Below are 72,089 nucleotides of genomic sequence, written 5' to 3' on the forward strand. Positions count from 1 at the left end.
ATCCCCATTGGCAGGGATGAGCCTCTCTGGGTGGAATTGATTATAAGATGTCTGAGCTGGAAGAATTTATAGTACAAGACTCAAAAGCTAGAGACCTACTGGGAATCAATTGTCTAGTAGCTATGAAGAGAATTTGCAAATCAACTATTTAAGAGAAGAGGAATAATTTGTGCTGCTAATCCCCTACCTCGTGTCAAGTAAACTCATCAGGGGCCTTAACCAAATTAATGCCACTTTGTTCTTCTTCAGAAATAACAGGAATTATAGGGAAACTTCTAAGAAGTGGAGGAGATATGGGACTTTGGTGGTGAAATCTGGATGGAATTGTAAAAATCTTATCCCATAAATTTGTCAATTATGATTAAATCACTAATAAAAATAAATAAATTAATTAAAAGATGAATTTACATTGTATGAACAAACATTACTTGATTTATAGTAAACTTTAAAAAATATTAATGAAATGGAAATACAGACAAGACTATAGGATAGGAGGGGTACAAGTCCACACAATTTCTACCAACAGAAATCTGTATCCAGTCCCCTCCCCTGATAGCTCTCCTATTCATTATCCCTCTGGGAGTACGGACTCAGGATTATTATGGAGTGCAGAAGGTGGGAGGTCTGGATTTTGTAATTGCTTCCCCAATGCATGGGCATTGACAGGTCCATATTCCCAGCCTGTCTTTCTCTTTCCATAGTGGGGTAGAGCTCTGGGGAGGTGGGGCTCCAGGACACATGGTAGGATTGTCTGCCCAGGGATGTCAGATTGGCATCATGGTATCATCTAGAACCTGGTGGCTGAAAAATAGTTAAGGTATAAAGCAGAACAAATTGTTTATTAATTATGAACCTAAAGGCTGGAATATTGCAGGTGAAGATTTGGGGGGGTCTTCATTTTGGAAAAAGCTAGTAGGTCTATTTTAGGTATATTCCAAGGTGCCCATGACCCTACTAGTTTTCACATGTACCTGACATCTAATATGCAAGTGACCTAAGATATTGTATGGGGGGGGGATGGTGTCATAGTTGGAACAAAGGACCAGAAAGCTGGATCAGGGAATAGAGTAGCTCCCAAATGTGGGAAAAGTGTATAAATATTGTTAACTGTAAACCCCAATCCATTTGATCTGTGGCTCATAGTCAGCAAAGGAGCCTATGTAACCTCTGCATCTCTGTAGGCCTGAGCTCACACTCTGTGATCATGGCTAGGAACATTTCCAGGCTGTGTCAATTTCAGGACCCATAATCCCCAGGTGATAGGCAAAGTATGCTATCCAACCTCCTTTCGGAGAATGGAACATTCCCTAACATTGTTGATCCACACTGAGGGCCAGGTCCTATAGGGGCCAACAAAGGAGTCCATTTTCTTGTTCCTGATGGAGATGACCAGTGACAGTGGTGAGAGGGATCTGTTAGAGGTCTAGGCACATCATGTCTGTGTGTGAATCCCAGGTACTCCCTGACTAGGACCCTAGGTGATGGGGGTGTCCTGGTAGAGACTAAAGAGTCATCATTAAAGTTTGTCAGTCTCTTGCCCTTATTAAGCTTTTGTACTTTGTCTGACACAGTTAGCTTTGGAGTGATTGAGGGACATGTAATAGGAGGTAGGTGAGGAGGGTATCTAGGTCTAAGCAGAAACTGTTTCATTAGGTACTTTAAGGTGTCTTTTAAGGTCTTTCTACTTGCTTGCTTCATTTATTGACTCACTGAAAACTATTGTGCACTTTTGCTTTAAGGTATGTATTTTCTCCCAACTTGTGTGTGCATGTGTATATAAGCCCTATCTCTTTGGCTCTGGTCTATATCTAGGTTTTGAGCTTTTGTTAAGAAGCACACCACTCAAAATGTAATTAAAGAGTCCTATGAGCTAGGAAAGTTCTCAGCAGAATAATGAAGCTGAAGGGTTGACATTTTACACCTGATGTCTCTGGACACAGTCCGAAGTAAAGCATAATGAGGTGGTGCGGGTTGTATTGCTTAGGTTGAGATCAGCAGATACAGTATCATTTGTTATGAACTGATAGAAGCATGCAGGAAAGTGAGCCCCACCCTAGAGGTTCCAGGCCTTAGAGAAAAATGGGCTTTATAGAGAAGGGGTAAGTTTCCTGCTGTCTAAGGGTTTAAGAAAGCAATGGAGAGTTATTACTATAAACAAATTATTTGGCAATTGGTTAACTTTGAAAATTCCTTTGTTAGGGCTGGGTGGTGGTGCACCTGGTTAAGCACACATATAACAATGTGCAAGGACCTGGTTTCAAGCCCCCAGTCCCCACCTACAGGGGGAAAGCTTTGTGAGTGGTGAAGCAGTGCTGCAGGTGTCTCTCTGTCTCTCTCCCTATCACTCCTTCCCTGTTGATTTCTGACTCTTTATCCAATAAATAAAAATAATTTAAAAAAAGAAAAATCCCTTTGTTAGCATTTGCTGTACATACAAGACTTCACCATAATTTATGTCCTTTTTTGCCAGAAAGTCTTGTATAGTAATAATAATAATAATAATATAACTTGGTACTAATGCTGGATTTTGGTTTTGTTTCTTAGGCTGCCTATCAGTACAGATGATGGAGGCATCTATAATTTGGTACACATTTTCAGATAGCCTTATGATGAACAATAGAAGTCACATTGTCAAATTATTTCCATAGCAGCTGAATTTCACAGGAGATTAAGCATCTGGCAGGAGATTAATTAGATACAACATTTAATGCATGATTTTCAAAGACTGCACAAAATTTTGCCAGAGTAAATATAGGCTAAAAATCACTATTATTCCGTTCACAGTCTCAATGCTAAAAGTATATCAAAAGTGAAATAGGACATTAGTAAATGTAACTTAAAATCTAGCTGCTACTGTTTCTGATCTTCTGATAAGTTCTGTGTATATAGCTTTTATCCCAACAAAGTATGCTGCAGAAGAGATGCAAGAATGAAACCAACAATCATGTGCATAGCCCTCAGTCAGACACATCAATAACGAACGTTAGTTCCCTAAACCACCTGCGTTCAGGTTGCAGACTCCAGCCCTACATACATACACGTTTCAGCACGTGTTCCCACAGAGCAGGAACATACTAAGACAGACACGACACAACTAAAGAGTCAGGGCATTTAACAGAGTTGTTTCACTAATATATAAAATACACCTTCATTTTTTTTCCTATTTATCCTAGTCACTCTATTCCTGCCCAATACCTACAGGTAGTTAATCATTAATATCCTATGTATTTTCTTAGTTTCTTTTTTTTCTTTTTAAATTTATTTTTATTGGGGGAAATTAGAGATTTACAGTAAATGCAGTTGTTGGTACATGTGTAAAATCTCTCAGTTTTCTCCAAAACACTCTCACCCCTAGCCTAGGTCCTCCTCCACCATCATGTACCAGGACCTGAAAGCTTCCCTCTGCCCCAGAGTCACTTACTTTGATTATACCAAGTACAGCATGCCACTTTTTCTACTTCTGATATCAAATAAGATCATAAATATATGAGATACATTATTTTCCCCAGATCATTCCAATTTTAGAATATGTGCTGCTGGACCTGGGTGGTGGCACACCTGGTAGAATGCACATGTGCCCACCTTACCATGTGCAAGGACTTGGGTTTGAACCCCTGGTGCCCACCTGCAGGGGGAAGCTTCAGGAAAGGTGGAGCAGTGCTGCAAATACCTCTCTATTTCTGTCACTGTCAGAAAAAAAAGGCAAGCAGCAACAGTGAATTAATCATGCAGGCACTGAGTGCCAATGAAAACTCTGGTAACAAAAACAAATGGGGGGGGCAAGTGCTGCTAAGGCGACAGAGCACATATAAAGTAACTGTGTTGTTTGAGCTGGTGTCAATGATTATGCAGGCTAGCACTGTGCAACATGGTGTGGGGCATTAGTGGGCTGATAAAGTTCCACCAGCTATCTGCTACCAGTCCTGGAGGAGACATGGTTTAGTGGTAGCATTTGAAGCCTGGTGCATCTGTTCTTTTTTAATTTTAATGTATTTATTATTGGGCAGAGATGGAGAGAAATAAAGAGAAGAGGGGAATGCAGAGAGGGAAAGGGACAGAGAGACACCTAAAGTCCTAAAGTACCACTTCACCATTCTTGAAGCTTTCCCCCTGGAGGTGGAGAACAGGGGCTTGAACCCAGGTCCTTGTGTACTATAATGTGTATGCTTAACCAAGTCCACTATCACTTGCCCCCACCCCTATGAATCTTTTCTATCACCTTCTTTGAAGGATAGATAGTTTTATCAATGAAACAGAGGAAATATGTCAAATATATTTAGCTGTTGTAAGGATAAAAAATGTGAATTAGAAGTTCATCTCTACAGATATAATTGGTTTGGCATAGCTTTTAATTTTGAATCTTTACAGAGAAGGAACATTCTATTTAGATTGGGCTAGCAGTTTCCACTGAATTATGTACTATTTTTTGTCCTATTTTTACACTTAGACACACACACACACACACACACACACACACACATCATTTTAAGCTCCCATTTTGACTACTGGGGTAGTGCCTTGGTACACACTCACTGGAATATGAAGCTGCTTGGCCTCAGAAGGTGCCAGTTCTATGAACAGAACATTGGTAGAAGGTATGGTGGTTCAAGTACCCCATGCATGGATGTGAAATTTTACCCCTGAATTTTTATAATCCAGTTAAATACTGTTAAATCAGTAACAAAAACTCAAAAGAGCTGAATATATAAACTTAAAATATATTTAACTTTATATATTTAACTCAAAATAGTTAAATATATAAAGAGGTAAATATATAAACACATGCTAAGCCCCAGAAAAAGCATACCATTCACATTCAGTGAGCTGATCATATACATCATTAGCATAAGTTTTCCTCAATAGCTATTTTAGGAGAAACCTATAAAACTCTTAAGTCAAGGTCTGTGAATTAGCTAGGGACAAAAGAACAGACCACAAGGGAAAAAAAAAAAAAAGAGCCACTCTGGGAATTCTTATTACAGTTCCTCATCTGTCCATTTTTTATATATAAATATAATGTCTATGCTTCCTTGTCTCCTCAAAAAGTGCTTTTCTGGCATCCAAACTGATTTCAAGATTGAGTTTCCATTTAAAAAGGCTAAATTGAAAGTTAACACTGAAGCAAAGCACAAATAGAAACAAAAACTTGCAGGCTGTCTGGGTACCGTGGTGAAGGCAATTGAAGAGAGGCTGGCAAGGCAATTCGGTATGCTGCGTCTCTCTGCCGGCCATGTAGCTCTGGCTGCTGTCTGTATGCAGCAATTCTTTGTTGACGTCTAGACCATGGTCGCTTTTGTTCCCCTAGAAAAAGCTAATTTAAGGATTTTGTTTTTGATAGCAATCCAATTGTATAGTTTCAAATACCTACTGTTGTTTCTGAGAGCTAAGATGGAGAAAAAAATGAGGTATATTGTCTTCATTATGAAACATACTATTGGTTTATATGCTCTTCATTAAGGATATATTCTTTTTCTCAGCAGACAGAAAGTGTGTGTGTGTGTGTGTGTGTGTGTGTGTGTGTGTCTAAGACAGAGAGACAGTACAAGTGACACAGAGAGATGAGAGGCAATGGATATTAATATGAGGGTCAGGGAAAAAAATCAGAAGAGAAATGATTCTCAAAACATAAGTACAAACGTTAGAGGCAGATCATTGCAATAGCAACTACCACACCTGTCTGACTGTCCCCACCACACTGACCCTGGGCTGGGTGCTATGACCTGCTTTGGTCCTTAGGAGGTCTGAAAAATGCTTGTGGTTTGAAACTCTTTTGCATCTCTTGGAGACTTCTGCCAAGTGAACAACCCCAGGCTAGTCAGCTGGGACAGGCTGGTCATCTGGGAGAGGTAGAGATAAGTGGCTTGCTTGTCCTCTATCACCATGGCTGACAGTCAGCCAGCCCTGCTCTCAAGGCCATCTGAGTGCAGATGCAGAGGAAGTTGAACTTAAAAATTACTCACAAAGAAGGACAAATTCCACATAATATCAGCTATAAGGTGAATCTAAAAACAGTCAAATTAATAGAAGCAGAGAGTGGAATGGGGACTGAAAGGGACAGTGCAATGACAGAAACTGGAAGGCATGGGAAAGTAGATCTGTTTAAAGATAGGTCTCCCCAAGATGTTCAGGGCAAAGATGGCATTTTCACATTTGGATTACTTGGATATGATAAAGTCAATTAAGGCCCTGAAGGCTATCAAGAAATCATGTCTTTCTTCCTTTTTCCCCCTTTTAGATAGAGGAAGAGAGGGGAGGGGGAGAGGGAGAGGGAGAGGGAGAGGGAGAGGGAGAGGGAGAGGGAGAGGGAGAGGGAGAGGGAGAGAGAAAGAGAGAATATATAGCACCAAAGCTTCCTTTGATGCAGTGGGGTCCAGGCTTTAATCTGGGCTGCACACATGGCAAAGCAGCATACCAAGTGAGCTATTTTGCCAGTCCTGTATCATTTTTTCAACTAGCTAAAAGAATGAAAATTGGGGATGTTTTATATGGCCCTGGGTCAAATTGATGGGATAAACAATTAATTTTATGGATACATTATCTTCAACTTTAGGAGCTACTCTTTTCCCTAATACAACTTTCTAGCCCTATTCTCAACTCTGACACCATCTAGCCAGACAATATTTTTTTTAGTCCATCCTCATGTTAGTTATCAAAATCAAGTAAAAGTCACTAAAGCCATGGGCCCCTAGGAACATACCTAAAATAGATTTCCTAGCTTCTTTCCACTCTAAGATCCCTATTCTCTGTTCTATTCCTACCTTTTGATTCCTATTTATTAATCATTTTGTCCTGCTTTATATCTTACTGCCTTTCAGCCACCAAGTTGCAGATACTACTACATTACATGCTGACTTTCTCGGGTTGATAACCTCACTAATGTGTCCTGGAACCTCACCTCTTCAGAGCCCTACCCCACTAGGGAAAGATAGAAACAGACTGGGGTATGGATCGACTTTCCAACATCCATGTCCAGCAGAGAAGAAGTTACAGAAGCCAGAACTCCCACCTTTTGCACCCGTAAAGAATTTTGGCCCATTCTCCCAGAGGGGTAAAAGTGTTAGGGGAAGATGACCAGAGGGCTCTGAGCTGCAATTCCATCAGGATCTGAAAAGAGAAGAGGAAAAAAGGAAGCACTCAGAAGTGGTAATAGGTATAGGTGTGACTTAGAAAGGAAGAGAAGGTAGGACCACAGGAAAAATGGGCAAATATGTATAAAGACAGATAGTTACAGAAATAATAGTTAACCCATATCTGTGATCTTGAGAGAACTACTGATGTTTCCACTGTAGGGAATGGGGACACATAACTCTGGTGGTGGCTACGGTGCGGTACTATACCCCTGTCATCACATAGTTTTGTAAATCATTAAGTCACTAATAAAATTTAAAAAGAGAATAAATAAATAAAATCGTTATTACATTAAAAATGGGGATGTTCTCCAGCATTAGGATTTTGATCAGAAGCCACCTTTCAGAGAAACCGATCCATATGGCAGGCAAAACATCTGATTTTCCTCACATGAGCCTCTCCCCCTCCTTCAGAGACCCAGTTTCCTCTGTTCTTGAAGCCCCAGAGACTGGTTCTATTCCCTGGCTCAGGATATATATACCTCCCCCATACACTCTGCCCCACTTTCTCAGGAATCCACATCTATGTAAATGCTCAACAAGTATGTGGTCAATTTTATTTTTCTCCTCTAAGAATCTATCTGATGTCAATTTTATTACTTGACCAGAACCCAATGGAGTATGATGGAGATTTCTTCTCTTCTCCAACATTAATCAAAGGGTAGACAATTTCAGTGATTTAAGATGAATAAGTCCTAGCAATCTACTGGGCTGCACAGAAGATTATTGATTGCTACTTAAAAACTTGATGGCACACATCACGTTACTTGTTCGTATCACAAAAATAAACAAAGTATAAAAATAAGAGAACAGCAGGAAACCCAGTTAAATGTCAGCATTTCTAACCTACAGAATCCGAAATTGAAGTAATGACTGTTGTCTTAAACCACTAAATTTGGAGGCAGTTCGTTACACAGTGATAACTAATATAAGGCCACTGTGTTTCACTTCTAAAAAAGTATTAGATCAATGAAAAATAATCACATTCTCATCATGTTTCCAATTTCAGTATTATTGCCTGTAATAGATGTACTCAAAAAAGAATCAGTTCTAGTCATAATAGCAAATAAGACTTATTGCCACCTATTTTCATTCTATAAAGACTATTTTAATATCCTCTTATCTTAAAGATTGCAAGTGCTGAATCTATGGTTTCATACTGAACTAACTTGGGACAATACTTAGCACAGTGCCAGAAGAAGACTTTAGGCTCTTACCCAACAAATGTTTTTAAAAAGTTGAACAGTGGTGCCCTGGAGTTAGCATAATGGTTATGCAAATGACTTCTTTCCTAAGGCTCCAGAGGCCAACCCTAGGTAGGCACCACTATAAACCTGAGCTAGGCAATCCTCTGGTGAAAACAACAAGGGGCCAGGTGGTAGTGGGTTAAATGCACATGGCACAAGGACCAGAGTAAGGATCCTAGTTCCAGCCACTTGCAGGAGGGGCCACTTCATATGCAGTGAAGCAGGCCTGCAGGTGTCTATCTTTCTCTCCCTCTCTCTGTTTCCCCCTCTACCCTCAGTTTCTCTGTCTCTATCCAATAAATAAATAAATACATAAATACATAAATACATAAATACATAAATACATAAATAAATAAATAAATAAATAAAAAACCAAGGATAATAAAGTAAATAATTGGGCAACTAACAAAATAAATCAGATCAAAGGAAAGGGTTTTGGAAGAGACAAGAATACTCTATTCCACAATATCATTTGATGTAAGGATTCTACTGAGCTGGTCATTTTTAAGGAAAAGCTCTGAAAAAATGTGAGGATGCTACCCTTTTAATAGAGCACCTCCCTCTCTCTATCAGAAAGTGGGAGATATAAAATATTCTCTTAATAGTGGAGGGGGCAGTCTTAAATAACCTCCACTAACTGGCTTCCCTTCACCACCATGAATTTCTTTTGTCTTTAGCTGGAGATGGTATTTACAATGGTGGTTTAGGGCATTTGAGGGAATCACTCCGTTTTCCTGGGCTTCTCCCATATTTATGGAAGTATACATGTCATTAACCATCTATTAGTTATTGTGCCTGTTAATTTTTTTCTATAACCAAGGACCTAGAGTGGTATAGGGCAAATTATTTAGCCTTCTCTACAAAAGAAGTAAGAAAGTATTGGGAAAGGTGCTGTATTTTAATCAGGATGGAACATCGTCAGGGTGTATACTTGCAGTTTAACTCTCAATTTAAAAATATTCATTTCATTGTATATTAATACATTTTAAAAAGTGCTTTTTTAAAGTGTGAACTGGTAAAACCTTAAAATACATTATATAAAGCTGGGAGATAACTTAGTGGGTAGATCACACACAACACATTGGATTCCATCTCCAGCAGTGATAGAAAATTGAGGGTTGGAGCATGGAGGAAGAGAGATACATGTTTGGAGGCGAAGGCAGGTTTATTGCAGGGAATTTGAGAGGGACTGGGGACAAGGAAGTCCATATCATCTCTGACTCTCACAGACTAGTGGGTTTTAAACTCTATGAAGATGGTGGTGGGGGTAGTGTTTTGTGTGCAAGGGGTGGGAAGGTGGCTCCATTAGACAATGCCAGGCAGGGTTTCATTATGTTGAAGTGGCTTCGTGGAAAACAACCACATCCTGTGACAAAACACTGTGTATTGTAATGACCAGGATCTATAATGGGCACTTCCTAATGGACAGCTGTAATGGACAGGGGCTTTCAAGCACTATACCTAAGTACCATGGACAGCACCAAAGGGAACTCCGTGGATGGCAGAGTAGTGCTTTGGGTGTGTGTGTGTGTGTGTGTGTGTGTGTGTACGTGCGTGTGCGTGTGTGTGTCTCCAAGCATGTAAAAAGAATAAAAAAAGAAATTGGGCAGTGGAAGATGCTGGGTGGTATCCCACATGTGCAAAGTTCATCCTCTAGTGCTACATAAAAAAGGATATTGTATTTATTTGAAAAGCTAGGAAGACAGCATAAGTGAGAAACAGTATTTGAACATACAATAATTGATAATTCTCTAAAATTGATGGAAAGGACCAATCCATAGATTTTAATACTCCAAACTACTCCAAAGAGGATCATATCAGTAAAAAATAATCTATATTTATACACACTGCAATGAAATTAAGCCAAAAGGAAAAATACAACACAAACTACTTTGAAAGCAATCAACATTAAAATAGAATAAATATACAAATGAATCTCAAAAATGATGGTGAACAAAACAAGTTAAACATTTGAACATTTGTTTACTACTCAAAATGAGATAAAATTATAAGAGAGTGACAAAATTCAAAATAGTTGTATTCTTTTAAATAAGAACAGGGAGGGGCACAAGAGGGAGATTCTGTGGTGCTGACAATACTTTACTTACAGATGTGGGTGTTAGGTATATTCAGTAACAGTCACTTTTGAAGATTCACTAAGTTGTACACTAATAATCTACACACTCATAATTGAAGCAACACACTGTGCTGCTTAATGTACATGTTAAAGTCTAGTAAATAATTGCTTTAGTAAAAGAACTACTTGTCCAGAACAGGAAACTACATAGAAATAAAAATTGGACTAGTGGTTGTCAAGGGCTGGGAGTTGAGGTGGAAAGTGATTGCTACAACGTGCAAGGTTTATATTAGTAACGATTATGTAACTCTGTGAGTGTAAAAACTTCTGAAGTCCATCTCAATAAAATTGCTAAAATGAAGAATGTTTACTCCTGTATTTGCAAAACTTAAGTGAAAAGCACGCTGGAGGTCACAATTTTGAAAAAGGGATGAGATCCTACCCAGTACTAAATTTCTATCCTTTCCAGTCCATTCATGCTCACAATAACTTGTTTTCTTCTTCCCATGTCATAGCTGATAAATAGCATCATTTAAATACAAACAAAAACACTCCTAGTATTTAATTTTTTATATTTGTTCATTTATTTTTTTATAGAAGCAGTGAGAATGGAGTGGGGAGAGAAATCAAAACACTGAAGTTTCCTTCAGTGTGATGGGGACTGGGCTCAAACCTGGGCCACACACATGGCAAAGCAGTATGCCAAATGAATGAGCTCTTACAGCCAACTCATATTATTTTAAAATTAATTCAAACATGTGCAGTTAATCACTGCATACATTCCAAGAAGAATAGTATAAAAATGATGCTGCTCATCTGGAAACGTGGACATCACCCTCAATTCCTCATGATTCCCAACCAAACAATGGCTGCATCTTCTTGATTCCATCAACTTATTTACATCTCAATGGCCTCTCCTCTAAGGCAGCATCAAATTACTCCCAGGTCACAGCAGCTCCTAAAGGGATGCTTGGCCTATTTTTGGTCTCCCTGAAATTCACTGGTAGTATCAAAATTAAGCAACATTTCTAAAATGCAAACCTATTATGCTTTTTCTTCCATAAAACCCTTCCCTATGTGACAGAGCTGGATTTGAGTCCAATCTGTATCACTTTCTTGCCTCTCAATTCGTATCTTTAGACTACTCCTGTCTTAAAAATCTAATCCTAGATTTAGCTATTTAATTGTCAACTGAGGTTCAGTATTTGCAGTCAAGCATTATCCACCTCAGTTCCCAAACTTATTGCTACTATGCCTATATTATGCTCTGTGCTTTAAACCTCTTCTATAAATTCTTTGTTTTTGTTGCAACATGCAGTGCTAAATGTCACTCACAACCCTGACCTGTACCATCCATCACAGCTGCTGTTCACCACAATGAGTACTTAATACTTGAAATACAACCAGGGAGAGATTCCGGAAGATGACGGAATGAGAAGCTTCTAGTGGCTTGAGCTCCAACAACATCTACTGGAAACAGTAGGATTTTTTTGCCTTTAGCAGGACAGTCAATAAGGGGTCTTAGTGGTGACACCAAAAAGGTGACTATAACTCAATTTGGGTTAGAAAATAGAGTAAAATGAAAGGAAAATTTTTTTTAAATTATTATTCCCGAAGCGCACCCCCTCCCCCCTCCCCCCTATAACCAGTCCCTGGGGGCCAGAGATCTGCTCCTAGCAGACTCTCCTGCTGAGCATCTTTATTTGCCAAGATTCCTGTCCCACCAGGGGGTGTCATTCATTCTAATTCTATTCCTTTCTGAAACCTTTGTCCTTTTTTCTTTCTAAGTAGCCAATTCCAGATACAGATATTCCACCAAGCAGAGTCTTACTCAGACAGGGAAAGACCATCAGAGGTTTTTTTTTTTTGCTTTATTTTCTCAACAATCAGCTGCCTCTGCTCAGGGGGCATGAGGCAATCTGGAGCCATCAAAGCTGAAGACAGGACAGGTTTGTTCCTCTGTTCTATTTATTATCAATACAAGATAAACATGTAGCCCTTTCCCCCTCTCCTTAAGGTTGACCAGAATTAAATCTTAGTGTATTTTCCATTGATAGGAGACTGGTGCCTTATCCACTGCTAATGTAATTTGTTTCACTCTTCCTACCTCCCCTACGCATTCTCTCCCTCCCCCCCGCATAACTAATTAAATAATAAAAAATAAATAAATAAATAAAAACTCTTTCCTTACACTGCTCTTTTATTACTGTTCTTTTTCTTATCTTTTTCTTTTCTCTCTCTCTTTTTAATTTTTCTTCTTTTTCTCATTCTTGTCATCCTTTCTTCCTTCCTCCTTCAGCTTTCTGAATTCACTGAACACGTTTGGGAAATATTTTGGGGAAGAAATTTGACTCAGATTGGACTCTCTCTGCGTGTATCTCTGCTCTACTTCCCTTTCTCCCCTAGCTACCCCTAGAATATACAGTGGATAGTAGATTTGCATAACTGTCTATTCATGCTATTCTTGTCTATGCCTGAGGTGGTTTATTTTTCTGTTTTTTTTTTTTTTTTTTACTTTCTTAACAATCAACTGCCTCTGCTCAGGAGGCTTGAGGAAATCTGGGACAGATTTTTTACCCTGCTCTATTTTATTATTAATATTATATAAAGGTGTATCTCTTTCCCCCCTCTCCTTTACACTGACCAGAATTAACTCTTAGGTTATCTTTCATTGCTAGGGGACTGAACGTCTTATCCACTGCAAGAGGAACTTGTTTCACTACTCCTACCTCCTCTACAGACTCTCCCCTTCTCCCTCCTCCTAGCTAATTAAAAAATAAAATAAAATAAAAATAAATTAATTAAAAAACTTTCTCTCAAAAGCCTAGACCAAGTAGATCAGAAGCAACCAATAGCACACCTATATACAAGATACTGGGTACTGTACAACAAACCCTAACAAAAGGACTTTTCAAAGTTAACCCAATTACCAAATAATGTGATGATAACATTAACGATCCATTGTCTTTTTGAACCCTAAGACAGCAGGAACCTCACATCTGTACTATAGAGCCTCTACTTCCCCCAGTCCTGGAACCATTAGATAGGGCCCACTTTCCTGTATGCCTCTTCCAATCCATATCAAATAATATTGCATCTACCAATCACAACCTAATCAACACAACTATGGCCACCTCAAAATGCTTCATTTCAGACTGTGTCCAGAGACTTCACGTGTGGAATGACAACCCTTCAGCTTCATTACTCGGGTGAGACCTTTCCTTTCATAGTTTACTCTAATTCCATCTCAGGTGGTTCACTTTCTAGCAAAGTCCCAAAACCTAGATATACACCAGTTTCTGTGAGAGAGAGCATATGTTCACACATATCCATAAACTACTGCAAAATATATACCTGAAAGCAGAAGTACACTAGAGTTTGCAGTGAGTATCCCCCTAACACTTCATCTCCACTGTTCCAAGCTTTGGGTCCATGATTGCTCAACAATTTGTTTGGCTTTGTATGTTAACTCTCTTTTCAGTCACCAGGTTCCAGATGTCATCAGGATGCCAACCAGGCTTCCCTGGACTGAAGACCCCACCAATGTGTCCTGGAGCTCCGCTTCCCCAGAGACCCACCATACTAGGGATAGAGGCAGACTGGGAATATGGACCGACCAGTCAATGCCCATGTTCAGCAGGGAAGCAATTACAGAAGCCATACAATCCACCTTCTACAAACCAAAATGACCCTGGGTCCATGCTCCCAGAGGGATAGAGAGTGGGAAAGCTATCAGGGAAGGGGGTGTTATATGGATATTGGGTGGTGAGAATTGTGTGGAGTTGTACCCCTCCTACCCTATGGTTTGTTAATTTATCCTTTCCTAAATAAAAATAAAATAAAATATGAAAATCAATCAATTAAAAACTTTCCTTTCACTGCTCTTTTATTACAGCTCTTTTTCTTATCTTTTTTCTTTTCTCTCTGTTGTTTCTCTTTTTTATTTTGTCTTCCTTTCTTCCTTCCTTCTTCTTTGGCTTTCTGAATTCACTGATATTCATTTGTAAATTATTTTGGGGAAGAAATCTGACTCGGAGTGGACTCTCTGTGTGTGTATCTCTGCTCAACTACCCTTTCTCCTCTTGCTACCCCTAGAATATACAGTGGAGAGTAGATTTGCATAACTGTCTATTCTTGCTATACCTTCTTTCCTTTTCTTTCTTCTTCACTTGTACTTGGTTGCTATTTTTTCACAGACTGGAGACATTGTTTGGCTAACTGGTAGTGATTAAACTACTTCAATCCTTGCTTCAGTTTCTATTGTAATTTCTGAGGTTGGTCAGTGCAATTGTCATAAAGGTATTTAGTACAGTGTTGCTTCTACTCAAAACACAACAACTGAGGAACAAGAGAACATAAAAATAAGAAAAAAATAAATAAAAATAGTTAGATCAAAAACAAATAAAACTGCTACTACAATCAATGAAGATAAGAGCCCAGAAGAAACTATAAATCAACCAGAAGTAACCATAGATAAGAAAAGTATACAAGCAATAATAAACTTATTAATCACTGAAATGAAAACAACATTGGAGAAAAGGAATGGCAGTATTAGGATAACAACAGTTGAGACCTCCCAAGGAAAATACTGATTATATTGAGGCAATTAGAGAACTTAAACCTGAAATAGCTGAACTGAGGAAAGAAGCTGAGGCAAGGGAAAGCAGACTAACAGAAGCAGAAAACAGAATCAGTCAGACAGAGGATGAGATAGAGAAAACGAAGAAAGAGGTGAAAGAGCTTAAAAAGAGATTGAGAGACACTGAAAACAACAACAGAGACATATGTGATGATCTCAAAAGAAGTAACATTCGTATAATTGGCCTGCCAGAGGAAGAAAGAGAGGAATGGGAAGCAAACATTCTAGAGGAAATTACAGAAGAGCAGACTTCTCCACTCAAACTCTAAAAGCCAGAAGAGAATGGCAAGATATCTATCGAGCCCTGAATGAAAAAGGGTGTCAACCAAGGGTAATATATCCTGTTAGACTTTCATTCAAACTAGATGGAGGGATAAAACCTTCTTAGACAAACATCAGTTAAAGGAGGCAACCATCAACAAAACGGCCCTGAAAGAGGTTCTAAAATACCTCTTATAAACAAGAACATCACTATAACGCTTGCAATATATCAATAAATGTCAATGGCTTAAACTCACCCATGAATAGGCGCAGAGTGGGGGGATGGATCAGAAAACATAACCCAACCCTATGCTGCTTGCAAGAAACCCATATGTCACAACAAGATAAACACAGACTTAAAGTGAAAGGGTGGAAAACTATCATACAGGATAATGGACCACAAAAAAGGGCAGGAACAGCCATTCTCATATCAGACACGATAGATTTTAAATTAAATAAAGTAATAAAAGATAGGCAAGGACATTACGTAATTATTAGAGGATCAATCAGCCAAGAAGACTTAACAATTATTAGCATCTATGCACCCAATGAGGGACCATCTAAATACGTGAAGCACTTACTGAAAAAACTTAAAAAATACATCAATAGTAATGCAATAATAGTGGGAGACTTTAACACCCCACTCGCACATGTAGACAGATCAACAAAGCAGAGAATCAACAAAGAAACAAGATAATTAAATGACAAGATTGACAGACTAGACCTCTTGGACATTTTCAGAGTCCTTCACCCCCCAAAACTGGAATATACCTTCTTTTCAAATCCACATAACACATACTCAAGGATAGACCACATGTTAGGCCACAAAGCATCAATAAATTCAAGAACATTGAAATTATCCCAAGTATCTTCTCAGACCACAGTGGAGTAAAACTAACATTTAACAACAAACAGAAAAATAGTAAAAGTCACAGAATTTGGAAACTAAACAACATACAGCTTAAGAACCACTAAGTCAGAGAGTCACTCAAGCAAGAAATTCAAATGTTCCTTGGAAACAAATGAAAATGAAGACACAACCTATCAAAATATTTTGGACACAGCTAAAGCAGTACTGAGAGGGAAACTTATAGCTATACAATCACATATTAAAGAACAAGAAAAAACTCAAATGAACGACCTTACTGCATTCCTCAAGGACTTAGAGGAAGAGGGACAAAGGAACCCTAAAGCAACCAGAAGGACAGAAATCACTAAAATTAGAACAGAAATAAACAACATCAAAAATAAAAGAACCATACAAAAGACCAATGAAGCCAAATGTTGGTTCTTTGAAAGATTAAACAAAATTGACAAACCCCTAGACAGACTCACCAAACAAAAAAGAGAGAAGACTCAAATTAATAGAATTGTAAACAATGGAGGAAATATCACAACTGACACCACAGAAATCCAGGAAATCATGCGAAACTTCTATGAAGAACTATATGCCACCAAGCTAGATAATCTGGAAGAAATGGAACAATTCCTGGAAACATATGCCCTTCCAAAACTGAACCAAAAGAACTACAAAACCTAAATGCACCAATCACAGACAAAGAAATTGAAATCGTTATTAAAAATCTCCTCAACAACAAAACTCCTGGCTTCACAAATGAATTCTACAAAACTTTCAGGAAACAGTTAGTACCCATACTTCTTAAGCTTTTCCATAAGATTGAAGAAACAGGAATACTCCCTTCCACCTTCTATGAAGTCAACATCAACCTGATACCAAAAGCTGATAGGGACAGAACAAAAAAGGAAAACTAAGACCAATATATCTGATGAACATAGATGCCAAAATATTAAACAAGATCTTGGCTAACCAGATACTGCAGCACATCAAAAAGATTGTTCATCACGACCAAGTGGGATTCATCCCAGGAATGCAAGGCTGGTTCAACATCCGTAAGTCAATCAATATCATTCACCACATGAATAAAAGCAAAGCCAAAAACCACATGATTATCTCAATAGATGCAGAGAAAGCCTTTGACAAAATCCAACACCCATTCATGCTCAAAACTCGACAAAAAATGGGAATAGATGGGAAATTCCTCAAGATAGTGGAATCCATATATAGCAAACCTACAGCCAACATCGTACTCAATGGACAGAAACTGAAAGCATTCCCCCTCAGATCAGGGACTAGACAGGGCTCTCCACAGCCACCATTACTTTTCAACATAGTATTGAAAGTTGTTGCCATAGCAATCAGGCAAGAGGAAGAAATCAAAGGAATACAGATTGGAAGGGAAGAAGTCAAGCTCTCACTATTTGCAGATGATATGATAGTATACATAGAAAAACCTAAAGAATCCAGCAGAAAACTACTGGAAATTATTAGGCAATAATGCAAGGTGTCAGGCTAAAAATCAATGTACAAAAATCAATGCCATTTCTCTATGCAAACACTAAATCTGAAGAAGACATCCAGAAATCACTCCCATTTACTGTTACAGCAATATCAATCAAATACCTAGGAATAAAGTTGACCAAAGAATTGAAAGACTTGTATGCTGAAAACTATGAGTCGCTACTCAAGGAAATAGAAACTGATACCAAGAAATGGAAAGACATTCCATGCTCATGGATTGGAAGAATAAATATCAAAATGAATATTCTCCCCATAGCCATATACAAATTTAATGCAATACCCATCAAAGTTCCACCAAGCTTCTTTAAGAGAATAGAACAAACACTACAATCATTTATCTGGAACCTGAAAATACCTAGAATTGCCAAAACCATCTTGAGGAAAAGAAACAGAAATGGAGGCATCACACTCCCAGATCTCAAACTATATTATAAAGTCATCATCATCAAAGCAGCATGGTACTGGAACAAAAATAGTCACACAGACCAGTGGAACAGAATTGAAAGCCCAGAAATAAATCCCCACACCTATGGATATCTAATCTTTGATAAGGGGGCCCAAATCATTAAATGGAAGAAGGAGGATCTCTTCAATAAATGGTGCTGGGAAAACTGGGTTGTAACATGCAGAAGAATGAAATTGAACCACTTTATCTCACCAGAAACAAAAATCAACTCCGAATGGATCAAAGACCTAGATGTCAGACCAGAAACAATCAAATACTTAGAGGAAAACATTGGTAAAACACTTTCCCACTTAAACCTCAAGGACATCTTTGATGAAATAAACCCAGTCGCAAGAAAGACTAAAGCAGAAACAATCCAATGGGACTACATCAAATTGAAAAACTTCTGCACATCCAAAGAAACTATTAAACAAACAAAGAGACCCCTCACAGAATGGGAGAAGATATTCACATGTCATACATCAGACAAGAAACTAATCACCAAAATATATAAAGAGCTTAGCACCAAAAAAATCAAATGACCCCATCCAAAAATGGGCAGAGGATATGAACAGAACATTCACCTCAGAGGAGATCCAGAAGGCTAACAAACATATGAAAAACTGCTCCAGGTCGCTGATTGTCAGAGAAATACAAATTAAGACAACATTGAGATACCACATCACTCCTGTAAGAATGGCTCACATCCTAAAGGACAGCAGCAACAAATGCCGGAGAGGCTGTGGGGACAGAAGAACCCTTTTGCATTGCTGGTGGGAATGTAAATTGGTCCAGCCTCTGTGGAGAGCAGTCTGGAAAACTCTCACAAGGCTAGAGATGGACCTTCCATATGATCCAGTAATTCCTCTCCTGGGGTTATACCCCAAGGACTCCATAACACCCATCCAAAAAGAGGCATGTACTCCTATGTTCATAGCAGCACAATTCATAGTAGCTAAAACCTGGAAGCAACCCAGGTTCCCAACAACATATGAGTGGCTGAGAAAGCTTGGTATATATAAACAGTGGAATACTACACAGCTATAAAGAACAATGAACCCACCTTCTCTGACCCATCTTGGACAGAGCTAGAAGGAATTTTGTTAAGTGAGCTAAGTCAGAAAGATAAAGATGAGTATCGAATTATCCCACTCATCAACAGAAGTTGAGAAAGAAGATCTGAAAGGGAAACTAAAAGCAGGATCCGGCTAAATTGAAAGTAGGGCACCAAAGTAAAAACCCTATGATGAGGGGTAGACATGAGGCTTCCTGGGCCGGTGGTGGGTGGAGGTGGGTGGGAGGGATGGGACATAGTCTTTTGGTGGTGGGAATGGTGTTTATGTACACTCCTAGTAAAGTGTAGTCATATAAATCACTAGTTAATTAATATGAGAGGGGGAAAATTAATTGTATGTCTCGAAGTTTTTAAGACACAGACTGAGTCTTCTTAATATATAGGCTGTGTATTTTATATCTGGACTCTCTCAAAAGCCTAGACCAAGTAGATCAGAGGCAACCAGTGGCACAGCTATTTACAAGATACTGGGTACTATATAGCAAACCCTAACAAAAGGACTTTTCAAAGTTAACCCAGGTACCAAATTACGTGATGATAACATTAACTATCTGTTGGCTTTTTGAACACTAAGACAGCAGGAACCTCACATCTCCACTATAGAGCCTATATTTCCCCCAGTCCTGGAACCTTAGGGTAGGGCCCACTTTCCCGTATGCCTCTCCCAATCCATATCAAATAATATTGCATCTGCCTATCGCAACCTAATCAATGGGATGATTGCCACATCAATAAGCTTCAGCTCAGACTGTGTCTGAGGTGTGGAATGACAACCCTTCAGCTTCATTATTTGGGTGAGATCTTTCCTTTCACAGCATTCTCTAATTCCATTCCAGGTGGATCACTTTCTAACAAAGTCCCAAAACCTAGATATACACCAGTTTCTGTGAGAGAGAGCATATTTTCACACACATCCATAAACAAGTGCAAAATATATACCTGAAAGCAGAAGTATATTAGAGTTTGCAGTGAGCACCCCCCCCCAGCACTTCCTTTCCACTATTCCAACCTTTGGGTCTATGATTGCTCAACAATTTGTTTGGCTTTGTATGTTAACTCTCTTTTCAGCCAGGCTTTGTATGTTAACTCTCTTTTCAGCCCCCAGGTTCCAGATGTCATCAGGATGCCAGCCAGGCTTCCCTGGACTGAAGACCCCACCAATGTGTCTTGGTGCTCTGCTTCCCCAGAGACCCACCCTACTAGGGAAAGACAGAGGCAGACTGGGAGTATGGAGTGACCATTCAACCTCCATGTTCAGTGGGGAAGCAATTACAGAAGCCAGACCTTCCACCTTCTGCAACCCACAATGACCCTGGGTCCATGCTCCCAGAGGGACAGAAAATGGGTAACTATCAGGGGAGGGGATGGGATATGGAGATTGGGTGGTGGGGATTGTGTAGAATTGTACCCCTCCTACCCTATGGTTTTGTTAATTTATCCTTTCTTAAATAAAAAATAAATTAAAAAGAAAAGAAATACAACTAGGGGGAAACTGTATAAAGTACACAATGGAATGCAAGATTTAGTGAGATAAGGAATATAATGTTTATGTTGCTAGCATGTCAACATAATGATACTTTAGATGTACTGTGTACATTTAAATATATAATTAAAATTATTTTCATCTACTTTTTAAATGCAGTGTCAAGGAATGAACTCTGAGCCTTGAACATGTGTGATACTGCTGAATCACCTCCCAGGCCCAATATTTTCATTTTTTTAAAGTTTATTTAGAGCAAGAGAGAGAGAAACATCTCAGTACTGTTCCACCATCCTTGGAGCTCCCTTGTGGCACCTCGGTATGACTCGGGGCCTTACCCATTGTAAGGCATGGATTCTGCCAGATGAACCCTCTGCTAGCCCCTCACCTGCTCCTTTATGCCTTTTCAAATGATTACTACAAAATTAAAAATAATATATAGTACTCATATATGGAGAAATTATTTTTGCTTTTTTGTTTTCTCATCTCTTTTCCCCCTTTTAAATTTTATTGGGGGTTCATGGTTTACAGCAAAGCTGTCTACATAAACATAGGCACCATTTCCAAGCTCTACATCATGGGTGTCTGCAAAATATTCTCACCCCTAACCTAGTACCCCAACCTGATCCTTAGACCCCATTTTCCATTCCTTTCCATGAGTCCTTGCTTTGGTGTGGTACACCACGCCCAGTCCATGGTTTCAGTCTGTATTCTCCCTTTCTGACTCTGTCTCTCAAGTTCCACCTACACATGAGGTCATCTATTATTCATCCTTCTATTCCTGACTCATTCCATTTAACACTTTTCCTTCAGGGTGCTACCAGGGTTTGGCAAAGATAGTAACTGTAGAGTTTCTGGTTTAATGTCTAGATCTTTGATAGTTGGCCTTGGTTCACCAACATTGCTTTTATCATGGTTCATTTTGTCCTCCTTTCCCCTATATATTGGCTTCTTTTATTGCTGTTACTTGTGTTCCCAATTCTGTACTACCACTGGTCATCTCATTTAGAGCTGGAGTTCCTTTGCTTTATGTCATGTAAGTCTCCTTTCAATAATTCTTGCAAGGCAGGATTGGTGGTGGTGAATTCCTTCAGGTTTTGTATGTTTGGGCAGATTTTAATTTCTCCTTCATATTTATAGGGTAATTTGGCAGCACAGAGTATTCATGACTGGCAATTCTTATCTTTTACTACTGTGAATACATCATTCCACTCCCTTCTTGCCTATAAGGTCTGTGATGAAAAATTGGATAAGGGCCTGGTGGGTCTACATCTGTATGCCAGGTTCTTCCTTTCTGTAGCAGCCTGCAATCTCTCTCTCTCTCTCTCTCTCTCTCTCTCTCTCTCTCTCTTTTTTGTTCTTCCTTTTGGATAGTTTTACTGTGATGTACTGTGGTGTGGGCCATTTTGGATTCAGGAACATGGGTGTTTATTCAGCTTTCTGAAGTCTGTGTTTTGAACATTGTCTGGGTGTGAATTTTCTTCTGCTATGATTTCTTTGAATATGTTCTCTGCTCCTCTCTCTTCTTCATCCTCAGGTATCCCAGTAACTCTCACTCCTTTTTTTTACCCTTATGAAGTCTGCTATTTCATAGAGAACTGGTTCATTTTCATAAACCTATGCTCTCCAATAGCTTTGCACTTAGAGAGTGCAATGGGTTTTATCTTTTAGCCCTGGTATTCCTTCCTCAAGCTGATTTATTATACTTACTGGGTCTCTTACATAAGTCTTAATTGCATCCAAAGAGTCCTTCATATCATGTAGCTCTATTTAGGGTTTTCTTTGAAACTCTTTGGTGAAATGATCTCTGAGATCCCAAATTTGTGCCAGTATGTTATGGCTGGAGTCTTAAATTGCCTTCATAATGAATTTTCTGAATTTAAACTCAGGTACTTTTTCCAAATCCTAGTGAGTTTCAACAGTTGTATGTTTCCCCATGTTTTGTGTAAGTGTGGCTTCTGCTGTTCTGCCAGCAGGTGGCACTGTGATTTTGGTTGGTGGGAACGGGGAGAGGAGACTTCCATATTACCTTGGGTAGGCAGAATAGGTTCTTGCTGCCTTGTTTCAGGCTGCACTCTGGCCTCTGAAAGTCCATTGTTGCAGTATACATAGACCACACAGTTTTAGTTTCAGACTAGGGTTTTCCTGCTTCTTGGGGTGGGACCTGTGTGTTTTGCTGTGTGACTAATAAAATGGTATAGTCTGCCCACAACTGGCTCCAGGTTCAAGCAGTTTTTATCTTGTAAGTTTCTCTTGTATCTCATATCACAAGCACCTGCACCCACCTATGGCTCAGTGAATTTATGTAAATGTTGCATTTGCAAAGTTTTAAGATTCCTGGTGTTTTTTCATTGATTTACCTGGTTATTCCCAGGCATGATATTTCTGTTGCTGCTATGCCATGGCCACACCCCCTAGAAGTTCTGGCCAAATTATTTTTTTCTATTGGATGAATTTGATACACACCACTATTTACATTTTTCCTGGAAATTTTTCAATATATTGTTAGTTCTCCCATGTTTTGAAGAGATCGTCTTTAAAATTTCTTTTTACTTAGTTGTCATCAATTAGAAAGTTAGTCTAATTTACTATCCCATCATTCAAAAACACAGTTAAGGTATGCATTTTTTACAGTTTTACCATTCTGATTCATTATGATGCAAGACTTGGGTATATCAAACATTTCATATAAAAACTCACTACATGCTTTTCCATTTCTGTAAAATAGGTAATAACTGCTATGAAATATTCTTTCAATATACAGAAATCTAGAAAATATAAAGCATTGTTCTATGATAATAAAAATTATAACATAAGGCCATGATCTTAGGGAAAAGGGAAATCTATAAAGAGAGCTCTAAGATGGGCCCAGATTCCTGCTAGGAAGAAACCTCTAAATTGTGGCCAAGGAAGGGGATATCAAATAATCTTTCATCTCCTTCCTGAGCTGAGGAGACAAAAAATGAAAGTTGGGAAGGCTAAGATTTCTAAATATGGGATGGGAGGGCAGAGTTCCAAAGCAGAGAGTGCTACATGGAGAACATCCGCCAGAAATGTTTATCTTTGTTTTCTTAAGTCAATATTTGAATATCAATCTCCTTGTACATAGAGTGAAATGTCTTAACTGCAGGCAAAATATAATTGCTAGGAAGAACAACTGCAAAGGAGCAGACATGTTAGGGGATGAGAATTATTCAACTACCCACTGATGCTAGAGAACAGATCTTGTGAAATTTCTTAAAGTATGTAGTACAAATCCCAAAGGACTGCAACTTAGCAACAGGGATAAACAAACCCTAGAATAATGCTACTGTAGACCTGTCCAAAGAAAAGCTTCCCCAGAGGCCCACCCCACTAGGGAAAGAGAGAGACAGACTGGGAGTATGGATTGACAAAACTCCCATGTTTAGCAGGGAAGCAATTACAGAAGCCAGACCTTCCACCTTCTACACCCCATGGTGACCCTGGGTCCATACTCCCAGAAGGATTAAAAATAGGAAAGCTATGGGGGGGGGTGGGATACGGAGCTCTGGTGGTGGGAATTGTATGGAGTTGTACCCCTCTAATCCTATGGTTTTTGTCAGTGTTTCCTTTTTATAAATAAAAAATAAAAAATTAAATGTTTGCAATTCAACTAAAAATTAATAGATATGAAGAATAAAAACATGACACTTAACTATGACAGAATTAAGTCAGAAGAATCGGACTTCGAAATAGTAGAGATCTAATTCATAGGCAGAAGTTGAGAAATAAGAACAGTATGGGAAACACAAAGCACAACTTGGACTGGGTTTGTTGTATTGCACCAAAGTAAAGAACTCTGTGTGTGGGGGTGGGTGGGTAGGTGGGGGCTCAGGTCCTGGTGCACTATGGTAGAGAAGGACCTAGGGAGGGGGTTAGAGTGTTTTGCATAAAACTGAGAAATTTGGCAAATGTACCAACAACTACATTTACTGTTGACTGTAAACTATTAATCCCCCCAATAAAAATTTTTAAAAGAAATAGTAGAGATGATAAAATTAACACAAGAATTTTAAGAGAGGTATTACAAACACACTCAAGAATTTGAAAGATGATTAAACAAGATGAAGATAGTAATATAATCCAAAGGAATGAATAATAATAAGGATGAATAATAAGTAACTCCAGAAGATAAAAATGCAGTATTTAAAATAAAATTTTCACCAAAGAGGATAAACATCAAATTGCATTCTGAAGAATAAAATATAAATAAGACCTAGAAACTATTCAAAGTGAAGCATAAAATAAAAGTAATAAAGTTAAACATGCCCTGATTTTTAGGTTATAACCTTCTGTGGTCATGTCAAGGAATGTCAAGTATTGTCTAACATATATGTAATTATAGTCCTACGATGGATGTTTGTGGTGGGGGATGAAGTTCAAATAATGGCTGAATTAATTAGGGCTACGATTTTTCACTCTATGAAAATTATAAATCTGGCTTAAACTCACCCATCAAATGGCACAGAGTTAGGGGATGGATCAGAAAACATAATCCAAAAATATGCTGCTTGCAAGAATCCCATCTGTCACAACAAGATAAACACAGACTTAAAGTGAAAGGGTGGAAAACTATCATACAGAATAACGGATCACAAAAAAGGGCAGGAACAGCCATTCTCATCTCAGACACGATAGATTTTAAATTAAATAAAGTAATAAAAGATAGGCAAGGACATTACATAATGATTAGAGGATCAATCAGCCAATAAGACTTAACAATTATTAACATCTATGCACCCAATGAGGGACCATCTAAATACATTAAGCACCTACTGAAAGAATTTCAAAAATACATCAATAGTAATACAATAATAGTGGGAGACTTCAGTACCCCACTCTCACACATAGACAGATCAACAAAGCAGAGAACCAACAAAGATACAAGAGAATTGAATAAAGAGATTGACAGACTAGACCTCTTGGACATTTTCAGAGTCCTTCACCACCAAAAACTGGAATACACCTTCTTTTCAAATCCACATAACACATAATCAAGGATAGACAACATGTTAGGCCATAAAGACAGCATCAATAAATTCAAGAACATTTAAATCATCCCAAGTATCTTCTCAGACCACAGTGGAGTAAAACTAACATTTAACAACAAACAGACAATTATTAAAAGTCAGAATTTGGAAACTAAACAACATACTCCTTAAGAACCACTAGGTCAGAGATTCACTCAAGCAGGAAATTCAAATGTTCCTGGAAACAAATGAAAATGAAGACACAACCTACCAAAATATTTGGGACACAGCTAAAGCTGTACTGAGAGGGGAACTTATAGCCATACAATCACATCTTAAACACCAAGAAGAAGCTCAAATGAACGACCTTACTGCACACCTCAAGGACTTAGAGGAAGAGGAACAAAGGAACCCTAAAGGATCCAGAAGGACAGAAATCACTAAAGTTAGAGCAGAAATAAACAACATCGAAAATAAAAGAACCATACAAAAGATCAATGAAGCCAAATGTTGGTTCTTTGAAAGATTAAACAAAATTGACAAACCCCTAGCCAGACTCACCAAACAAAAAAGAGAGAAGACTCAAATTAATAGAATTGTAAACGATGGAGGAGATGTCAAAACTGACACCACAGAAATCCAGAGAATTCTGCGAAACTTCTATAAAGAACTATACGCCACCAAGCTAGAGAATCTGGAAGAAATGGAACAATTCCTAGAAGCATATGCCCTTCCAAAAATGAACCAAGACGAACTACAAAATCTAAATACACCAATCACAGACAAAGAAATTGAAGCCGTTATTAAGAACCTCCCCAACAACAAAAGTCCTGGACCAGATGGCTTCACAAACGAATTCTACAAAACTTTCAGGAAACAGTTAGTACCCATACTTCTTAAGCTTTTCCATAAGATTGAAGAAACAGGAATACTCCCTTCCACCTTCTATGAAGTCAACATCACCCTGATACCAAAAGCTGATAGGGAAAGAACAAAAAAGGAAAACTACAGACCAATATATCTGATGAACATAATGCCAAAATATCTTGGCCAACCGGATACAGCAACATATCAAAAAGATTGTTCATCATGACCAAGTGGGATTCATCCCAGGAATGCAAGGCTGGTTCAACGTCCGTAAGTCAATCAATGTCATTCACCACATCAATCAAAACAAAGCCAAAAACCACATGATTATCTCAATAGATGCAAAGAAAGCCTTTGACAAAATCCAACACCCATTCATGCTCAAAACTCGACAAAAAATGGGAATAGATGGGAAATTCCTCAAGATAGTGGAGTCTATATATACCAAACCTATAGCCAACATCATACTCAATGGACAGAAGCTGAAAGCATTCCCCCTCAGATCGGGAACTAGACAGGGCTCTCCACTGTCACCATTACTTTACAACATAATATTGAAAGTTGTTGCCATAGCAATCAGGCAAGAGAAAGGAATCAAAGGAATACAGGTTGGAAGGAAAGAAGTCAAGCTCTCACTATTTGCAGATGATATGATAGTATACATTGAAATACCTAAATAATCCAGCAGAAAACTACTGGAGTTATTAGGCAATATAGCAAGGTATCAGGCTACAAAATCAATGTACAAAAATCAGTGGCATTTCTTTATGCAAACACTAAATCTGAAGAAGAAGACATCCAGAAATCACTCCCCTTTACTGTTTCAGCAATATCAATCAAATACCTAGGAATAAAGTTGACCAAAGAATTGAAAGACTTGTATGCTGAAAACTATGAGTCGCTACTCAAGGAAATAGAAACTGATACAAAGAAATGAAAAGATATCCCATGCTCATGGATTGGAAGAATAAATATCATCAAAATGAATATTCTCCCCAGAGCCATATACAAATTTAATGCAATACCCATCAAAATTCCACCAAGCTTCTTTAAGAGAATAGAACAAACACTACAATCATTTATCTGGAACCTGAAAACACCTAGAATTGCCAAAACCATCTTAAGCAAAAGAAACATAAATGGAGGCATCACACTCCCAGACCTTAAACTATATTATAAAGCCATCATCATCAAAACAGCATGGTACTGGAACAAAAATAGGCACACAGACCAGTGTAACAGAATTGAAAGCCCAGAAATAAATCCCCACACCTATGGACATCTAATCTTTGATAAGGGGGCCCAAAGCATTAAATGGAAGAAGGAGGATCTCTTCAATAAATGGTGCTGGGAAAACCGGGTTGTAACATGCAGAAGAATGAAATTGAACCACTTTATCTCACCAGAAACAAAAATCAACTCCGAATGGATCAAAGACCTAGATGTCAGACCAGAAACAATCAAATACTTAGAGGAAAACATTGGTAAAACACTTTCCCACCTACACCTCAAGGACATCTTTGATGAATCAAACCCAATTGCAAGGAAGACTAAAGCAGACACAAACCAATGGGACTACATCAAATTGAAAAACTTCTGCACATCCAAAGAAACTATTAAACAAACAAAGAGACCTCTCACAGAATGGGAGAAGATCTTCACATGTCATACATCAGACAAGAAACTAATCACCAAAATATATAAAGAACTCAGCAAACTTAGCACCAAAAAAGCAAATGACCCCATACAAAAATGGGCAGAGGATATGAACAAAACATTCACTTCAGAGGAGATCCAAAAGGCTAACAAACATATGAAAAACTGCTCTAGGTCACTGATTGTCAGAGAAATGCAAATTAAGACAACACTAAGATACCACCTCACTCCTGTAAGAATGGCATACATCAAAAGGACAGCAGCAACAAATGCTGGAGAGGATGTGTGGACAGAGGAAGCCTTTTACATTGCTGGTGGGAATGTAAATTGGTACAGCCTCTTGGAGAGCAGTCTGGAAAACTCTCAGAAGGCTAGACATCGACCTTCTATATGATCCAGTAATTCCTCTCCTGGGGTTATACCCCAAGGACTCCATAACAGCCAACCAAAAAGTGGTGTGTACACCTATGTTCATAGCAGTACAATTCATAATAGCTAAACCTGGAAGCAACCCAGGTGCCCTACAACAGATGAGTGGCTGAGAAAGCTGTGTTATATATACACAATGGAATACTATGCAGCTGTCAAGAACAATGAACCCACCTTCTCTGACCCATCTTGGACAGAGCTAGAAGGAATTATGTTAAGTGAGCTAAGTCAGAAAGATAAAGATGAGTATGGGATGATCCCACTCATCAACAGAAGTTGAGTAAGAAGATCTGAAAGGGAAACTAAAAGCAGGACCTGATCAAATTGTGAGTAGGGCACCAAAGTAAAAGCCCTGTGGTGAGGGGTAGACATGCAGCTTCCTGGGCCAGTGGGGGGTGAGAGTCGGTGGGAGGGGTGGGTCACAGTCTTTTGGTGGTGGGAATGGTGTTTATGTATACTCCTAGTAAAATGTAGTCAAATAAATCACTAGTTAATTAATATGAGAGGGGGAAAATTAATTGTATGTCTCGAAGTTTTTCAAAACACAAACTGAATCTTTTTAATATATAGGCTGTGTATTTGATATGCAGACTCTCTCAAAAGCCTAGACCAAGTAGATCAGAAGCAACCAATAGCACACCTATATACAAGATACTGGGTACTGTACAGCAAACCCTAACAAAAGGACTTTTCAAAGTTAACCTAATTACCAATTAATGTGATGATAACATTAACTATCGATTGTCTTTTTGAACCCTAAGACAGCAGGAACCTCACATCTCCACTATAGAGCCTCTACTTCCCCCAGTCCTGGAACCATTGGATAGGGCCCACTTTCCCGTATGCCTCTCCCAATCCATATCAAATAATATTGCATCGGCCGATCGCAACCTAATCAACACAATTGCCATCTCAACATGCTTCACTTCAGACTGTGTCAAGAGACTTCACGTGTGGAATGACAACCCTTCAGCTTCATTACTCGAGTGAGACCTTTCCTTTCATAGTATACTCTAATTCCATCTCAGGTGGTTCACTTTCTAGCAAAGTCCCAAAACCTAGATATACACCAGTTTCTGTGAGAGAGAGAGCATATATTCACACGTATCCATAAACTACTGCAAAATATATACCTGAAAGCAGAAGTACACTAGAGTTTGCAGTGAGTACCCCCCTAACACTTCCTCTCCACTATTCCAAGCCTGGGTCCATGATTGCTCAACAATTTGTTTGGCTTTGTATGTTAACTCTCTTTTCAGTCACCAGGTTCCAGATGTCATCAGGATGCCGGCCTGGCTTCCCTGGACTGAAGACCCCACCAATGTGTCCTGGAGCTCCACTTCCCCAGAGACCCATCCTACTAGGGAAAGAGAGAGGCAGACTGGGAGTATGGACCGACCAGTCAACGTCCATGTGCAGCGGGGAAGCAATTACAGAAGCCAGACCTTCTACCTTCTGCAACCCACAATGACCCTGGGTCCATGCTCCCAGAGGGATAGAGAATGGGAAAGCTATCAGGGGATGGGGTGGGATATGGAGATTGGGTGGTGGGAATTATGTGGAGTTGTACCCCTCCTACCCTATGTTTTTTTAATTAATCATTTCTTAAATAAAAAAGAAAATTATAAATCTATAGGTACATGACATTTAACAATACCAATGAAAAACAAAACTGCTTCAAGATAATTCATATACTGATGAAAACCACCAATAAAGTAAAAGTCCTACAGGAAGTTAGTGATGAAAGACACTATATTCAAAGGAATAATAATATAAAATAATACAACTTCTTATCTGAAATTATGAAAGGCAGAACATTTAAGTGCTGCAAGAAAAAAATGTCCATCTCATATTATGATAGTATTCTTGGCAGTTGAAGACGAAAAAAATAACTGCTCATCAGACCCTTCAAAAGCAATGTGTCTAGTGGGTGTTTGGGGAATAGTTCAGTATTTGAACTACTACTGAGTAAAGATCACCAACATAAATGAGTGAGCAACATTGTAACTGTATCTTTTGATGGTCTAAACAGAACAAAGAGGCAGTGGTATGAGAGGTGGTAAAGCTTTGGACTCTCAAGCATGAGGTCCTGAGTTCGATTCCCAACAGCCCATGTGCCAGAGTGATATATGGTTCTTTCTCTCTCCTATCTTTCTCATAAATAAGTTTAAAAAATGTTTTAAAAAAGAACAAAGAGGCAAAGAAAGAGTGTATATCCTGTATATTTGAATTAAGTCATTAATCTTTTCCTATGCTGGAATTCTGTGCTACTGGGTCTCTGACTTTCAAATTCAAACCAAGATTTACACCTTTGGTCTTTTTATTCTCAGTCATTCATGCTCAAACTAAATTACAATACATGCTTTCCTAAGCATCTAGCTAGTTGACTGAAGATTACTTGCTAACCTCCACTAGTGCAAACTAGTTCTTAACAATGATGTCTCACATAGATGATGATAGATAGATAGATAGATAGATAGACAGACAGACAGACAGACAGACAGACAGACAGACAGACAGACATCTTTCATTGATTCTGTTTCCTAGGAGAGCTCGAATGAAAACTTGGGCTGGTAAAAAGAATGGAGACTATGGGAAATGGCAACTATAGGACTAAATATAAAATAATTGTTCTCACTTCCTAAAATGACAAGACAGACAATGGTTGTTATGTATTATAGAGTTTTGAACATATTTAGGATAAAATGTATAACAACAAAAGCACAAAGGGCAGTAGTGGAAATCAAAGTGTAATATAATAACGGTCTTACATCATTTGAAACATTATTCGAAGTCAGACTGTGATAAATTGACAAATTAAAGTTCATATTATATGCCCTAGAGCAACCTCTGAGAAAATAAACCCAAGATTTATAGCTAATAAACAAGTAGAAGAAATAAAATGGTAAGCCCAAACATACTTAATATATCTAAAATAAAATGGGAAAAGTAGGGGGAAAGGACAAAGAGCAGGTGGGACAAACAGAAGCAAATAGCAAGATGATAGACTTAAATTCAGCCAAATGTGTAATTAAGTTAAATAAAAATGATCTGAATATTCCAATTAAAAGGCAGATTGTCAGGCAGGATAAAAATGCAAGAGCAAACTATGTGCTTTCTAGAAGAAACCCACTTGAAAACCGCACATTGGTTTAAAGTAAAAGAATGGAAAAAGACATACTATGCAAACAGAATTAGAGATCTACTCAAGAGAAATGTAAATATCTATCCTCCAAAGACTTGCATGCCATTATTAATAGGAATCTTATTTATAATGGTAAAAAATGGAAAGAACCCAAATATCAACAATTGGATGCCTAAATTATGAACTAATTCCATACAGTGGAACTCTACTCAGTAATGAAATAATGAAAGGTATGGTTGAAATGTATTGTGCTGAGCAAAACAAGTCAGATATAAAAGTGTATGTACCATTAATTACATTTACATATCCATTGAGGTTAGGCTGAAGGTATTGACTCCAAAGAGAAATTTTAAGGTAACAGTAATATCCTATACTATGTGATTATCGTGATGTTTCACAGGTCAGGTATAAACATTTATCACAACCCATACAACTGCACTGGGAATACTGATACATTTTTAACTGATTTATTCAATGATTAAACGGATTTTTGTTATATCATTTTCTAGGTTTATAGCTAAAGCATTAAGCTTCATCTCCCTACTTCCTTTCACTGAGTCTGCACTTCAACTTTGTTGAGTACTTGGTTATTTCCAGAAATGTTCTTGCTTGTCTATTTGTCTCAAATTTGAATGTTCTTACTTTCATGTGTACTTCTTGGCAAGCTTTATCTATCATTGACATTACTTAAATGAAGTTGCATCATTTCACAAAATTAGATCTGAAGAGTATGTGTTCTGCTGCATTTTGCTCCACAACATTAAAAAGGCAATTAATCTTGTTTGGGAAAATCGCCTCATTTGTAATATAAAGGCATTTCTTTCTTTCTTTCTTTCTTTCTTTCTTTCTTTCTTTCTTTCTTTCTTTCTTTCTCTCTTTCTTTCTCTCTCTCTCTCTATCTCTCTCTCTTTCTTTCTTTCTTTTTTTGTGGATAGGACAGAGAGACATTGAGAGGGGAGGGGAAAACAGAGAAGGGGAGAGAAAGACACCTGAAGACCTGCTTCTCCACTTGTGAAGCGACCCCCCAACAGGTGGGGAGAATATACATTTATCTTTATAGAAATTTTTGAAAGGCTTAAATACAACAGTATATACAAAAGGTACTCTTATCACACGTGACACATAATAAACATGCATCTCATTTCTCATTCCTAGTTCTCACCATGCTGTAGTACAATTCTCTCCAGTTTCTACCAGAGGATCTAACAAATAGTTAACAATAAATATATGTTAATTATATTAAGATGGATGAATGAGTCATAAAAATTAGATATTAATTCCAGTATCCCTACTACTTTAACTTTTTCCACATTTGTTTAAAATTTTTATTTATAAAATGGAAATACTGACAAGACCATAGGATAAGAGGGATACAATTCCACATAGTTCCCACCACCAGAACTCCGTATCCCATCCCCTCTCTTGAAAGCTTTCCTATTCTCTTTTAATGGAGCTGTGATACCCTCTGTCACTGATTTTACTTTCCCCACAGGTGTTTATGCAGGTCAAATATTTGATCATATTTACAAACATAGGTGGCTTAAAGAGAAACATAATCGATGATTTCTAATACCTAGCCTTATTTGGATAAGAAGAATCACATAGAATGTATGACAAATCCACAATGAGAATATTAACATAAATAAGAATTAACAAATATTGTTTTGACTGATTCCAAAGAAAAGTTGTGGTAAGTTTTCATTCAGGACCAAAAGTGGTGAATATTTTAAGGGTATAAACCACCATATTTTAAAAAGTTAGGACTCTTAAACTAATTTTTCACAATATAAAATCATCAACTTTTTTTTTACCTTTTAAAGAGTTACTGAAACCAACAGACATATCTTTCTACCACCTTTATATTAATGTCAACAACGGCAAACGCTAGAAGAAGAAGAATGTCAACAACCTTATCTCTTCCTTATCTTCCTTAAAAGCTGCTTATTTTAATTTTGACAAAATCCATGATTTTTGTATTCAAGGCGACACCGTAAAATGGGGGCAAAAACATCTGGTGGGTGTGGAATGGAATTGTCATTTTGAACAGGGCGATGGCAAGTTGTAGGAGAGAAGCAAAACGACAGCTGTGAGGAGGTTCTGAGCAGTTCCTATTTTCAGGATGTGCTGAACTCATGATTCAGGCCTAATGAATGTGTCTTTGAGATGTAAAAGCCTGTTTAGATTTCTGCTTCCGCCAGTGCAGAAAAACTGAATACAGAAATGATAATGATTTCATGTAAAATTCATAAATGAAATAAAAGGGGAATGGTGTGCCCCAGTGCAACACAATGAATTATCATGTGGTACGAGGGCTAGGTCAATGGGGCTGCTTTTAAAGCTTTAACAGCAATTTATTTTATTTCAGTTGGAATGTATGTAAAGCCAAAATATTTATAAAGGTCTCTGACACTGTGCTGTACAATACGGCATTTATGCAGTTTTTCCACCAAACTATTGTCATCTACAGAAGAAACTGGTTAAATTACAGGGAACTGGAGCTCAATGATCAAGATTCATGATGGAAAGTTAGATAAAGAGTATATTATGTCTTTAGCAACTATAAACTATTTTTCATATTTCAGTTGGACATCAGTACATATAGATGTCAGCATGCAGATATGTATTAATGTAAATTGGTCTAGCCCATATGAAAAACAATCTGTAGAGAACATTTTATTTATATAATTTTTATTTATAAAATGGAAATATTGACAAGACCATAGCATAAGAGGGGTACAGTTCCACAAATTCCCACAATCAGAATTCTGTATCCCATACCCTCCCTTGATAGCTTCTCTATTCTTTATCCCTCTGGGAGTACGGATCCAGGATCATTATGAGGTACAGAAGGTGGAAGGTCTGGCTTCCGTAATTGCTTCCCCGCAGAACATGGGCATTGTCATGCCGATCCATACTTCCAGCCTGCCTCTCTCTTTCCCTAGTGGGGCAGGGGTCTGGGGAGGTGAGGCTCCAGGACACACTGGTTGGGTCGTATGCCCAGGGAAGTCAGATTGGCATCATGGTTGCATCTGCAACTCAGTGGCTGAGAAGAGTTAAGATATAATGTGGAACAAATTGTTGGCTAATCATGAACCTAAAGGCAAGAATACTGTAGATGAAGATTTGGGGTCTCTGTTTTGGAAAAAGCTAGTAGGTCTATTTTAGGTATATTCTAAGGGGTCCATGACTTTACTAGTGTTTGCCTGAGCCTGGCATCTAATATTCAGGTGGACCCAGGTTATTGTCTGGGGAAATGGTGTCATAGTTGGGGAAAGGGCTAGAAAGCTGGATCAGGGAAGAGAGTTGCACCCAAATACGGGGAAAGTGTATAAATATTATTAACTGTAAACCCCATTGGTTTAATCTGGGGCACATGTTCAGCACAGGGGCTTATGTAAACTCTGCATGCCTGTAGGCCTGAGCTCGCATTCTGTGGTCATGCCTAGGAACAGTCCAGGCTGCACTAATTTCAGGACCCATCTTCCTCGGGTGATGGGCCTACTTAGAATGGAACATTCCCTTCCATTGTTCATTCACATTGAGGGCCAGGTCCTATAGGTGCCAACAAAGGGGTCGATTATCTTGTTCCTGATGGAGATGACCAATCACAGTGGAGAGAGGGATCTGTTAGAGGTCTAGGTACATCATGTCTGTGTGGGAATCCCAGGACTCCCTGACTAGGACCCCAGGTGATGGGGTGTCCTGGTAGAGACTAAAGAGTCATCATTAAAGTTTGTCAGTCTCTTGCCCTTATTCAGATTTTGTACTTTGTCTGACACAGTTAGCTTTGGAGTGATTGTGGGACATTTAGGTGAGAAGGGTATCTAGGCCTAAGCAGAAACTGTTTCATTAGGTACTTTAAGGTGTCTTTTTAGGTCTTTCTACTTGCTTGCTTCATTTGTTGACTCACTGCAAACTACTGTGCACTTTTGCTTTAAGGGATGTATTTTCCCCCAACTTATGGATACATATGTATATAAGCCCTATCTCTTGGGCTCTGGTCTATATCTAGGTTTTGAGCTTTTTTAAAGAAGTGCACCACCCAAAATGGAATTAAGGTGTCCTATGAGGTAGGAAAGTTCTCAGCAGAGTAATGAAGCTGAAGGGTTGACATTCCATGCCTGAAGTTTCTGGACACAGTCCAAAGTGAAGCATGCCCAGGTGGTACTGGTTTCATTGCTTAGGTTGGGATCATCAGACACAGTAACAGTTGGTATGAATTGAAAGAAGCACGCAGGAAAGTGAGTCCCACCCTAGAGGTTCCAGGCCTGGGAGAAATATGGGCTTTATAAAGAAAGGTGAAGTTTCCTGCTGTCTAAGGGCTTAAGAAGGCAACAGTCATTGTTATAACCAAATTATTTGGCTAATGGGGTAACTTTGAAAATACCATTGTTAGGATTTGCTGTAGCATATAAGACCTCACCATAATTTATGTCCCTTTTTAAAAAAAAAGATTTTATTTATTTATTAATGAGAAAGATAGGAGGAAAGAGAGAAAGAACCAGACATCACTCTGGTACATGTGCTGCCGGGATTGAACTCAGGACCTCATGCTTAAGAGCCTGATGCTTTATCCACTGTGCTACCTCCTTGACCATAATTTATGTCCCTTTATGCTATTTTAATATAGCTGTATCTTATAAAGTAACACCACCAGTTGTTTCTGTTCTCTCTGGTCTAAGTTTTTAGGAGATTTAATATTTCAAAGAACATGTCATTATTAGAAATGCATTAACAATTTGAGCCCACTGTTAAAATTCAACCTGATACCAATTTGAAGTTTTAAGTGCTTAGATTGAAGGAACAGAGCTATGGTCTATGCATCAAAGAGTTTGAGACATTCAATCCATTTTTCCCCTGTCATATTAATTAAATAGTGATTTATGACACTATAAGTTAATAGGAGTGTATATTAACACCATTCCCACCACAAAAGGTCTGTGTACCTACTCCCACCCCCACATCCCCCAAGTGAAGTTGAATATCTGCCCTCACCCTCCACCCGGATTTTTTTTTACTTTGGTGCCCTACTCCAAACTCGGTCAGATTCTGCTTTGAGTTTCTCTTTCTGTTCTTTCTCAACTTCTGTTTATGAGTGTGATCATCCCATACTCATCTTTGTCTTTCTGACTTAGATCACTTAACATAATTCCTTCTAGCTCCATCCAAGAAGGGTCAGAGAAGGTGAGTTCATTTTTCTTAATAGTAGCATAGCATTCCATTGTGTAAATATACAACAGCTGGGAGCATGGGAGTTGGGCGGCAGCACAGCAGGCTAAGCACAGGTGATGCAAAGTGCAAGGACCAGCTTAAGGATCCCAGTGGGAGTCCCCAGCTCCCCACCTGCAGGGGAGTCACTTCACAAGTAGTGAAGCAGGTCTGCAGGTGTCTATCTTTCTCTCCCCCTCTCTGCCTTCCCCTCCTCTCTCCACTTCTCTCTGTCCTATCCAACAATGACAACAACAATAACAACTACAACAATAAAACAACAAGGGAAACAAAAGGGAATAAATAAATAGATAAATAAATATTTTAAAAAATATTAAAAATATATACCACAGCTCTCTCAGCCATTCATCTGTTTTGGGGCACCTGGTTTGTTTCCATGTTTTAGCTACTACGAATTGTGCTGCTATGAACATAGGTGTAGAGAATACTTTTTTAAAAATAAGCATAACATCACATCTGGCAAGTCCTCTGTTGGGTATCTTCCCAAAACATTTATCTGAATAGATTTATGCATGCCTCTGTTCATTGCAACCCTGTATGTAATAACCAAGATTTTGGAACTAATCCAAGTGAGTAAAAGAAGAATCTGTGTTATATATACACAATGGAATATTACTCAGTTATAAGAAAATGTGAGATCTTGAATTTTGCTACAATGTGTATAGAACTGGACGGAATCATGCTAAGTGAAATAGTCCGAGGGAGAAGGACAAATAGCTGATAATATCACCTATAAGTAGGATTTAAGAAAGAAAACAAGGGAAATAAAGGGTTAAACTTTAATATACTCATATTCAACTTCTGTAGATCTGAGGATACTAGAGGGGATGATGAAAAAGGAATTTACAAGCATGTTGGTAGCCCTATACCCTATGTGGAAGGATATCACTTTAGTGATAGATGAGGTCTGCTGACACCTGTTTTGAAGAGATATGAAATTGTACATCTATGATGATAACAGGCTTGTAAATAATATTTCAGCAATAAATATAAACTAATTATAAAATATTAATAATCACTTTCTATGATATCAATAACTGGCAAAAATAAAATATTAGTACTTTGGGATGATGGTTGATAAATTCTAGCAAATGATGAAAAAATAAACATAAAAAAGAAGCATAATGAAAAGGTCACCAAATGCTTTCCAGTCTAGTTATATGTAGATGTTGATACAATATACAAACAAAGAGAGTCTTAATACTGGGGCAATTTCTGATATACATTTTTTATTCTGGACCAGTAACAAAACCTAATAAAAAAATCAGTAACCAAAGGCACAGCCTGTCATGGATAATGACTGGGTTCACAGAACAAAACAAAGTTCTTCATTTTAATTTTAAGTCACAGAATGTAGAAATCTTTGACCTTTTTCATTTCTTGAAAATGAGAAAGCAGATGACAGACTGAGGCAATACACAGCACCTGCCTGCATATTGTCACAGGGTTGCTAAGTTATATACTGCGTTCTGCATTGCAGCTGGCATCAGTGCTGAGTAAAAGGTCATTTTCAAATGCAAATAAGAGAATAAACACATTTATGCAAAATGGAGCATAACTTTATTCAAAGTAATGAAATTGAGATGTCTAGCTGGTTCCCTACAAAAATTGTTACTTTAAAGTCTTTGCATTCACACTATTGTCTAGCTAAATAAAATTTTGTATATGCACAGCAGACTTAATTCTGGAGTATGTATTTTTCTCCCAGTTTCCAATGAGCCAATATGACAGAGAAGTAAGTCTGACACCACTGAAAGGAAAGTTGGCAATGAGATATAAACCAAACCTTGATAGATGTTTAGAAACGGTTCTCCTTATAATGTAAGTATCACTTCAGCCTGATAAGCAGGGTCATTTGTATTTATTTTGTACTGAGTCATTGTTTCAAAGAAATCTTTCACTGAATTTATGGCCCTTTCAATCACAGGTAGACAAATAAATGATGATAATAATTTAGCACAGCTACTTTAAAAGTTATTGGTAAAATCTTAACTGAAGGTCAGTCCTTCATTGTGTCTTAACAATATCTTATGAGAATATTATGATTATAAATGTCCTTTGAAAGCTTCTCTTTTTAAAAAATTGTTTATATGTATATATTTATTATTGTTATTATCAGAACACTGCTCATCTTTGGTTTATGGTGGTGTGGGAAATTAAACCTAGGTCTTTGGAAAAATCTTTTTTCATAACCACTGTGCTATTTCACCTGCCTTTCTTACTTGAAGTTTTTTTTTTAATTAAGAATAAAAATCTAAAATCCGCCAAATAATCAACATTCAAAATTTATTTTCTTTGCTATAATTGTCATACTATAGTGTTGAAACCCTTTTATATTAAAAGATTCCAGGAATGGCTTAAAAAATGGCTGAAATTGGAAATAGGACAAGACTTGAAGAAGATTAGCTTAGGATATTACTATAGTTTTCTTGTTTTTTTTTTTTGGCATAGTAATATCCTAAGCTAACTATTAAAGACTAATGAGTTAGTGCCAAAGTGAAAAGGCTTCTGCTGGACTAGGATGAGAAAATTTGAGCATAAAAATCAACAGTGACTTTAATGAATTTTAATGTGTCTAGTGTATACAAATCTGCAAGTTCACAATGGTACTAAAATTAATCACTAGTCATAATTAGATGTTGCCAGGACACCAACTCATTACTCTATGAACTAACACAGAAAAGGTTTTAACATTTGCTCTTCATTTAGTACAGTAATTAGATTTCAGGGTAGAACACAGTCTGAAGATTTCTCATAAAGCTAGCAGTGGATCTACCCTATGACAGCAGCAATTTATCTCCTGAGGATTTACCCAAAGGAATAAAAATACATATCTGAAGAGATCTATGTTCATAGCAGCATACTGTAATGTGTGCAGGTAACCAGGTGTGCCACCACCTGGCCCTGCAGTACAATTTGTAGTAGTCCGAACTTGGAAAAAACTCACATTTCCAATGACAGATAAGTGGCTAAGAAAGTTACGATATGCGAGAAAAAAGAAGATGGTGATCATCTTGCAGCTCTGGGAGTGTTCTATGTGATATAACAACAACAGAAGCAGCAACCAAGGAAAGTAAATGTACCAACAAATGCGAAAATAATCCTTGAGACAGAAAACCAAAAGACAGAGGAAGAGAAATACAGGGAGCATTAGAAAGTACACAAAGGTATTACAACATGTGCACTCAACCAGGTGCTCCACCCCCTGGCCCCTGTATTTCTCTTTCATTAAAGTAAAATAAGTAAAGCAAAGGAGACTAGGACAATAATTAACCTCCTAATAGTGAAAAATTATATTTCATATGGACACTGAAGGCTAGGATAAAAAAAATAGACAAAGAACAAGTCAAGGAGCTCCCTATTCGGACTCTCTAGACCCCATATCCCAGCACCACTATCTACATCCCATCCACAAGCCTGCCAGACCCTGTGCATGAAGCCCTGAGTGAGTCTTCCACCCCAACATTGCTGGTCTCAGCTGGCCTGCTCTAACACTGGGAAGGGCTTCACCCTACTCCCTAAACTTGGGCAGAAGCCCATGGAACCAGACTTGGGCCCTAGTCAGTCCAGGTCCCACTGTGTTCCAGCAGGTGCCCATCCCAACTCCCACATGTGTATACAAGGAGCCAGAGAAACCTCTACCCCACACCAGGATACACTGTATCAGGGCAGGCAACTATGATCCCCAACTCCCTGTGTGTCTAAGGGAACCAAAAGTTCTCTCCCCACAAAGCTCCATTGTGTTTGGGTTGGTGAGTGTGGTCCCCAACTCCCCTGTGTGCACCTAAGGGATCCAGAGGGGTCTTCTCCTCACCACTTGCTCAACTGTGTTTGGGCTGGCAAGTGTTGTTCCCAACTCCCTGTGAGACTAGAGGAGACAGAGTGGTTTCTCCCTTCCCGGTATTCACTTTTTTGGTCTGAATAATGCAATTCCCAACTCCCTGCACTTTTAAGGGAACCAGAGTGGTCTCTCCTCCCTCTCAGGCTTCGCTATATTAGGATGGACCACTGTGGTCCCCAACTCCAGCATGTGTTCCTAGGGGAACCTCTTCCCCTCAGGTTTCACTGTGTTCAGATTGGTGAGTGCAATCCTCAACTCCCTGTGCTTCTAAGAGAACCAGACCAGCCTCTTCCTACAAGCTCCATTGGATTCTTGGGAGTGTGGATAACAAAATCTGTTTGTACTTTCATTGGACCCAGAGCAGCCCCTTAGCCCCTTTCCCACCTTCAGATTTGTTTTTCTCCTCCTCCTCCTCCTCCTCCTCCTCCTCCTCCTCCTCCTTCTTGTTCTTCTTCTTCTTCTTCTCCTTCTCCTTCTCCTTCTCCTTCTCCTCCTCCTCCTCCTTCTTCTTTTTTATCTTTATCTGTTGGATAGAGACAGTCAGAAATTGAGAGGGAAGGGGGAGAGAGAGAAATAGAGACATCTGCAGCACTGCTTCACCACTTGTGAAGCTTTCCCCCTGCAGGTGGGGACCAGGGGCTTGAACCTGGGTCCTTGTGCACTGTAACATGTGTGCTCAACCAGGTGCACCACCACCTCCCCCAACTCAGATTTTAATTTTACTGTGTTCTAGTTGGTTTGGATCCCAACTCTCAGATATGTGTCCTGAAGAGCCAAAGCAGGGCTACCAACAGTTCACACTGGGCCCCACCATAGTCAATGAATCCCCTCTTGTACCACCAGACTCTGGATATCAGGTCCAGAGAAAAACAGATTGCATTCCCTCTGCTTAGAGGCACTCAGGAAATATTCAGACCCCCCAACCCCTGTACACCTGCTAGGCCTCAAGTGCCCCACCCAGAGACTGGCATCTAGAACAGGACTCTGTGCCATTGACCATCCCAAGGACACTACTGCAACCTCCTCAGGCCAGTGACTCACTCAGTGTCTTACTGAATAACTGAGCACACTGACCACCCCAAGGACCACTTAGTATGTTCCCCAAGTGATCGCTACTCAGTGTGGAACACCACTGACACCATTATCCAAAGACCCACTCCTGAGACCACAGGGTAACCTGAAGTGTGTTGGCAACAGGAAGAATTAGGAGACCAAGAAAGTCCAGCCCACCAGCAAATCAAGGGAAAAAACCATAAAAACTCATAAAACAGAGATAATCAAAATCTTTGAAGTGGAGCCTGAAAAACTAGTCTGCATGTTTGACATGGAAGTGATAAACCTCATGGAAGAAAACTCTAAAGAAAGGGAAGACTAGCAGATGAGACCTCAAAGGAGAATAAGAGTCAAAACCTAGAAGAAAGAAAATAACCAAGTGCCAAAATAGAGGAATGAATTGCAGCATTGCCCAAAGTCAATGCTACAGTAACACAGCAAGACAGCATAACTGCAGAGCTAAAAGACACAACAACATGGCAAAGTCATACAATTAATGAACTGAAAACTACAATAGCTGATTAAAAGGACAATATAAAGGATTTAACAAATAGAGTTGAAGTTCTTTCAAGCAGAACAACAGAGACTGAAGAAAGATTCAATTAGAGTAAAGATGAAGCAGAGAAAACTAGCAAAAAAGTGGCAGACCTAGAGAAGAAGCTAAGAGACAAGGAAAATATCACCAGAGACATATGCAATGACTTAAAACAGAACAACATTAGAATCATCAGCTTACCAGAAGAGGAAGTAACTGAGGAATGAATTCTTGATGAAATAATAATAGAAAACTTCCCTCAATTAAAAATGGGAAACATATAAAGATACAAGAAGCTCAGAGAATATTGACCAAAATTTATGCAGAGATTCATAGACCAAAGCACAGTATAATTAAACTTGCAAAGACTAAAGATAAAGAAAAGTTACTGAAAGCAGCAAGAGAGAAACAAAGAGTAACATACAGAGGTAATGCCATAAGACTATCAGCAGATTTCTCAACTGAAACTCTAAAAGCCAGAAAGGAATAGCAATATATCTATAGTGTGCTAAATGTGAAAGGCTTCCAGTCAAGAATACCCTATCCTGCTAGCCTCTCCTTCAAATTGTAGGAAAGAAAAAAACATGTTCAGAAAAAGAACTGAAACAATCAGTCACAACCAAATCAACCTTACAAGAAGTTCTAAAGGGATTTTTATAAAAGCATATACCACAAGAACACTCAACAACCACATAAAATAATGGCACCGAAACACCTCAAATCTGTACTTACATTAAATATTACTGGTCTTATCAATAGATACAGAGTTGGGGCCAGGTGGTGGCACACCTGGTTAAGTGCACACATTATAATGTGCAAGGCCTTGGGTTCAAGTCCCTGGTCCCCACCTGCAGGGGGAAAGCTTCATAAGTGGTGAAGTAGAGCTGTAGGAGTCTCTCTGTCTCTCTCCCTCTCTGTCTCCCACCCCTCTCAATTTCTCTCTGTCTCAATCCAATAATAAATAAACAAATAAAAGAAAAAAGAAAAAAGACACAGAGTTGGAATATGGATCAAAAATCATGATCCAACTTTATGCTGTTTTCAGGAGACACACTCAACAAGAAAAACATAGGATCAAAGTAAAAGGATGGAAACTATTATAAAAACTAATGGACCTCAAAAAATCATGGACAGCCATATTCATATCTAATACAACAGACTTCAAAATAATAAAAATAATAAAAGACAAAGATGGCCACTATAAGGGACCAATAACCAATAACTCAGTAAACTTAACACCAAGAAAACAAATAATTCCATAATAAAATGGGATGAGAACATGAACAAAAACCTTGCAGAAGACATCCAGAGGGTCAATAGACATATGAGAAAGTGCTCAAAGTCAATGACTATCAGAGAAATTCAAATAAAGACAACAATTAGATACCAATTTATACCTGTGAGAATGCCATATATTAGAAAAGACAGTAACAAAAAATCCCACTATGCCTTGTGCCCTTTAGGTATATACTAACACAGTATTGTACATATTGACAGGACCAAATTATTTTGATCTTTCTGGCCTAATGTTTTAGGTAATGTAGAATATATATATATATATATATATATATATATATAAACAATTTAAGCCCAGTGTCATCTTACACATCTGAAATATTAAATGCTTAGGCTAAAGAAAATATGTGTCATACATCAGAAAGGACAGCAACAACAAATGCTAGAGAGGCTGTAGGGAAAAAGGAACCCTCCTGCACTACTGGTGGGAATGTACTTGGTTCAACATCTGTGGAGAACAGTCTGGAGAATCCTCACAAGGCTATAAATGGACCTTCCTTATTACCCAGTAATTCCTCTCCTAGGAATATGTCCTAAAGAGTCAATATGTACTAAAGGAATATATACTAAAGAGTACACCCATCCAAAAAGATATGTGTACACCTATGTTCATAGCAGCAGCACAATTTGTAATAGCCAAAACCTGGAAGTAACCCAGGTATCCAACAACAGAAGAGTGGCTGAGAAAGTTGTGGTATATATAAACAATGTAATACCGGTCAGCTATTAATAATAATGAATCCACTTTCTTCAACTCATCTTGGATAAATCTAGAAGGAATTATGTTAAGTGAAGTAAGCCAGAAAGAGAAAGATGAGTATGGAATGATCCTACTCATAAAAAGAAGTTGAGAAAGAATAGAAAGGGAAACACAAGCATAATTTGACTGAGTTTGGAGTATTGCACCAAAGCAAAAAATTCTGGAGGGGAGGGTAGATTTTTCAGATCCACTGTAGGGTAGGAACACAGACTTCTGGTGGCGGGAATGGTGTTAATATATACTCTTATTAACCTATAGTCTTATAAATCCCTATATAATTAACATGAAAGAGGAAATGGATTGAATGCCTCAACTTTTTTAATGAATAGACTTCAGTTTTGGGTATACATTCTTTCAATTTAAGTACTTAAGATTTCAAATTAGTAAACCGATTGAATGTTAACATTAGACTTAAATTGTTAATGCATTTCTAATAATAACTTTTTTGAAATATTAAATCATGTATAATCTTATAACAAGACCAAAAGTAACTGGTTTTGTCAGTATATAAGGTATAATTATTTGTAAATAGCATTAAATAATATAAATCATGGTAAGGTCTTGTATGGTACAGCACATCCTAAACATAGGATCTTCAAAGTAAATGAGGTTCCCAAATAACTTGGTTATAATAATCATCATCTATTGACTTCTTAAACTCTAAGACAGCAAGGAACCTTCTTTTTTTTCTTATTTTTTTAATTTTCTTTTGCCTCCAGGATTACCGTTGGGGCTCGGTGCCTGCACTATGAATCCACTGCTCCTGGAAGCTATTTTTTCCTTTTGTTGCCCTTGTTGTCTATCATTGTTGTTGTTGTTGTTATTGTTGTTGTTGTCAATGTTGTTGGATAAGACAGAGAGAAATCAAGAGAGGAGGGGAAGACAGAGAGGGGGAGAGAAAGACGGACACACACAGACCTGCTCCACCACCCATGAAGCGACCCCCCTGTGGGTGGGGAGGTAGGGACTCGAACCAGGATCCTTATGCCAGTCCTTGGGTCCTTGTGTTTTGCGTCACATATGCTTAACCCACTGCACTACCACCCGGCCCCCGGCAAGGAACCTTCTTAATTTTCTATAAAACCCACATATCTCCCAGTCCTGGAACTTCTGTGACTTTGCTCATTTTCCTTCACGCTTTTCTTGATTCATACCATTTGATACTGCATCTGCTGATCTCAATCAAATCAATGCAACCAGTGGCACCTCAACCTTTCACCTTGGGTTGTGGTCAGAGATGCTAGGCTTGGGATGTCAACACTCCAGCTCCAATACTCTGGGGGGAGATCTTTCCTAGCTCATAGGACTCCTTATACATTTCAGGTGGCACACCTCCTAACTAAGTTATAGAACCTAGATATAGACCATGACCCATGAGATAGGGCACATGTATCCATAAGTTGGCAGAAAATATATACCATAAAGTAAAAGTGCATAATAGTTTATAGTGACAAAATAAATGTAGCAAGGAAGTTTTAGAAAGATTTAAAAAAGACACCATAAGGTACTTAATAAAATATTTTCTACTTAGTTTTATACACCCTCCTCACCTGCTTCCTATTACATGTCCCTCAATCAATCTAAGTCTAAGCCTGTCAGATAAAAGTAAGGACTACAAAAGTTCAATAAGGGTAAGATGTCCCTTTTGGTCACCACCTGGTCAGCCCATCATCCGGGGCCCAAGTCAGGGAATTCTAGGATTACCACATAGATATGATGGGCCTAGACCTCTAACAGACCCCTCTCTCCACCATCACTGGTCATCTCCATCAGGAAAAACATCATAAACCCTCTTGTGGGCCTCTCCAGTACCTTTTCCTCAATATAGAACAACTGTAGAAACTGCCCCACTCTCTGAAGAGAGGCTGGGTTAGCATACCCTGCCACTCAAGGAAGACTGGTCCTGTAATGAGTGCAGCCCAGAATGCTCCTAGCTATGACCATGGAATGTAAACTCAGACAGGGATGCAGAGGTTACATAGGCTCCTGTGCTGAATATGAATAGACATTGGCTTTAGGTCAGATTGATGGGGTTTACAGTACACAGTATTTATATACTTTCTTCATATTTGGGAGCTATCCTCTGCCTTGACCCAGCTTTCTTTCTAGTTCTACTCCCAACTCTGACACCATCTTCCCAGACAGTTTCCTAACCCACCTGTATGTTAGCTGTCAGGCTCAGGCAAAAATTAGTAAAGTCATGGCCCCCTTAAAATAGACTTCCTAGTTTCTTCCAACATGAGGACCCTAAATCTTATCTGCTGCTATACTCTTCCTCTAGGTTCCTGATTATTAAAAAATTCGTTCTGCTTTGTATTTTAATGCTTTTCAGCCACCAAGTTGCAGTTGTTACCATGACACCAACCTAATGTCCCTAGGCAGACAACCTCACCAATGTGTCCAGGAATCCCACCTCTCCAGAGCCCTACCCCACTATGGAAAAACAGAAAGAGGCTGGGGGTATGGATAGATCGGTCAATGTCCACTTCCAGTGGAGAAGAAATTATAGAAGTCAGACCTGCCACCTTCTGCACCCCATAAAGATCTTGGGTCTGTCTATATTAACCAAGGAATAAAGAATAGGGATCTTTCCAATGTAGATGATGGGAATTTTATGGACTTGTACCTCTCTTATCCCACAATCTTCTCAAGCATTATTAAATCACTAATAAAATTCTGGTATGTATACATGATGGAATACTATTCATTTGTTAAAAAGATGAAGCACTCTCCTTTGCATCATCTTGGATGAAATTGGAAGACTACATGTTAAGTGAGATAAACCCAAAAGGGCAAGTACCAAATTATTTCACTTATAAGTGGGACCAAATAATAATTAGGAATAGGGAGGAAGAAAACAAAGTAAAACATGAGAGCTGGGTGGGTTAAGTGCACATAGTATGATGCACAAGGACCCAAGGAAGGATCCCGGTTTGAGACCCCGGGTCCCCAAGTGCAGGGAAGGTAGCTTCACAAGTGGTGAAGCAGGCCTACAGGCGTCTCCCTGTCTCTGTCCTTCTCTACTACCCCTCCCCTCTCAATTTCTCTCTGTCTTATCCAATAAAAATGAAAAATGGCTACTGGGCACAGTGGATTTGCAGTGCTGGTACCAAGGTCTGGGTGCATGATGGTGAAAAGGGATCTCATTTGGTTTTGAGAGTGTTTTGCAGATATCTCGTGTGTGTGTGTGTGTGTGTGTGTGTGTGTGTGTGTTAAACTGCACCCATATATCGCCATTAACCCCACAATGAAATGATAACAAATATATTTCAGGGTAACCAGAGTTGGTGCAGTCCTTATGCACATTAACCTCTGTATAATACATAAAAAATAAATTGTAAAATCAGGATATTGCCACTGTACAGCCCTCAATAAAATAAAGAATCTAGAGAAACAGCACAAGTAGTTGCTAAAGTCATTAGATCCAAAGGACTTTATAGAGGATGGAGAGAGTTGATGACAATTGAAACCACTGATCAAACAGCACATAAAATAGAATAATATTAGTTTTGTGATGTAATACTCAGAAAGTAACTTGTGAAATCACCTAAAATTTAAACCCAGACAATAAAATTCTATCACTTGTTCACAAAACGAGAAGTGCCTATATTAGTTAAATGACAATTTGAGAAAAACAAGTTAACCAAAACAGGAATATAGGACCTTCTATTGGGCAATTGTCTCGGTTTGTTATAACACATAAATGAGGCTGTCGTAGAAGAGGCTTAAGATCATCGCATTCAATGTGAGAAATTTTTCTTAGATTCTGATGCAAAGAAACTAAATGTACAGAGGTAATTTAAAGGCATGCAGGAAAAATGAATATGGAATAGACATTAAGTAAGATAAACTAATTACCTCTAGAGAAAAAAGTGGATGAGTGTATATAATCTAACTTTAACCTATAACAAAAGTTTCCATAATCCAGGCCAGGCGGTGGTGTACATGGTTAAGCACACACAATACAGTGTGCAAGGAGATGGGTTCAAACCTCTGGTTCCCACCTGCAGGGGTAAAGCTTCACTAGGCCTGCAGGTGTCTCTCTCTGTCTCTTTCCCTCTAAACATTTCCCTCCTTTCTCAATTTCTCTGTCTCAATCTAATAAATAAATATTTTTTTTAATTCCGTAATCAAGAATATGGTATCAGTGAAGGAGTAAAGATTTTGTCAATTGAATACATTAGACAGCAGATAATAGACTTACACACATATCAACCGAGCAGTTTCAAGTAAATTCATTACTGAAAGATAACATTTTAAAGAGACACTATTACACAAATGTATATCCACATGTAAAAGCACATTAACTTAAGGTGGATTATAGGCACAGATGTAAGATTTCAAATTATATAACTTTTAGGAGAAATTTTGCGTGATTCTGAGTTAAGCAAAGATTTCTCAGATCCAGAGATGTAGAAGAAAAAGATAAAATTAATTTATTAAAATCAAGTGTTTATAATTTATATTTTTGAATTATTATTGGATAGAGACAGAGAGAAATTGAGGGGGCAGAGGAGGTATAAAGGGAAAGAGACAGAGAGACAGCTGCAGCCCTGTTTCACCACTTGTCAAGCTTTCCCCATATAGGGGACGGGAGGCTTGAACCTGGGTCCTTGCATACTATAATGTATGTGATTAACCAGGTGCACTACAGCCTGCCCCCCCCAATTAAAATAGTTTATTATTTAAAATACAGTACGTAGAAATAAAAATGACATCCCAAGAATGGGAGAAATATTTGCATATCACTTATCCAACAGAGGACCTGTATATTAAATATACTAAAAAATTCTAGAACCTTAGCAAAATGAAAACAAACCATTTTATAAAAAGGGAAAGTGTTTTGCCTACTAAATGACATTCATATATCTTCCTCAAAGAAGATACATAAATTGCATTGCAAATGAGCACACGCAAAAAGGACCAAGACCATCTGCCATTAGAAAACTAAAATCACAGTATCTTACTATACATACACCTCTAGAGTATCAAGAATAAACAAAGCCTAACAGTACAAAGTGCTGATGAGAAGAAGGGGCAATTGAATATCTTACAACTTGTGGGGGAGTAAAATGGTACAGTCATTTTAAAAAACTGTTTGGCAATGTATTAAAAACAAACACCTATCATGTTATTCAACTTCCAAGTATTTTACCCTAGAGAAGTTAAGACTTATACTCACAAAACCTGTATATAAATATTTATTGTAGCATTATTTATAGTCCCCTAAAACCACAAAAACAAACAAACAAACAAAAAACAGATGACATTTAAATGATCAATAGAAGAACAAATTCTGTTGCAGCCTTACAGAAGAATACTACTCAGCCCACATTCAGCGGGGAAGTAATTATAGAAGCCAGATCTTGCACCTTCTGCACCCCATAATGATCCTGGGTCCATACTCCCAGAGGTATAAAGAACAGGAAAGCTATCAGGGGAGGGGATGGGATACGGAGCTATGGTGGTGGGAACTGTACCCCCTCTTATTCTATGGTTTTGTCAGTGTTTCCTTTTTATAAATAAAAATTTTTAAAAAAGAAAAGGAAAAGAATATTACTCACTACTCAGCAACGAAAGAAAAACAACTCACAGAACAATATGGATGCATCACAAATGCATTACACGAAACAACAACAACACAAAAGAGACTGAAAATAGTATATTCAATATCATTCCACTTATATGACATTCTTGAAAAAGCAAAGGCTTCTAAGTAATAGGAGTGCAGGAAGGATTTGATAATACTATGTGAACTTTGGATTTAAGGGAACTGCTCTGTATATTAATTGCAGCTATTATAAAATTCTATGTACTTGTCAAAACTATAGAAGTGTACACACAAATTACCATATGTAAACTAAAAAGTGACTTTAAAACTATTTCTAAAAGAAAATATTGCCAAATTAATTTTTTTTTTTTTTTTTTTTTTTTTAAAAATACTTTATTTATTTATTCCCTTTTGTTGCCGTTGTTGTTTTATTGTTGTAGTTATTATTGTTGTTGTCGTCGTCGTTGTTGGATAGGACAGAAAGAAACAGAGAGAGGAGGGGAAGACAGAGAGGGGGAGAGAAAGACAGACACCTGCAGACCTGCTTCACCGCCTGGGAAGCCACTCCCCTGCAGGTGGGGAGCCGGGGTTCGAACCGGGATCCTTCTGCCGGTCCTTGTGCTTTGCGCCACCTGCGCTTAACCCGCTGCGCTACAGCCCGACTCCCGCCAAATTAATTTTATAAAGATTTATGTGGAGGCTGGAAGATAACTTACCACACATGAGGTCTTTTTAAAAAATTGTTTTATTAGCTTTATTTGTCGGATAGAGACACCCAGTAATCAAGAGGGAGATAGAGAGACAGAGAGACACCTGCAGTACAGATTCAACACTTGCAAAGCTTTCCCCCTGCAGGTGGGGACCAGGGGCTCAAACCTGGGTCCTTGAGCATTGCAACATGTGCACTCAACCAGGTGTGCCACCACCAGCCCCCCTCCCACATGTGAGGTCTTAAATTCAATCCCTAGCGACGATGTGAAAGTACCATGAATAACACCAAGAGAGCTCTATGGGTGGTGGTATCTCTCTTTCCTGTCCCTCCCTCTTTTAATATATATACATTTAAAAATCAAGAATCTATTTAGTTATGATAGCAAGAGACTAGAGCACTATGCGGGTGTAAGCTGGGGTTTGAATCAGGTGCCTGCAATCTGTATCCCCTGCTCAACACTGCGATAAACCTAAAGTTCTACTAAAAATTCAGTCTTGCAACCATGGAAATAGCTTGACTGGCAGATGATCAGACTTTCATGTTTGAGATTCCTAGATTTATTCCCAGCACTGCATGTACCAATATAGAGCTCTGGCTTTTATCTCATGTCAAACTCTTTTCTTATAAAAAGATTTTTACAAAATGGCAACCATTGCTCTCATTTCCTGAGGTGACTGTCTCCTCCCAAGTACAAGAAAAGTCCATTTCTTTACTTTTGAAACTGGTCTGGCCCTGTGACTTTCTGTGATGGACAGAAGCAGGAAGTGATTATGTGTGCTCAGGTTTATGAAACCCGTTTTCTCTCGTTGAATTATGAGCCCATGAAAAAAAAAAGCCAGATTTTGCTTGAGGTTGTGTGGACAGAGAAAGATCATGGTACTTAGCTTACAGTCACTACCAAATAACATACTTGTGAGTGAGGTCATTTTAACTCCTACCATTCAGAATTAGTTGACAGCCAAGAGAAAATGCATGAATAAGCACAAAGTACCTAACACAGAGTAAAGATTAGTCACAGAGCTGAACCTAGATCAAATCACAGACTCATGCAATCAGCATCGGATTGTTTCATAGGTAATTTAATAACCACAACAAAATATGGTAAAATTGTCCATGGTGATATGACACAATAACTGAATTTTTAAATACTCCTAAAGAGTAAGGAATAAATGAAAACAATGTCAGAATATTGAACATTTGTGCAGAAAGTTCATTGTACTTTATCACATTTTCACTATACTTTTGCATATGTTTAAAAATCTTAGAAGAAGGGGGTCGGGTGGTGGTGCAGTGGGTTAAGCGCATGTGGCGCAGAGCGCAAGGATCGGCGTAAGGATCCTGGTTCGAGCCCCCGGCTCCCCACCTGCAGAGGAGTCGCTTCACAGGCGGTGAAGCAGGTCTGCAGGTGTCTGTCTTTCTCTACCCCTCTCTGTCTTCCCCTCCTCTCTCCATTTCTCTCTGGCCTAGCCAACAACGAACAACATCAACAATGGCAGTAATAATAACCACGAGGCTACAACAACAAGGGCAACAAAAGGGGGGAAAACGGCTTCCAGGAGCGGTGGATTCATGGTGCAGGCACAGAGCCCAGAAATAATCCTGGAGGAAAAAAAATCCTAGAATAAAAAAAGATCAGAAATAACTTAAGCTTTTTTGAAATTTTATTAGTGATTTAATACTGATAGACAAGATTGTGGGATAAGGGGTACAACTGCATACAATTTCCTCCATCAGAGTTCTGTAACCCATCCCCTCCATTGGAAATTTTCCTATTCTTTATCCCTCTTAAGCTTTTAAGAAAAAAATGATAATCAAAAATTTATTTATCTATCACATACATAATAATAAACAAACATAAAAATTAATTGTGCTTATACCCAAGCAATTCAAAGTAAAACAATAAAAGTATCTTTTATTATTATTATTGCCACCAGGGTCGTTTCTGGTGCTTGGTGCCTGCGCTACCAATCCACCACTCTCAGCAACCATTTTTTTTTCCTTTCTACTTTTATATGATAGGACAGAGAGAAATGGAGCCTGGGAGAGAGGGAGAGAGACACCTGCAGATCTGTTTAACTGTGCCTGAAGTGTAATTCCTGCAGGTTGGGAGCAGAAGATTGAACTGTTTACTGTTGACTGTAAACCATTAATCCCCCAATAAAGAAATTTAGAAAAAAAGAAATGAGAATGAAGCCTAACAATTCAAAGGTAACTTCCTCATCACAGGTAATTCTGTTGTCGTTACTAGTTTGTAATACAGTTTCTTTCTCCCAGTAATGTGTACACTTAACTGGGTGTTTATACCTGACCCCAGTCAAAATATTTTAAGTATACAGAAGATGGAGCAGTGTGGGCACAAAGCCTCAGCAATAACCATGGTGGCAAAAAGAAAAAAAAAGTCTTTCAACCTATACTTAATTCTATTTTCAAAAGTCTACAAAAAATATGTCAGAGTTGCTTCATATATAGAGAATAGGATAATACATTTCTGGATTTTGTATCACAAAAACTGCTGGTCTTTTTCTTCACTTAGTCTATGGCTTTTATTATACACTACGTTAAAAACAAGGGGAGAATTAATATTTTGAGCAAAGGTACCTCCCTCTTCAAGTACTCTAATTAGGCATTCATTTAGTTGTTTTCAATGGAGACAGAGAGAAATTGAGAGCAAAAGGGAACATAGAGAGGGAGAGAGAGAGACACCTGCAGCACTGCTTTACTGTCAGTGAAGCTTCCATGATGCAGGTGGGGGCCAGGAGCTTTAACCTGAGTTCTTCATGCACTGATGTATGAGTTCTCCCAGATACACCACCATCCAGGCCCTTTAATCACAATCTCTTAAGAACAGATAATGATTTTCCTCAAATAGCCCATCAAAATGTCTTGATGTTTATGAGTCAGATAAAGATCTTACATGAACAAGAGTATATTAAATATTTATATTTAATTCAGAAAGTCAATTATATGTGTATATTGGTGCTTTTTACAGCTTAACATCAATAGTAGAAGCAGAAAAGGATGCTGAAGTTAGCTCCTCATCACCAATGGAGTGTGAACTTGGAAGAACACTAGCAAATGAAATAAGCAATATGAAACTATCTTACAAACTGTTAACAAAGTTACCTGTGGTGATGTTACCTTTGAATTTTTAAGCTTCACTCTCATTTCTTTTTTTTTTTTTATTTCTCTGTTGGGAGGATTAATGGTTTACAGTCGACAGTAAAATACAATAGTTTGAACATGTATAATATTTCCACATAACAATACACCCCCCACTAGGTCCTCCTCTGCCATCATGTTCCAGGACCTAAACCCTCCCTGCCCCCTACCCCAGAGTCTTTTACATTGGTTCTTCTTCTTCTAGCGTTTGCCCTTCTTCTGTAGCCAGTCAACAGCGTCAGGTTGAAAGCTGTCAGGAGCTGCTTGTTGCTGGCTTTGAAAGTGACTGGGATCCATGTGGATTCAGTTGGCTAGGAAGGATCGTCAGTTTCCCCAATGAATGGGTACTCACGGGATGCACCTCGAGAAGGTCGATCCAATGAATTACATTGGTGCAATACACCAACTCCAGTTAAGTTCTGCTTAGTATATTCCCTTCTTATCTATTTTCAATTTCTGCCTATGAGTGAGATAATCTCATATTCATCATTCTGTTTCTGACTTATCTCACTCAACATGATTTCTTCAAGCTCCATCCAAGATGGGGTGAAGAAGGTGAAATTACCATTTTTAATAGCTGAGTAGTATTCCATTGTTGAACACCTGGGTTGCTTCCAGGTTTTCACTCTCATTTCTATATAGCTACTAGGAGACTAGAAAAATCAGAGAAAAATAAAAATATTACATGTAATAAGACTAGATTAATTCACAAGAACAAATTAGGATAACCAAAGACACTTTTAAAAGTACACATGAAAAGTCATAGATATTCTAGACTTTTCAAGATCAAAAAAATATGACTCCTCTAAATTCCAAGGAGAGAAGCACTAGAAAATAAGAATATTAAGAATAAATGGAAATAAATTTATTGGAAATTAACCCTTGTAGTCAAAATTAGAACTTAATTTAAATAAGTATCTCACATTTAAAAATGATTTTTAGTGTCTAAATGGTATTGATTACTGAGTTAGCTACTTTCTCAAAATAGGCCAGTTAGTGTAGAAATCAACTGAAAGTAGGTCAGATGATTTGCATTTGAGAATTGAGGAAGCTGTGACTTAAGGGTCAAAACCAGCTTCAGGTCTTTCCCTCCACAGTGCCACTGCTCCTAGTGTACTGCAGTTTTTCACTCAACTGAGAGAAATTAGTATCAATCAGGATGTCTCAGTCAAAACAAAATTGCATTAAGGATGTAATTTATATCTTTGCTATATTCAAGGATCTTAATAAACTAACATATCCAATAAGAGGTTCATAAATTTAAAAAATGGGCAAGTCAAGAGGACTTAACAATCATTAATATCTATGCATCCAATGAGAAGCTATCTAAATACATCAAAATCTACTGAAAGAGCTACAGCAATATATTAAGAGCAACACAGTCATAGCAGGGAACTTCAACACCCCACTCTCTCAAGTTGACAGATCATCCAGACAGAAAATCTATAAAGAAATGAGGGAGCTAAATAAGGAGATAGATAAACTAGAACTATTGGACATTTTCAGAGCCACTCATCCCAAGAAACTGGAATACACATTTTACTCAAGTCCACATAGGTCATTCTCAAGGATAGATCATATGTTAGGCCACAAAGACAGCATCAGCAAATTCAAGAGCATTGAAATCATCCCAAGCATCTTCTCAGACCACAGTAGAATTAAACTAACACTTAACAATCAACATAAGATTAGTAAGAGTCCCAAACTGTGGAAGCACAACAGTACACTACTTAACAACTATTGGGTCAAAGAGGAAATAAAGGAAGATATCAAAATGTTTTGAGAGTTCAATGAAAATGCAGACACAAACTATCAAAATATTTGGGACACAGCTAAGGCAGTACTGAGAGGGAAGTTCATAGCCATACAAGCACAAGGAAACAAGGAAAAGTACAAATAAACAACCTCATTGCACATTTTAAAGACCTAGAAGAAGGATAACAAAGGAATATTAAAGTAACCAGAGGGACAGAAATAACTAAAGTTAGGGCAGAAATAAATAACACTGAAAATAAGAAAACCATACAAAAGTTCAACAAAAGTAAATCTTGGTTCTTCGAAAGAGTAAACAAAGTTGACAAATCTTTAGTCAGACTCACAAAACAAAGAAGGGAGAAGACCCAAATAAATGGGATCATAAATGAAAGAGGAGATATCAAAACAGACATTGCAGAAATCCAACATATCTTGCGAGACTTCTATGAACAACTATATGCCACCAAGCTAGAGAACCTGGAAGAAATGGAGGATTTCCTAGATAATTACGAACTTCCAAAATTAAATAAAGAGGAACTAGATAATATGAACAGGCCCATCACAGCCAACAAAATTGAAACAGTTATAAAAAACATTCCCAGGAATAAAAGTCTGTGACCAGATGGTTTTATAAATGAATTCTACAATACCTTCAAGTAAGAGTTAATACCTCTATTTTTAAAAGTCTTCCAGAAGACTGAAGACACAGGAATACTCCCTTCTAGCTTCCACGAAGCTAACATCACTCTGATACCAAAAGCAGACAGGGACACAACCAAAAAATAAAACTACAGACCAATACCTCTGATAAACATAGATGCTAAAATATTGAACAAAATTCTAGCCAACCAGATACAGCAGGATATTAAAAAGATTGTTCATCATGACCAAGTGGGGTTGATCCCAGGTATGCAAGGTTGGTTTAATATATGTAAATAAATCAATACGATCCACCACATCAATAAAAGCAAGGCCAAAACCCACATGGTCATATCAGTAGATGCAGAGAAAGCCTTTGACAAAATCCAACATCCCTTTACGATCAAAATTCTACAAAAAATGGGAATATATGGGAAATTCCTGAAGATAGTGGAGTCTAAATATAGTAAACATACAGCCAACATCATACTTAATGGTGAAAACCTGGAAGCATTTCCACTCAGATCAGGTACTAGACAGGGCTGCCCACTATCACCATTACTATTCAACATAGTGTTCGAAATTCTTGCCAGAGCAATCAGGAAGGAGCAAGGAATTAAAGGCATACAGATTGGAAGAGAAGAAGTCAAACTCTCCCTATTTGCAGATGACATGATAGTATACATAGAAAAACCTAAGGAATCCAGCAAGAAGCTTTTGGAAATCATCAGGGAATACAGTAAGGTGTCAGGCTACAAAATTAACATTCAAAAGTCAGTGGTATTCCTCTATGCAAACACTAAGTTAGAAGAAGCTGAAATCCAGGAATCAATTCCTTTTATTATAGCAACAAAAACAATAAAATATATACAAATAAACCTAACCAAAGTAGTGAAGAACCTGTATACTGAAAATATGAGTCAATACTCAAGGAAATTGAAACAGACATAAAGAAGTGGAAAGATATTCCATGTTCATGGGTTGGAAGAATTAACATCATCAAAATGAATATACTACCAGAGCCATATACAAATTTAATGCTATCCTCATCAAGATCCCAACCACATTTTAGGAGAATATAACAAATGCCACAAATGTCTATCTGGAACCAGAAAAGATATAGAATTGCCAAAACAATCTTAAGAAGAAAGAACAGAACTGAAGGCATCACACTTCCAGATCTCAAATTGTATTATAGGTCCATTGTCATCAAAACTGCTTGGTACTGGAACATGAATAGGCACACTGACCAGTGGAATAGAATTGAGAGCCCGGAAGTAAGCCCCCACACCTATGGACATCTAATCTTTGACAAAGGTTCCCAGACTATTAAATGGGGAAAGCAGAGTCTCTTCAACAAATGATGTTGGAAAAATGAGTTGAAATATGCAGAAGAATGAAACTGAACCACTATATTTCATCAAATACAAAAGTAAATTCCAAGTGGATCAAGGACTTGGATGTTAGACCACAAACTATCAGATAATTAGAGGAAAATATTGGCAGAACTCTTTTCCACATAAATTTTAAAGACATCTTCAATGAAACGAATCAAATTACAAAGAAGACTAAGGCAAGCATAAACCTATGGGACTCCAACAAATTAAAAAGCTTCTGCACAGCAAAAGAAACCGCTACCCTAGCCAAGAGACCCCTCACAGAATGGGAGAAGATCTTTACATGCCATACATCAGACAAGAGGCTAATAACCAAAATATATAAACAGCTTACCAAACTCAATCACAAGAAAACAACCCCATCAAAAAATGGGGAAAGAACATGGACAGAATATTTACCACAGAAGAGTTCCAAAGGGCCGAGAAACACATGAAAAAATGCTCCAAGTCTTTGATTGTCAGAGAAATGCAAATAAAGACAACAATAAGATACCACTTCACTCCTGTGAGAATGTCATACATCAGAAAAGGTAACAGCAGCAAATGCTGGAGAGATTGTGGTGTCAAAGGAACCCTCCTGCACTGCTGGCAGGAATGTCAATTGGTCCAACCTCCGTTGGACAGTCTGGAGAACTCTTACAAGGCTAGAAATGGACCTACCCTATGATCCTGCAATTCCTTTCCTGAGGATATATCCTAAGGAACCCAACACACCCATCCAAAAAGATCTGTGTATACATATGTTCTTATCAGCACAATTTATAATAGCCAAAACCTGGAAGCAACCCAGGTGTCCAACAACAGATGAGTAGTTGAGCAAGTTGTGGTATATATACACAATGGAATACTACTCAGCTATTAAAAATGGTAACTTCACTATTTTCAGCCGATCTTGGATGCAGCTTGAAAAAATAATGTTAAATGAAATAAGTCAGAAACATAAGGATGAATATGGGATCATCTCACTCTCAGGCAGAAGTTGAAAAACAAGATCAGAAAAGAAAACACAAGTGGAACCTTAACTGGAATTGGCATATTACACCAAAGTAAAAGACTCTGGGGTGGGTGGGTGGGGAGAATACAGATCCAAGAAGGATGACTGAGGACCTAGTGGGGGTTGTATTGTTATATGGAAAAATGGAAAATGTTATGCATGTACAAACTATTGTATTTACTGTTGAATGTAAAATATTAATTCCTCAATAAAGAAATTAAAAAAAGAAAGAGGAAAAAAATGGGCAAGAAGGCTAATAAGTCAACAAAAAGTACCAAGATATGGGGAGACTATTTTCCATGTCTTTCTATAAATAATGCAACATATGTGGCTATGCCTTAAATTCTAGCCTCATGTTGTCCTCCCGTGTATTCCCTGTGTTCACTGTTTTATTAGCCCCCAAAGTAGAACACATACTCTAGATCCCATTTGAAATTCTCACCAATATGCAAAGTATATCTCTAGTCTATTCCCTAGATCCTTATTTGGTAATTGGCTAAAAAAAATCACGTTACATCTAACAAAAAGTAGAAAGTACCAATTTGATAGTATGGCTTTTTTTTTTTTTTTTTTTGCCTCCAGGGTTATACCCGGGGCTCTGAGCCTGCACTACGAATCCACTGCTCCTGGTTACCATCTCTCTCTTTTTTTCTTTTTCCCATTGTTGTTGCTGCTGTTGTTGGATAGGACAGAAATTGTGAGGGGGAATTTAAAAAGGGGGAGAGAAAAATAGACACCTGCAGACCTGCTTCACCACTTGTGAAGTGACTCCCCTGCAGGTGGTGAGCGGGGACTCAAAACAGGATCTCTACATGGTACTATGTGCACTTAACCTGGTGTGTTACTGCCCAGCCCCCAATAGTATGAGTATTTTAATATAAATTAATCCACGATAAAAACACTGTTTTAAAACAGGATTAGGAAACATGAGGAGGTCTGAGACACACAAGCACTTCTCTGGCATTTCTGCATATGTATCAAGAGAGGAATAACTCAAGTTAAAAAATCAATAGAGGAATAACTCAAGTTCATCAGCAACAAAGAATGGTTTGTTGGTATGATTCACTTTCTGTGAGAAATCTTTTGAGAAGCCTTCTGGGTAATCACTCCATAGAGCAACTAAAGGGCCTTCTCAAAGTTTATGAAGTATGTATTTCTACCTGTGTTATATGCAAGAGGAAAGTGAGGTTTAATGAGGATTGATTAAATGAGTCACCATGACACACAGCTAGGAAATGTGCACTTCACATATATGCTAGATGAGTCCCTATAAAGTCTATAAAAAGGGCCCCACTTTCCAGTAAATAACATGCTAATAATGAAAATAAGGAATGAAGAAATGGCCATGAAAAGATAATAAAGTATCTAATTTGGATTCTAGTGATACATGAGGAGGAAGAATCTTCCATTCTATGATTCAACAAACACTATGGTGGATAACTATTTGCTAAATACTAGAGATTCAGAGAATAACAAAGGAAAATAAAAGACAAAGCACAATTCTAGCCTCTAATTTGGGTTTCTTAAACTAAAATGCTTTAAAGGACATCAGGAAGTGAATGAATCCAACACAATTTTTGGAAAAATCTTAATGGGTGTGAGATTGTGGTTGCATGAAAAGAGAAACCTAGCCTTTATAAAATTTTCAAGGGATATGACAATAAAGAATTCAACTAAAGGAGTGCGGGAAGATGGCGGACTGAGAAGCTGCTAACAGCGAGTGCTCTGATCGCATCATCGGCAATGGTAGGATTTTCTGCCTTTAGCAGGCCAGTCAATAAGGGGTGACACCAAAGAGGTGATTATAATTTAATTTGGGTTAAGAATTAGAGTAAAGGTGACACGGACTAGCGGGGCTCCAGACTTCCCAGGCGCTGGGCAAGGCGAGTGCGCCAGGCATTGTCCTCCGCCCGGGAAGGCGGCTCCTCCACCGGTTGCAGAGCGCGGCTGGCAGAGGACCTGGAGAGAGCACTTTAGCTCGGGGGCTTTCTCTTGGGAGTCTCCAGGGTCCACCTCGACCCTGAGGGCGGATCCAAAGACTTCTTGAGTATAGCTCTCATTGGATCAAAGGACTTGGAGCTAGTTTCCATTTCGAGAAATCCTTTAAAAAAGTCTGGAGGGGGGGGTTTCCCAGAAGCTGCTAGCCTCTGAGCTCCGAATGCACTCCCCTGGAGAAAATAAGATTTTCTGCCTTTAGCAGGCCAGCCAATAAGGTGTCCTTAGACACCAAGGAGACTACTATAACTTAATTTGGGTTAAGAATTAGAGTAGGGAAAAAATTCTTTTTTCTTCCTTTTAATTTTCAAGCATACATCCTTCCCGCCGCCCCTCCCCCCCATAAGCAGTCCCTGGGATCAGCTACTAGCAGGATACCCCATACCACCAAATAGGGTATTTTTTTTTTAACTCACTGATACGCATTCGGGAAGTTCCTTACACTGCTCTTTAATTACAACTCTTCTTCTTATCTTCTCCCTTTTCTCTCTCTTATCTCTCTCTCTCTCTTTCTTTTTTTTAAATCTTGTCATACACTTCTTTCTTCTCTGCCTTTCTGAATTTGTGAATTACTTTGGGGAAGAAATATGACTCAGAGTGGACTCTCTATGTGTGTATCTCTGCTCTAGTTCCCTTTCCCCTCTTGATACACCTAGAATATACACTGGATAGTAGATTTGCATAACTGTCTATTCTTGCTATCCTCTCTTTCTTTTCTCTTTCTTCACTGGGATTTGGTTACTATTTTTTCACGGTCTGGAGAAATTGTTTGGCTAACTGGTAACAATTAAACTAATTCAATACTTACTTCAGTTGCTACTGTAATTCCGGAGGTTGGTGAGTGCAATTGTCATAAAGGTATTTAGTACAGTGTTACTTGTACTCAAGACACAACAACTGAGGAACAACAGAGCATAAAAAAAATAGAAACACATAAATAAAAAAATGGGTAGATTAAAAAAAATAAAACTGCTACTCCAATGAATGAAGACAAGAGCCCAGAAGAAACCACAAATCAGTCAGAAGTAACCATAGATAAGAAAAGTATGCAAGCAATAGTAAACTTATTAATCACAGAAATGAAAACAACACTGGAGGAAAGGAATGGTAGTATTAGGGAAACAACAGTTGAGACCCCCAAGGAAAATACTGATTATCTTGAGGCAATTAGAGAACTGAAAGCTGAAATAGCTGTAATGAAGAAAGAAGCTGAGGCAAGGGAAAGCAGACTAACAGAAACAGAAAACAGAATTAGTCAGACAGAGGATGAGTTAGAGAAAACTAAGAAAGAGGTGAAAGAGCTTAAAAAGAGATTGAGATACACTGAAAACAACAACAGAGACATATGGGATGATCTCAAAAGAAGTAACATTCGTATAATTGGCCTGCCAGAGGAAGAAAGAGAGGAAGGGGAAGCAAACATTCTAGAGGAAATAATACAAGAAAACTTCCCAGACCTGAATAACAGAAAGGATATCAAGGTTCAAGAGGCCCAGAGAGTACCAAACAGAATCAACCCAGACCTGAAGACACCAAGACACATCATAGTCACAATGAGAAGAAGTAAGGATAAAGAAAGGATCCTAAAGGCTGCAAGAGAGAAACAAAAAGTCACATACAAGGGAAAACCCATAAGACTATCTGCAGATTTCTCCACTCAAACTCTAAAAGCCAGAAGGGAGTGGCAAGATATCTATCGAACCCTGAATGAAAAAGGGTTTCAACCAAGAATAATATATACTGCTAGACTTTCATCCAAGCTAGATGGAGGGATCAAAAACTTCTTAGACAAACAACAGTTAAAGGAGGCAACCATCACCAAGGCGGCCCTGCAAGAGGTACTAAAAGACCTCTTATAAACAAGAACATCACTATAATACTTGCAATATATCAGAGCAAACAAACTGTTTTTTAGAACAATGGCACTACAATACATTAAATCCATAATATCAATAAATGTCAATGGCTTAAACTCAACCATCAAAAGGCACAGGGTGGGGGGATAGATCAGAAAACATAACCCAACCATATGCTGCTTGCAAGAATCCCATCTGTCACAACAAGATAAACACAGACTTAAAGTGAAAGGATGGAAAACTATCATACAGGCTAACGGTCCACAAAAAAGGGCAGGAAGAGCCATTCTCATCTCATACATGATAGATTTTAAATTAAATAAAGTAATAAAAGATAGGCAAGGACATTACATAATGATTAGAGGATCAATCACCCAAGAAGACTTAACAATTATTAACATCTATGCACCCAAAGAGGGACCATCTAAATACATTAAGAATCTACTGAAAGAATTTCAAAAATACATCAACAGTAATACAATAATAGTGGGAGACTTCAATACCCCAATCTCACACTTAGACAGATCTACAAAGCAGAGAACCAATAAAGATACAAGAGAATTGAATGAAGAGATTGACAGACTAGACCTCTTGGACATTTTCAGACTCCTCCACCCCAAAAAACTGGAATACACCTTCTTTTCAAACCCACATAACACATACTCAAGGATAGACCACATGTTAGGCCACAAAGACAGCATCAGTAACTTCAAGAGCATTGAAATCATACCAAGTATCTTCTCAGAACACAGTGGAGTAAAAATAACATTTAACAACAAACGGAAAATTATTAAAAGACATAGAATTTGGAAACTAAACAACATGCTCCTTAAGAACCACTGGGTCAGAGAATCACTCAAACAGGAAATTCAAATGTTCCTGGAAACTAATGAAAATGAAGACACAACCTATCAAAATATTTGGGACACAGAAAGCAGTACTGAGAGGGAAAATTATAGCCATACAATCACATATTAAACACCAAGAAGAAGCCCAAATGAACGACCTTAGTGCACACCTCAAGGACTTAGAGGAAGAGGAACAAAGGAACCCTAAAGCAACCAGAAGGACAGAAATCACTAAAGTTAGAGCAGAAATAAACAACATCGAAAATAAAAGAACCATACAAAAGATCAATGAAGCCAAATGTTGGTTCTTCGAAAGATTAAACAAAATTGACAAACCCCTAGCCAGACTCACCAAACAAAAAAGAGAGAAGACTCAAATTAATAGAATTGTAAACGATGGAGGAGATATCATAACTGACACCACAGAAATCCAGATAATCCTGCGAAACTTATATGAAGAACTATATGCCACCAAGCTAGAGAATCTGGAAGAAATGGAACAATTCTTAGAAGCATATGCCATTCCAAAACTGAACCAAGAAGAACTAAAATATCTAAATGCACCAATCACAGACAAAGAAATTGAAACCGTTATTAAGAATCTCCCCAACAACAAAAGTCCTGGACCAGATGGCTTCACAAACGAATTCTACAAAACTTTCAGGAAACAGTTAATACCCATACTTCTTAAGCTATTCCATAAGATTGAAGAAACAGGAATACTCCCTTCCACCTTCTATGAAGCCAACATCACCCTGATACCAAAAGCTGATAGGGACAGAACAAAAAAGGAAAACTACAGACCAATATCGCTAATGAACATAGATGCCAAAATATTAAACAAGATCTTGGCCAACCGGATACAGCAACACATCAAAAAGATTGTTCATCATGACCAAGTGGGATTCATCCCAGGAATGCAAGGCTGGTTCAACATCCGTAAATCAATCAATGTCATTCATCACATCAATAAAAGCAAAGCCAAAAACCACATGATTATCTCAATAGATGCAGAGAAAGCCTTTGACAAAATCCAACACCCATTCACGCTCAAAACTCGACAAAAAATGGGAATAGATGGGAAATTCCTCAAGATAGTGGAGTCTATATATAGCAAACCTACAGCCAACATCATACTCAATGGACAGAAGCTGAAATCATACCCCCTCAGATCGGGGACTAGACAGGGCTGTCCACTGTCACCGTTACTCTTCAACATAGTATTGGAAGTTCTTGCCATAGCAATCAGGCAAGAGAAGAAATCAAAGGGATACAGATTGGAAGGGAAGAAGTCAAGCTCTCACTATTTGCAGATGATATGATAGTATACATACAAAGACCTAAAGAATCCAGTAGAAAATTACTGGAAGTTATTAGGCAATATAGCAAGGTATCAGGCTACAAAATCAATGTACAAAAATCAGTGGCATTTCTTTATGCAAACACTAAATCTGAAGAAGAAGACATCCAGAAATCACTCCCATTTACTGTTTCAGCAAAATCAATCAAATACCTAGGAATAAAGTTGACCAAAGAAGTGAAAGACTTGTATACTGAAAACTATGAGTCGCTTCTCAAGGAAATAGAAACTGATACCAAGAAATGGAAAGATATCCCATGCTCATGGATTGGAAGAATAAATATCATCAAAATGAATATTCTCCCCAGAGCCATATACAAATTTAATGCAATACCCATCAAAGTTCCATCAAGCTTCTTTAAGAGAATAGAACAAACACTACAATCATTTATCTGGAACCTGAAAACACCTAGAATTGCCAAAACCATATTAAGGAAAAGAAACAGAAATGGAGGCATCACACTCCCAGACCTTAAACAATATTATAAAGTCATCATCATCAAAACAGCATGGTACTGGAACAAAAATGGGCATACAGACCAGTGGAACAGAATTGAAAGCCCAGAAGTAAATCCCAACACCTATGAGCATCTAATCTTTGATAAGGGGGCACAAAGGATTAAATGGAAAAAGGAGGCTCTCTTCAATAAATAGTGCTGGGAAAACTGGGTTGAAACATGCAGAAGAATGAAATTTAACCACTTTATCTCACCAGAAACAAAAATCAACTCCAAATGGATCAAAGACCTAGATGTCAGACCAGAAACAATCAAATACTTAGAAGAAAACATTGGTAAAACACTTTTCCACATACACCTCAAGGACATCTTTGATGAATCAAACCCAATTGCAGGGAAGACTAAAGCAGAAACAAACCAATGGGACTACATCAAATTGAAAAGCTTCTGCACATCCAAAGAAACTATTAAACAAACAGAGAGACCCCTCACAGAATGGGAGAAGATCTTCACATGCCAGACATCAGACAAGAAACTAATCACCAAAATATATAAAGAGCTCAGCAAACTTAGCCACAAAAAAGCAAATGACCCCATCCATAAATGGGCAGAGGAAATGAACAAAACATTCACCACAGAGGAGATACAAAAGGCTAACAAACATATGAAAAACTGCTCTAGGTCACTGATCGTCAGAGAAATGCAAATTAAGACAACACTAAGATACCACCTCACTCCTGCAAGAATGGCATACATCAAAAAGGACAGCAGCAACAAATGCTGGAGAGGATGTGGGGACAGAGGAACCCTTTTACATTGCTGGTGGGAATGTAAGTTGGTACAGCCTCTGTGGAGAGCAGTCTGGAAAACTTTCAGAAGACTAGACATGGACCTTCCATATGACCCAGTAATTCCTCTCCTGGGGTTATACCCCAAGGAATCCATAACACCCAACCAAAAAGAGGTGTGTACTCCTATGTTCATAGCAACACAATTCATAATAGCTAAAACCTGGAAGCTACCCAGGTGCCCAACAACAGATGAGTGGCTGAGAAAGCTGTGGTATATATACACAATTGAATACTATGCAGCTATCAAGAACAATGAACCCACCTTCTCTGACAAATTTGGACAGAGCTAGAAGGAATTATGTTAAGTGAGCTAAGTCAGAAAGATAAAGATGAGTATGGGATGATCTCACTCATCAACAGAAGTTGAGTAAGAAGATCTGAAAGGGAAACTAAAAGCAGGATCTGACCACATTGTGAGTAGGGCACCAAAGTAAAAGCCCTGTGGTGAGGGGTAGACATGCAGCTTCCTGGGCCAGTGGGGGGTGAGCGTCGGTGGGAGTGGTGGGTCACAGTCTTTTGGTGGTGGGAATGGTGTTTATGTACACTCCTAGTAAAATGTAGTCAAATAAATCAGTAGTTAATTAATATGAGAGGGGGAAAATTAATTGTATGTCTCGAAGTTTTTCAAAACACAAACTGAATCTTTTTAATATATAGGCTGTGTATTTGATATGCAGACTCTCTCAAAAGCCTAGACCAAGTAGATCAGAAGCAACCAATAGCACACCTATATACAAGATACTGGGTACTGTACAGCAAACCATAACAAAGGGACTTTTCAAAGTTAACCCAATTAACAAATAAAGTGATGATAATATTAACTATCGATTGTCTTTTTGAACCCTAAGACAGCAGGAACCTCACATCTTTACTATAGAGCCCCTACTTCCCCCAGTCCTGGAACCCTTGGATAGGGCCCACTTTCCTGTATGCATCTTCCAATCCGAACCAAATAATATTGCATCCGCCGATCACAACCTAACCAAAGCAACGATTGCCACCTCAATATGCTTCACCTCAGACTGTATCCAGAGACTTCACGTGTAGAATGACAACCCTTCAACTTCATTACTCGGTGAGACCTTTCCTTTTATAGTACACTCTAATTTCATCTCAGGTAGTTCACTTTCTAACAAAGTCCCATAATCTAGATATACACCAGTTTCTGTGAGAGAGAGCTTATGTGCACACGTATCCATAAACTACTGCAAAATATATACCTGAAAGCAGAAGTACACTAGAGTTTGCAGTTCCAGATGCCACCTGTATGCTGGCTAGGCTTCCCTGGATTGAAGACCCCACCAATGTGTCCTGGAGCTCAGCTTCCCCAGAGACACACCTTACTAGGGAAAGAGAGAGGCAGACTGGGAGTATGGACCGACCAGTCAACGCCCATGTTCAGCGGGGAAGCAATTACAGAAGCCAGACCTTCTACCTTCTGCAACCCTCAATGACCCTGGGTCCATGCTCCCAGAGGGCTAGAGAATGGGAAAGCTACCATGGGAGGGGAGGGATTATGGGGATTGGGTGGTGGGAATTGTGTGGAGTTGTACCCCTTCTACCTTATGTTTTTGTTCACTAATCCTTTCTTAAATAAAAAATTTAAAAAAAAAGAATTCAACTAAAAAGACACCTTAAAGTACCTATAGAAAGTTTCTACTTTGACCTAGATACCCTCCTCATCTACCTTCTAATACACGTCACCCAATCACTCCAAAACTAACTGTGTCAGATCATTCCAAAGCTACCATGTCAGACAAAGTAAAGTCTACAAAAGCTGAATAAGGGCAAGAGACTGGAATACTTTAATGATGACTCTTTAGTCACTATCAGGCCACCCCATCACCTGGGGCGCTAGTCAGGGAGCCCTGGGATTCCCACACAGACATGATGGGCCTAGACTTCTAACAGATCCCTCTTGCCACTGTCACTGGTCATCTCCATCAGGAACAACACACTAGACCCCTTTGTAGGCCTCCATAGGACCTTGTCCTCAATGTGGATCAATAATAGTATAGAATGTTCCATTCTCCGAAGGGAGGATGGACAACATACTTTACCTACTACCCGAGGAAGATGGGTCCCAAAATTAGTGCAGCCTGGAATGTTCCTAGCTGTGACCACAGAATGCGAGCACAGACCTACAGGGATGCAGAGGTTACCTAGGCTCCTGTGTGGAATATGGGCCCCTGATCAAACTGGTGGGGTTTACAGTTAACAATCTTTAAATGATTTCCCCATATTTGGGAGCTACTCTCTTCCCTGATCCAACTTTCTAGTCCCTTTTCTAACTATGACACTGTCTCCTCAGACCATAACCTGGGCCCACCTGAATATTAGATGTCAGGCTCAGGCAAAAACTAGTAAAGCCATGGGCCCTCTGGAATATACCTAATATAGACCTACTACCTTTTTCCAAAACAGAGACCCCAAATCCTCATCTGCAATATACTTGCCTTTAGGTTCATGATTAGTCAACAATGTGTTCTGCATTATATCTTAACTCTTTTTCATCCATCAGGTTCCAGATGATACTATGATGCCAACCCTATTTCCTTGGGCAGAGGAACCCAGCATGTGTCTTGGAGCCCCACTTCCCCAAGTCCCTGCCCCACTAAGGAAAGAGAGAGACAGGCTGGGAGTATGGATCGACCTACCAATTCCCATGTTCAGTGAGGAAGCAATTACAGAAGCCAGACCTTCTACCTTCTGCACCTAATAATGATCCTGGGTCTGTACTCCCAGAGGGATTAAAAAATAGGGAAGCTACCAAGGGAGGGGATTGGATCTGGAGCTCAGGGGGTGGGCATTGTGTGGAAATGTACCCCTATTATCCAATAGTATTGTCAATATTTCCATTTTATAAATAAAAAAAGAATTCAATATAAACTAAAAATCATTTAGAGACACTGGGATCTTGTTGTGTCTCCAAGATACCAGTCAAGGGGAGATGAGAGGTTGTGCCTATGAGCTAAAGACTATACTGTAAACCATTACCCTCCCAATAAAATTTTTAAAAAACAACCAACTATTCTTTCTTTTATATCTTTATTTATTTTTCCTTTTTTGTCCTTGTTGTTTTTTATTGTTGTTGTAGTTATTATTGTTGTTATTGATGTTGTCACTTTTGAATAGGACAGAGAGAAATGGAGAAAGGAGGGGAAGGCAGAGAGGGGTAGAGAAAGACAGACACCTGGAGACCTACTTCACTGCCTGTGAAGCGACTCTCTGCAGGTGGGGAACCAGGGGCTCAAACTGGTATCCTTATGCCGGTCCTTATGCTTTGCGCCACGCGAGCTTAACCCACTATGCTATTGCTCGACTCCCAAGAACCAACTATTCTAATAAAACTGTGAGCTCTAGAGAACGCAATGTCAGGAAGTTTAAATTTTCCTATACATGCTCCTTAAAATACCAATTTCTCAAAATAAATTGACCAACCACTTTTTAGTTATTATTTTCATGGCAGAGGAAAACTTCAAATACAAAGATATAAGAAATAACAAGGGGCAAGAAGTGGCACAACTTGTTAAGTGAACATACAATATTCCCTGGTTTATCATGGTTAATCAGTTCCAGGCTCTACCATGATAAGTGAATTTCTGGATTCTTTATTTATAAAGAGAATATTTTCCTGGTTTGAGCATATAAAACCTGTTTATAACCTTCTAAATATAATTTATTTTATTTTACTTATTTATTCTTTTTTGTTGCTCTTGTTTTATTGTTGTAGTCATTATTATTATTGATGTCCATCGTCGTCGTTGGATAGGACAGAGAGAAACGGAGAGAGGAGCAGAAGACAGAGAGGGGGAGAGAAATATAGACACCTGCAGACTTGTTTCACTACTTGTGAGGCGACTCCCCTGCAGGTGGGGAGCCAGGGGCTTGAACCTGGATCCTTACACCGATCCTTGCGCTTTGTGTCACGTGCGTTTAACCCACCGCACTACCACCCGACTCCCCTAAATATAGTTTTTAACATTATTAGAGCCCACTAGACATGAAGTAACATACCTTTAGCTTTGCATCCTTGTTGAAAGAGACAGTAGCTGTTGCAAGGTTGTTCTTTTCATCTTTATGAATGGAGCAAATGGGAGACTCATTCAAGTCAATAGCGGGCAACCCCCGCTTTTTTCTTGCCATCTTTGATCATATCAAAGAGTTTCTTCTTCTCCTTGATGGTAAGCATCCTCCTCTGGCACTTAGTTTCATCATCAAAGGCTTAGAAGAATTAGCATGTTTAGGAGTTATTGTGGGGCTTAGATAAAGGTTCTCAGAAACTGCAAACACAAGAGCAAAGATGGTTCTGATGTATAGCAATGTAGAAGCGCATATGAGAGAAACACAGTCTGACTGGCCTGCTTTCACCACACCTGATTTCAAACACACACAAGGAGTGGTCAAATGGCTGCACCTAGTTTGAACCCTTGGCCACCACATTTGACCACCATGTACAGGGGACGCTTCAAGAGTGGTGGAGCAGCACTATTGTATTATCTGTCACACACACTTCATTTGAGAGAGGGAGGTGGAGATGGAGAGGGAGAAGGAGAAGGAGAGAGAGGAGTCAGTTGGGTAGGAGTGGTAGGATCCTGCAGGTATGTGAAACCCCAGCCAAAAACACAACTCAAACAACACACACACACACACACACACACACACACACACACACACACACACACTAAGAAATGGAATTAAGTGAGAGTTTCAGGGATATGTGAAACCACCAAGTGGACTCCCAGGATTAATTTTTAAATTTTATATACTTAGAAGAGAGAGAGAAATCCAGACAGCACTCCACCACCCCTTTCCCTCTACATCTTCCCCTAAGATTGAAGCATCTAAGAACTTAAGAGCGGCACAAAGATTTGATATACTTCAGCACTGGAATGCTTGATGATTTTGCTTTGTGTTCATAATCTATGTTGAATCATAATATCATGCAGCAATTAGAAATAACATAACCCCACCATTCATGTTTTCCCCCTTGGGGCTCTCTGTGTTGCTCCTCTGTGGTGCCAGAGATCGAGCCCAGGACCTCACACATGGTAAAGTGTCTGCTCTACCCGTTAGGATAGCTCTTGGCCTCCCAGAATTGACTTTTAGTAGTGAGTTGAAAGTATAATATATGGAGATTAGTTTATATAAAGGCATGCTTGGGAGTCAGGCGTAGTACATCGGGTTAAGCGCACGTGGCGCATAGCACAAGGACCAGCATAAGGATCCGGTTTGAGCCCCCTGGCTCCCCACATGCAGGAGAGTCACTTCACAGGCAGTGAAGCAGGTCTGCAGGTGTCTATCTTTCTCTCCCCCTCTCTGTCTTCCCCATCTCTCTCCATTTCTCTCTGTCCTATCTAACAACGATGACATCAACAACAACTACAACAACAATGAAAAACAAGGGCAACAAAAAAAGAAAATAAATAAATATAAAAAAATAAAATAAAAAGCCATGCTTAAAACTTACATAATGTGATAGTACAACTTCCAAAATAATTTAGGTAGGTGATCAATTTAGTAGACTCAAAGATTTCTTTGGGTAACTATATACGTTCTATTCCAAAAAGGAATATAAGATATTAAAAAGGAACATTAAAATTATTCAAATATAATATACTAGAATCCCAACTTTTTCAATACACTGAAAATAGGGGCCAGTGAAATAGTCCAATGGGTAGGGTGCATGCATTGTCATGTGCAAGACCCAGGTGCCAGCCTCAGCAACCCAGGTGCCAGCCTCAGCAACACTCTTCTATGCAGAAGAGAGAGGATAGATACAGATATAGATGTCCCTAAATTACTGGCATAAAGTATTCGCTTATTTATGAAATGCAATAACGTGTCTCTTGCTGATCTATTAATAAATCATCCTTTTAAATTTATAATGGCTAATTTGTCAATTCCAATAAAAAGCAAAGGTCTACTAAAAGAGCAGGGTGTTCTGGGTGAAGCTATATGTTCTGATTAGCATTGCCTTC

Source organism: Erinaceus europaeus, chromosome X (genome assembly GCF_950295315.1).
Source record: "Erinaceus europaeus chromosome X, mEriEur2.1, whole genome shotgun sequence".
In the NCBI taxonomy this organism is placed as follows: domain Eukaryota; kingdom Metazoa; phylum Chordata; class Mammalia; order Eulipotyphla; family Erinaceidae; genus Erinaceus; species Erinaceus europaeus.